This window comes from Microcebus murinus, chromosome 10 (genome assembly GCF_040939455.1).
Source record: "Microcebus murinus isolate Inina chromosome 10, M.murinus_Inina_mat1.0, whole genome shotgun sequence".
Taxonomy (NCBI): domain Eukaryota; kingdom Metazoa; phylum Chordata; class Mammalia; order Primates; family Cheirogaleidae; genus Microcebus; species Microcebus murinus.
In genome coordinates this window covers 883,691-954,475 of record NC_134113.1, presented here as the reverse complement: position 1 = coordinate 954,475, position 70,785 = coordinate 883,691, and the positions used below count along the sequence as shown (strand labels likewise).

At 55.2% G+C, this 70,785-nt stretch overlaps 1 protein-coding gene across 8 annotated transcripts; it reads right to left on the bottom strand.

Moving 5' to 3' along the window:
• Window positions 1-12,529: 12,529 nt before the first annotated feature.
• BRD1 (bromodomain containing 1) lies at window positions 12,530-67,439 on the bottom strand. Of its 8 annotated transcripts, XR_012921353.1 has the most exons (14): window positions 67,068-67,439; window positions 62,456-63,836; window positions 40,761-40,917; window positions 36,100-36,231; window positions 35,639-35,767; window positions 34,829-35,141; window positions 31,428-31,685; window positions 25,346-25,653; window positions 25,159-25,263; window positions 17,698-17,833; window positions 16,879-17,006; window positions 15,543-15,652; window positions 15,210-15,364; window positions 12,530-13,877 (listed from the first exon to the last, which is right to left on the bottom strand). XR_012921353.1 is itself a non-coding variant. In XM_076006903.1 (13 exons), the coding sequence occupies exons 2-13, from the start codon at window positions 63,820-63,822 to the stop codon at window positions 13,694-13,696; spliced, it is 3,564 nt and encodes a 1,187-aa protein (XP_075863018.1). In that variant the 5' UTR covers window positions 63,823-63,836; window positions 67,068-67,439; the 3' UTR covers window positions 12,530-13,693. The 8 variants fall into 8 exon arrangements, 6 of the variants coding, with proteins under 6 accessions (XP_075863018.1, XP_075863019.1, XP_012645042.1 ...); XM_076006903.1 differs by having other exon boundaries at window positions 25,159-25,653; XM_076006904.1 differs by lacking the exon at window positions 25,346-25,653.
• Window positions 67,440-70,785: the final 3,346 nt, after the last annotated feature.

Here is a 70,785-nt window from a genome sequence, read left to right as displayed (position 1 = left end):
GGACCTGGAGTTTTCTCTGTATGAACATTTTAACCATAAATTCAGTTCCTGTAATAGACTTGGGCTCGTTGGGTGATCTGTTTCTTCTTGAGTAAGATCTGGTAGTTTGCATCTTTAAAGAAACTTACTTCTTCTTTGATTCAAGAACTATTTAGAATTGAGTTATTTATTTTCCAAATATTTGGGCATTTTCCTGATATCTTTCAGTTATTGTGTTCTGTTTGTTTTGGGTTTTTTTTTTTAATTAATTCTATTATGTTCAGAGAATATGTTTGATTTGGACCTGTTGAAATTTATTAGGACTTGTTTTGTGGCCCAGAATGTGGTCTGTCACGGTAAATACTCCATGTACATACACTTGGAAAGAATGCGAATTCTGCTGTTGGTGGCGTATCATAGGAATGTTAATTAGGTCAAGTCTTCTGTATCCTGATTCTCTGTCTACTTAACATCGTAACGGAAATGAAACGAGCCTTTGACAGACTTGTCAGTAGACCTGACGTGGCTGAGGAAAGAATCTCTGAGCTTGAGGATATGTCAACAGAAACCCCCAAAACTGAAAAACAAAGAGAAAGAGACTGGAAAAAAAAGAAACCCAGAACAGAATCCAAGAACTGTGGGACAACTACAAAAAGTGCAAATACACCTAATGGAAATACTAAAAGAGGAAAGAGAATAAGGAACAGGAGAAGTATGTGAAGCAATGACTAAGAATATCTCAAACATTAATGTCAGACACCAAACCACAGATTGAGGAAGCTCAGAGGACACCAAGGAGAATAAATGCAAAAAGCAAACAAAAACAAAACAAAACAAAAAGAAAAAACACTACACCTAGGCATATCACATTCAAACTGCAGAAAATCAAATATTTAAAAAAAAATTCTGAACTATGTCAGAGGGGAACGATGACCTTCCCCATGGAGGAGCAAAGACAAGAATCACATCTGACTTCTCCTCAGAGACCATGTGAGAAAGAAGAGAGCAGAGTGACTACTTCAAAGGGTTGAGACAGAAACAGAACACCAGACTAGAATTCTGTGACCTTCAAAAGTATCTTTCAATAGTGAAAGAGAAATAAAGACTTTCTCAGACAAACAAAAATTGAGGGAATTTGTACTCTGTAGATCTGCCTTGTAAGAAATGTTAAAAGTTCTTCAGAGAGAAAGAAAATTATGTAAGACAGAAACTCAGATCTACACAGAGAAAGGAAGAGCATCAGAAAAAGAATAAGTGAAAAGTAAAATAAAAACTTTTCTTCTCTTGGGAGGCCGAGGCGGGCGGATTGCTCAAGGTCAGGAGTTCAAAACCAGCCTGAGCAAGAGCGAGACCCCGTCTCTACTATAAATAGAAAGAAATTAATTGGCCAACTGATATATATATTAAAAAAATTAGCCGGGCATGGTGGCGCATGCCTGTAGTCCCAGCTACTCGAGAGGCTGAGGCAGGAGGATCGCTTGAGCCCAGGAGTTTGAGGTTGCTGTGAGCTAGGCTGACGCCACGGCACTCACTCTAGCCTGGACAACAAAGTGAGACTCTGTCTCAAAAAAAAAAAAAAAAAAAAAAAAAAAAACTTTTCTTTTTCTTATACTTAACTGATCTAACAGATAACTGTTTAAAGTGATAATAGCAATAATGTGTTTGATTATGTGTGATTATGTATATAATTTGTGTGTGTGTGTGTGTGTGTGTACACACTTATGTGTGCTTATATATAAGTGAGACACAAAGGGAGAACTTAGAATTATTTTGTTGTTACTACACTTGTAATTCCTGTGAAGTGGTATAGTGTTATTTGGAAGTGAACTTGGATTAGTTGTAAATGTATATTGGAAACTCTTGGGCAACAAAGGTAAAAAATTTCAAAAGAAGTATAACTGATATGCTAAGAAAACAGAGAAAATGGAATCATACAAGATGCTCAATCAAAACTACAAAAGGCATAAAAAGAGTGGAAGAAAAACTAGGAACAAACTACGAGGGCAATGAACTGCGAATAATAACAAACATGGTTGAACATCAATAGTATAAACACACGGATTAAAAGACAGAGATGGTCGAAGTGGATCAACAACGAGACCCAACTATATGCTGTCAACAAGAAACCCACTATAAACGTAAAGATATATATATAGATTAAATGTAAAGGATGGGGAAAGATATACCACGCTAATACTAATCAAAAGAAAGCAGAGCATATATACTAATTTTAGACAGGGCAGACTTCAGATCGAGGAAAATGATCAAGGACAAATGAAGCATCACACAATGACAAAGTAGGCACATCTCCAAGACATAGCAATCCTTACTGTGTATCTACCTAACAACAGAGTGTCAAAATATGTGAGGCAAAAACTTATTAAACTGCAAGGAGAAATAGATTAATCACTATCAAAGAAACAGATTGTCACTATCAAGATCTATCACTGCATTGGAGACTTCAGCACCCATCTGTCAGGAATGGACGACCGGTAGGCACAAAGTCATAAGACGTAGCCAAATTCAACAATGCCATCCATCAGCCGGATGCAGTTCATATCTATATAATACCCCAACAGCAAGGGAATTCCCCTCAAGCACACCTGAAACACTTACCAATTCGGTGTGAATTATGGCCATAAAACACATCTTAACAAATCTGAAAGAACAGAAATCATGTACTGGATGCTCTCAGATTACAACACAATTAAACTACAAATCAATAACAGAAAGTCTCCAAATACTTAGAGACTACATAACACATTTCTAAATAACACATGGATCAAAGAATACCAAAAGAAATTTTTAAATATTTTAAACTAAATGAAAATGAGAATACTGCTTATCAAAAGCAGTCATTAGAAAGAAACGTATAGCATTGGTTACCATGGAATATTAATCATAAATGTTGAAAAGAAAAAGAAAAAAAAATAAGGAAAAAAAAAGAAAAAAATAAAAAGAAAGAAACGTATAGCATTGAATGCATGTATTAGACAAGAAGAAAGATCTAAAATCAATTATCTAACTACAAAAGGAAGATCTAATGAAATCCAAAGTAGGCAGATGAAAAAGAAATAATAAAATTAAAGCAGAAATCAATAAAATATGGCCGGGCGCGGTGGCTCACGCCTGTAATCCCAGCACCCTGGGAGGCCAAGGCAGAAGGATCACTGAGAGCCCAGGAGTCAGAGGCTGCAGCGAGCTACAATGACACCACTGCGCTCTACCCAGGGTGCAGGAGTTGAAAACTTGTGTCCACACAAAACCTGCACACAAATAATTTATTCATAATTGTCAAGACTTGGAAACAACCAAGATGTCCTTCAGTAGGTGAACGGATTAATAATGGGGAAGATGCCCCTGAACTTTGTCCTCAAAAATGGGTGGGAAAGCACCTATGTTTTCACCAGTGAGGACGATGCTCTCTGCAGGGTTTTGCAGATTCCCCCTCTCTGAGAAGTTCGCAGAGAGTCCTGACCATAAATGGGTGCTGGATTTTGCACGGCCCTTTCCCTGCATCCCCTGCAGAATGGTGGCGCCATCTTTCCCCGTTAGCCATGGATGTGACGCATCCCAGAGACTGGCTTTGAGCACTGAGCCCGCCTTGCGTATCCGGGATAGGCTCCACTCGGGATTTGATTTGCTGGTTGAGTGTTTTTGCATCTGTGTCCACCAGAGATCCTGGTCTGTAGTTTTTTGGCGATGCCGTCGTCTGGTTTGGGGATCTGGGTAACGCCGGCCTCATAAGACTGAGCTGCAAGACGTTCCCTCTGCCTCTGTTTTCTGTAAGGGATTGTAGAGAACCGGAACCATCTCGTCCTTAAATGTCTGATGAAATTCCCCTGTGAACCCATCTGGGCCCCGTGCTTTCTGGTTTTGAAGGTCATTGATTATTTATTCCATTTCTTTAATAGATACAGTCCTGTTCAGATTGTTCATTTCTTCTTGGTGTGAGTTTTGGCAGATTGTGTCTTCCAGGGAACCGGTTCATTTTGTCTCAGTTATCAAATCTGTGGTCACACAGTTGTCATGACATTCCTTGTGTCACCCTTTTAATGTCCCCGGGATCTGCAGTGACGGCCGATTTCACTTCTGGTGTTAGCAACCCATCTATTGTGTCTCTCTTTCTTAGTAAGCCTGGCTAGAAATCCATCCCTTTTATTGACCTTTGCAGAGAACTCCAGTTTCATTGATTTCTGCTCTAATTTTATTGCCTTTACTTTGGACCTAATTTGCTCCTCTTTTGCTAATATCCTAAGGTGACAGCTGAGATGACCCACTCTAGATCTTCCCCTGCCCACCCACCCCCCACTATATGCAGTGAGTGCTACAAATTGCACCCAGGCACTATTTTTTTTTATAAAAAAGTTTTTATTTTTTTTATTTATTTTTTATTTTTTAATTTTGGCATATTATGGGGGTACAGATTTTAAGGTTTCAATAAATGCCCTTTCCCCTCCTCCCCCAAGTCTGAGTTTCCAGCATGACCATCCCCCAGATGGTGCACATCTCACTCATTATGTATGTATATACCCGCCCCCCTCCCCCTCCCACCTGCCCAATACCCTATTACTGTAGTGCCTATGTGTCCACTTAGGTGCTGCTCAGTTAATACCACTTTGCTGGTGAGTATATGTGGTGCTTGCTTTTCCATTCATTGGGAAACTTCACTTAGTAGTATGGGTTCCAGCTCTAACCAGGAAAATATAAGATGTGCTATATCACCGTTGTTTCTTAGAGCTGAATAGTACTCCATGGCATACATATACCACATTTTATTAATCCATTCTTGGATTGATGGTCCCAGGCACTATTTTTACACATCCCACCAACTGTGATAAGTTGCATTTTCATTTTCATTTAGTGCAAGTATTTTTTTTTTTAATTTCTATTGAGACTTCTCTGACCCGTGTGCTGTTCACTCTCCAAATACTTTCAGGTTGCTTATCTGTTGACATCCAGTTTAATCCCACAGTGGTCTGAGAACAGCCTGTACGATTCCTGGGCTCTCGAGCCGCACGCGGTGGCCACCCACGCCAGTTAGGCCCAGTTGACTGACGGATGGCGCCGCTCAGCTCAGACGTCTCCGCGGCGTCCCGCCGGCTGCATCCATCAATAACTGGCGGAACGGCGCTGGGTCGTAGCAGACTTGCCCCTTTCTCCTTGAAGTTCCGTCAGTGTTCTGCTCTCGCGTCTGGACCCGGCTGCTGCTGGGCACGTACGTGCGCTTCTGCAGGGACGTCGGCTCGGCAGGGAGAGGGCAGCGTTGCAGGGGGAGCAAAGGCCCAGAAAGCGGCAGGGCAGGTGCAGCGGGCGACATGCAGGCCAGGTGGGCAAGCCCGGCCTGGGCCACCGAGGCCTGTCCCACCTGCCTGCCCATCTGTCCCTCCTGGCCGGCACACAGGATCTGGGCGAGCAGCCCCCACCCCCGGCCGGCAGGTTCCGGCTGCGGCACCTCTTGGCGCCCCCCTGCACCACCCGGCGTGGTGTCAGCGGCCGTCGGTGCTGCAGGTACCAGAGGGGCCCGCGGGGACGCTGCCCAGCGGGCTGTCACACACGTGGCCGTCCTCGGGCTTCTCTGGACCGGACTGCCGCGTCCGCCGCGCATGTGGGCTGGACGCAGCCGCTCCTGGGAGGAGACAGGCTTGTTTAGCCCCCGAAAGAAAAACAGCCTTTCTCAGCCGCTTTGTCTTCTTAGACAGGCGCCTTCCTCCAGGCCCTGCGGGGCAGCCGGCCAGGTGCGAGGCCGGTGCCAGAGGCTCCTGAGCGCCAGGGGGGGGACTGGGACCCTGGGCACCGCTGCCAGCGCTGCGCTCCCCCAGTGGCTCGCCCTGTTGGAAAGTGACCGGCAGTCTGTGACGGACGGGGCCAGAGGGGCCCTTAGGAGAAGTCCTCACCAGAGCGCACAGCTCTGGCTGCAGGGCTTGTCCCAGGCCCCCCAGTCCCAGGGGTGCACCCACGGCAGCCTCTGCGGCCCATCCCGGGGTCACGTGTGGGAGACGCCTGTGTCTGCGGCCCCTACGCCCACACTCCACCCTGTGCTGCCCCTCCCGGGCCCGCGGGCACCCACCTCCCCCTTCCCATTTCCCTGCAGAAGAGGCCTCGGCCCCATCACGGCCCCGCTCCCCTGCCCACCCGCACCCCGGGCACCCCAGGGCCCAGGGCTGCCCCCGTCATCCCTGCTCCTTCCAGAAGCTTCTCCCTTGGTGCCCAGGAAGCCTCACTCTCTGGCTGCTCTCCCGGCTCCCCTCTCGCCCCTCCCTGAGCCAGAGCCAAGACCCCAGGCCCTCCAGCCCCAGACCCCCTGACCCCAGGCCCATGACCCTAGGCCCCCTAACTCCAGGCCCATGACCCCAGGTCCCCTGACCCCAGACCCCCTGACCCCAGGCCCCCTGACCCCAGACCCCCCTGACCCCAGGCCCCTCTGACCCAGAACCCCTGACCCCAGGCCCTTGACCCCAGGCCCCATGACCCCAGGCCCATGACCCCAGGTCCCCTGACCCCAGGCCCATAACCCTAGGCCCCCTGACCCCAGGCCCCCTGACCCCAGGTCCCCCGCTCTGGCTGCTCCCAGGGACCTGCCTCTTCTGGGAACTCCCGGCCTGGCCCCTCCCGCTCCCGCCCTCCAGCCGGCATCCCCCCACTGCGTGTTAGAGCACCTCTGACCTCAGGTCGAGCCCAGTCCTGACCGCACCCCAAACTCCCCAGGACCTCACGGTCAGTAGCTCTGTCCCTAAAGCTGGGAGCATCCTGACCCCTGCTTCCGTGGCAGACCACCCCAGCCCCGCCCGTGGCCCACAGAGACACCATGTCTGCAGCCCGGGCGCCGCGCCCGGCTCAGCTGGGCAGTCACAGCTCTGCATCCCCGGAAACCGGAGCTCAGGGCTCAGCCAGGCAGGCGGGGCCACGCCCCCACGGACAAGGCCTGTGGTCGGCCACGCGGGGACCTGCAGATGCAAGGGTGGGCTATGGGCGGTTTCCCAGGGCCGAGGGGAAGGGCTGGCGGAACCGGCCCCGGGCCCAGACCCTGCAACCCGGCACTGGCCAGGGGCCGGGCGCCAGCAGCCTCGGGTCCTTCTGCAGTCTCTGTCCCCAGACCTGCGGGACGGATGCAGGGCCGGGCCCAGCCCCAACCTCAATAAATCACAGCTGGAATCTCCACCAGCCACAGAGTCCCAGAACACTGATGAATTTTTTTTTTTTTTTTTTTTTTTTTTTTTTTTTTTTTTGAGACAGAGTCTCGCTTTGTTGCACAGGCTAGAGTGAGTGCCGTGGCGTCAGCCTAGCTCACAGCAACCTCAAACTCCTGGGCTCAAGCAATCCTTCTGCCTCAGCCTCCCAAGTAGCTGGGACTACAGGCATGTGCCACCATGCCCGGCTAATTGTTTTTTTTTTTTTTATATATATATATTAGTTGGCCAATTAATTTGTTTCTATTTATAGTAGAGACGGGGTCTCGCTCTTGCTCAGGCTGGTTTCGAACTCCTGACCTCGAGCAATCCGCCCGCCTCGGCCTCCCAGAGTGCTAGGATTACAGGCTTGAGCCACCGCGCCCGGCCCACTGATGAATTTTTAATTTTCAATATCTTGGCGTATATCACTTTTTAAGACCCAATAAAATTTCCCTCCAGGACACCAAAGCGCTTATCTTTAAATACAAGTCTCCCGTGTAAACCGGCAGAAACGACAGTGAGATCTCGCCCACGCCGGGCCTCGTACCGCGGCGGTAACCGAGTGTGGCCGTGCCTGCGTCAGGCTTGCTTATGTTGGAGTGACACGTTTGTAAAGCTGCCGGGGTCTGAGCCGAGGCGGCCGGCGCCTGCCCTCCGGCCCGGGGCCGCCGAGGGGAGCATGGCGCTGCGCCAGCGCCTGCCGGCCTCCAGCCCCACGGCAGCCCCGACTCGTCCTTGCGAGGAGGTGCGGCCGGGTGGCAACCTCCAGGGGGGGGTTCCCAGGCTGAGCCCTGGCGTCACCGTCACTCAAGCCCCCAAACGGCAACCCCCGTGTGTGGGCTCTGGGCCTGGGCCGTGACCCAAACTGGGTCGCCCAGGGAGCTGCTGTCCCAGCCCCGCAGAGAAGGGCAGGCCGTGCCAGTGAGTGCGGGAGACTCGAGAGTGGCGGCTGTTTCCGGAAGGCGACACTTGCAGCAGACACCTGCAGCCGTCCCGGATTCCACGGGCCGCCTCCGAGCGAGCGCCAGCTTCCTTCGGTACAGGATGGGGTCAGCCCGCCGGGAGCGCCAGGAGGGAGGGCAACCCCAGGCCCCCTGGACACGGAGGGCAGGTGTGGACGGGGGACCCCACTGCGGCCCTGGGACCCCCGAGGAGCAAGAGGCAGGTGCTGAGGCTGGGGCTGCCTGGGGGGCCGGGCAGAGCGACGTCCCCTCCATCCCTCAGCTCTGGACGCCGGGCCCAGCCCAGGGCAAAGTCGAGGCAGCAGGAAAGCGGGGTCCAGGGGCGTGAGCTCGCTGGGAACGAGCGTCCGTCACCGGGCGCTGGCCAGCCTGAAGGGGCCCTGGATCTCCACAGTCCCCCAGGAAGGGACCCCTCTGCCGGCGACTCGGTAACCCCGCCCCCGCCAGCCGCTCCACCCACGGGGCCTGGGGCCTCTGCTTCCACAGACCCCGAACCTGCGCCTTCCCGCCTCGCCCGCTGCCTGTGCCGTGCCCCCGCCCACGCCGGCCCCCACGGCCCCTCCCGGGGAGCTGCGTGTCCCGGGCAGACGTCCTCTGCCCCCGCAGGCCTTCCCCCGCCCCAGTCACCCCACAGCCCACCCAGCCGGGGCTGCCGCCACCCGCCCATCCCTGCTGCTCTCCCCATGAGACCCCGCCTCTGCTGCAGCAGGGGACAGACTCGGGCTCCACCCGGCCACCCAGCCGTCCAGGCCAAGTGCAGAGCAGGGACGGGCGGCTGGTCCACAGGGACTTGGGCTACAGGCAGAGTCGGGACGAGGAGCTTGGGTGCAGAGCTGCGCAGGGGAGGCAGGTGGGAGGCGGGACGAGCTACAGGCAGACGGCGAGACCAGGCCCCAGCGCCAGCCCCGGAGGCCCCCCCGGCTCCCTGACCAGCACGAAGGCTCCACAGCCCGCCCGGAGGAGAGGGGCCACCAGACGCCACGGAGCTACCCATGGCCGTGTGTCCTGTGTCTCCTCCCCACCCCCACCACCCTCTTTCTCCCCGAACCTGCAGGTGGGGGGGGCAGCTGCTGGGCCTCCTGGATCAACCCAAGCCGGTCAGTTTCCTGCATCCACTAGGGGCTGAGTCCAGGTGCCGGCCGCACCCCAGTCGTGTGGCTGTGGCTGGGAAAGGCGTGTGTCCCTGACCGCCTGGGTGAGGGCTGGGCTCAGGTCTGCGCTGGCCCAGGGACGCCCCGAGGAAGGCGAGAGCACGCTGCTGCCGCCGCCCTGCGCCGGGACTCGCCTGCCCAGCCTGCTTCTCGCACCCACCCCCCATCCTGTCCGCCCTCCCAGGTCTGCCCTCCAGGTGGGGCCTGCAGAACACGGGACGGGCCGGCACAGTGCGCTGCCCGGACAACAGGACGGAAAAGCTCAGTCAGCCAGCGCCGGCAGGTCCCCACAGTGGCCAGGTGGGTGCTCAGGGTGGGGGTGGGGGTCTTGCCACCAGCCCTAGGCACAGCCTCCACCTGGCTGCCATGACACTGGGCTCAGGGCCCCCTGGCCATGTGGGGGTGTCCGGGAGGCAGCCGGGGACCCAGCCGTGCACCGCTCTGCCCGCCTAACTACGAAGTGCATCCTATGCGGGGTGTTCGTGGCCGTCCCTACCCTCGAGCTCCATCCGTAGGCCCGGACGTCCTCCTCCGTCTTCCCAACTTGCTGCCTCCCATCCCCCGGCAGGAGCTGGTGGAGACCCATCCTCTGACCTTTAGGGCAGATTCTGCCTGCCGAGAAACGGGCCTTGGCTGGGGCTCCCCCCTGGACTGCCCTGAGCCCCGACCTGGGCTGGCAGCCACTGGGGGCACCCGGGTCCCCAGATCCAAGCTCCAGTTTGCAGCCGGCAACTGCTCAGACACCGGCACTTCCTCTTCCCCGCGCTCAGCCACGCCAGCCACCGCGCCGCAGGTCCCTCTGGGGAGGCGTGGGGCGAGGTTCTCAGCGCGTCCCTCCGTGGCAGTGCCGCAGGGGCCTTCCGACCAGGGCGCCCTGTCCGCAGGCTGGCCGGGGCCACTCCGTGCTCCGGACGTGGGCATCGCTGCTGTGCAGGCCATGTGACAGCAGGAAGGTTCCCGTCTCTCTCATCCGGGACACCGTGGCCGGCTGGTCACTGCGCAGGCCTCCGAGGGTCCTTCGCGGGGGACGTGCCGCCTGGACGCCAGCAGCCAGATGCACGCGGACCCGGGAGCCCAAGAGCCTCAAGACGGGGCCTTTCCCTGTGGTCACCCCGGCCCCAGGGAGGACCCACCAGGTGCTTCTCAGGCTCGGGTTTCCCTGCAGGTGGCGCTGCTTTGTCCCGGGGAGCTCTCCGGAGCCCCCGTAGGGCGCGCTGGGGCTGGGGGTGTAGTGGCAGGTGGCACTCCCGTCCCCCAGTGTGGGCAGGTCCCCTGCCCGCTTCACACCAGGCAGCTCTGGCGCCAATAAACGCCAGACACCGGACACCATCGAGCCTGACGCCAGCCGACCCCACCACCCCAGCTCTCCGCGTCCCGGCAGCAGCGTGAGCTCAGCGACGTCCGGACTCGTGAACCCGCCCGCGTGAGCGAGCTCAGCCCGGTCCAGCCTCACGTCCACCCTTCTCGGTCCAGCACCTCTGGAGTCCCCCGACACGCGCACCCCCATCTCTGGCAACACGTGTGAGTAAAACCGCGAATTCCGCTGGCGTGTTTGCAGGCTGCTTCCTCACGCACCTTGCGCACCTGACACGCCCGCCCCCGCCACGGGCACCCGGAGCCCGGCCTTTGCCGTGGGTCCCTAGTGGGTTCCTAGCAGTGACGGGCGCTTGTGGCGGGTCTCGGGGGAAGGGCGCCCTGCAAAGACGAGGTCGCGGGGGAGGCGGGGGAGGGGGGTGGTGGCGCTCCAGCGGCGACGCGCTCCCACTTCCGTCTTCTTTGGCGCCCCCGAGCCGACCCCATCTCCAGGGTCCGGGTCCTGCTCCTTCCCAGCTAACAGACGCCCTCGCTCTCGCGTGAGAGGCTTGAGTGGTTCGGTTGTGATTCCCGGCGATCCGAGCCCGGAACTACAAGAAACAGGTGCGTTTGGGGCCCCCACCTGGGGGTCCCCGGCTCTCGGATCGCGGACTGGGCTGCGCGGAGGTGGAAGAACTGGCCTCGCTGTTTTCCTCCCATCAGCGCACCAGGTGCCCTCAGGAAGGTCCCTGCTGCCGCCGGGGCCAGCGCGCCGGCCGCCTGGGCTCCCGAGACACCTGCTTCCCGGCGCACCGTCACGGCAGGTGAAGACTCGAGATGCCACCTCGAGCCACGAGCAGCAGCACCCCGCTTCCCGCTGGCCGGCGTCACGCACTGCGCTCGTGCCCCAGGGTCGTGACCGTCCCCAAACTGGAGTTTGAGGGTCTGCCTCCTGGGACCGGCACGCTGTCAACCAGGGTGTGGCCGCGGACGGAAACCATACGATGGCTCGGCTGGGAATCGTCGTAGCTGACGGGTGAGTGAGTGGTGGCTCCACACCGAAAGGGGCAGCAGAGAACCCCGACGGGTAACTGCTTAGAAACTTCCGGAAACGGGTCTGAGCCCTGGGGCGGAGGAAGCCTGAACACGCAGGAGCTCGGCGCAGAGGCGGCTGAGAGGGAGGCTCCACGGGAGGCGCTCGCGCCTCGTGGACAAAGCCCACGGGCTGCGCCAGCCAGCCCAGCAGAAGTGTCTGCAGGGCCCGTGCAGCAGACCAGGTGTTGCGACACGTGGGATCCGCCCACAGGTACCCCTGCGAGCAGGAGGCAGGCGAGGAAGCTTCCCCTCCCCACCCTGAGCACCTCCGGGGAAGCCCCATCGGGCGCCAGGCTGGCAAGGCTCCCGGAAGCCCCAGAGCAGCACCTGGGGGGGTGCTGGGGCAGGGCGGAATTCAAGCCAGAAGCCAAGGGCGTGGTGACACCAGGACAACAGCTTCCAGACCCCAGGGACCCTCCCAGAACCAGTGGGGGGGGGAGCGCTGAGAACTCGCCTGCAGCCCCAGGCCCACCCCCCCAAGCCACTCTGACCCCAGCAGCCTGTCCCAGGACAGGACCCACCGGAAGTCGAAAACCAGCCACCGAGGCACGCACCAGGCAGCAGCAGCTCCAATCTGTGACCTCTCCCTCTGCTCAGAGCCGGTAGGTCGAGGCAGAGTCCCCCGCCACAGCACGCCCAGGGAACCGTGTCCTGCCCCAGCAGAGCTCAGCGGCAGCAGAGATGCTCGCCCCAGCGCCCGAGCGCCCGCGGCCCACAGGGCTCCACCGGTCCCTGCTCCCTTCCTTCCCCGGGGGGCCAGGGCCAGGTCAGCCAACCTGAGGCCGCACGCAAGGCCTCACAGCCTTTCCGGGTGGAGAGAGAAGGCGGCGGGAAGGGGACGGGGCACAGAAAGCGTCTGCTAAACACAGCACCAAACTACCAAAGGAAGACTTTATTTGCAGGTTTCTATGGAGATATTACAACAATGCAGACTTAAAAGAAAAACATTTAAAATTTTTTGCGTGACTATAACTTTAAAATAAAAATATGATCAGGTGAAGTAATAAATACCGCCATCCCGAGACAACTTCTAGGATGAGGGTGTGTGGCCGGTCAGGCGCCCCGTGCCCCAGGCCTTCTGGTGATGTAGGAATGAAATGGCCACACCGTCCAAATCTTGACTTTATTTTTAATATAAAAAATGCAAATTTGGAAACCCACCCTACTCTTCCCCCCTAACATAATGCTTTTACCTCTTAAAAATAAAAATAAAGTACTAATTCTATATACATCACATGTACCATACAAAAATGTATCCAAAGTTTCTATTGCTACCAAAGTGTTCTAAATTAAAACGAGTTACAGAAAGCCCCTCATTGTAAACAGAAGGTTACAAGTTACAAAATCAAAGTACGCACAGGCCAGGGCAGCACGCAGCGCAGCATGCCCGCTCCCACCCGCGCCCACCTGCAGGTGCCTGTATGAAAACGCATGTCGATAGACCTTTGCAAGTTTATTTCTCATTATAAAGCAAATGAATACACTTTCTACAATAAATAACCCGCTGGGGCGTGCCGTGGGTCTGGGCTGCGGGCCGCGGGCGGGAGGAGGCGCCGCCCCCCAGCACGGCGGGTGTTTTTGGTGACTCGCGAGTGACGCACACGGCGCAGGCTCACTCTCTGCTCCTTCCACAAAGTACCATCAAAATAATGTCATTTTCTTTCTTAAAATACACATTTGTCATTGTAAATTTACATCCCGTCTTATTAAATAAGTGGTACTCTGTGTAAAGAGTATGATTTACAAAATTATTAAACATTCAAAAGTCTTTTTAAAAAAAGCTACAAATCAAAGAAAGTGACACAGCAGCACCCCCCGCGTGGCTGCGCCCACACCGCGCGCCGGACACGCCACCCACCGCACAGTGCTGAGACGAGGTGGTCTCGCAGGAAACCGGGAAGTAAAACCGCCCCTCCCCCGGGAAAAAGAATTAAAGAACTACGCCTAAAAATCAGAATAAGTTAAGTGGTGAACAATATACAGGTATGTACAGCTATCCACACTATGGACAGGCCCAGGCCCAGGGCCGCCTGCAGCCGTGTCAGTCGATGTCGCTGAGGTCGCTGGCCGGCTCGCCGTGGACGCGGCTCAGGTGGTTCATGGCGCGGTCGAAGGCCACGCGCACAGCCTTGCGGATGCTGGAGTTCCTCCCCTCCATCATCTTCAGCTTGTCTATCGTCTCATCGATGCCCAGGGGGACCATTTTGGACTTGGGAAGCCACTGCCTTTTTAAAAGGAAAAAACGAGGAAGTGAGACTTGTTTGCACGTCAACATGAACACGCTCCGCCCTCCTGGAGGAGCCCTCGAAACAGCGGGGGGTGGGGGGCTCCTGCGGGGACAGACAGAGGTGGACGGTCCCTCCCCGCACCCCTCAGGGCTAGGGTACGGCACGAGACTGTCCATCCCTCCTCCTCCTCTGCCTCCAAAACACCTCCCAGCGCCTGCGTGTCCAAAGTCATCACCACACAGGCGCGCACGGACACGGGCACATGCGCACAGGCACGGACGCGCACGCACACAGGCACATACGCAACAGGCGCGCACGCACACAGGCACACGCGCACAGGCACGGACGCGCACGCACACAGGCACATACACAACAGGCGCGCACGCGCACAGGCACGGACGCGCATGCACACAGGCACATACGCAACAGGCGCGCACGCACACAGGCACATACGCAACAGGCGCGCACGCACACAGGCACACGCGCACAGGCATGGACGCGCACGCACACAGGCACATACGCAACAGGCGCGCACGCACACAGGCACACGCGCACAGGCATGGACGCGCACGCACACAGGCACATACGCAACAGGCGCGCACGCACACAGGCACACGCGCACAGGCACGGACGCGCACGCACACAGGCACGCACGCACACAGGAACGCATGCCACAGAGGGCCAGGGACGGTGCTGGGGGCCCTACGACAGGCCCTCTGCAGACATGGCCGGCGTGAGCCCCTCAGGGCCTGATGAGGAGCATTTGCCAAGTGGCCAGCGGTGTCGGGTGGGAAGAGACGGCAAGAGGCCGGTCCCCACACTGCCAGCCCTGCTCCAGGCACACCGAGGGCAGCCAGCTCCACAAGGAACCACAAGGCACCAGCCCCCCCCCCAGGCCCCACGTGCCTCAGGCAAACAGGGCGAGTCCTATGGGTGGCAGCTCTGGGGACCGTGGGTCCTGTGAGCAGCACAACCCAGGGCCCCATGGAGAGGCAGCATGGACTGTCACGCGTGCTCCACACTCAGAGAGGTCTGAACCGTGGCATATCGGGGTCCCACATGCTCTGGGCAAAAGCAGCCCGGGTGGAGGTCTGAGCAGGGCTGGGTGGAGAAGAGCCAGCCCCAGGTGACACCGGCCAGGCACTCCAGGCAGGCCCCCAGGACTGCTGTGCGCACCTGAGGTGAGCAGCGGGGAGAAGCAGCAGGACGAGGACCGGCAGGCAGCACGGCCGCCGGTCTCGCAGATGCCGTCGTGGAGGCTCTGCGGCAGGTTCCAGGGCACCGCGGCCCCAGCCTGCAGACTGCACACCGACCCCGGCCTCGACTCACCAACTTCTCTTGTTATCAAAAAACAGGACAAGGAACAGCTTCTCGTCGGACTTGGTCTGCATGTGCTCTCCAATCTTCAGTACGTCCAGGGGAGGAGCTGGGATGGTGACGCCATTGTGGTGCCCTGGCACTCGTGGCATCTTGGGGTCGATGATCTGTCCGTGAAGGACATGCTCGGGTCACACCTGCACGCTCACACCCAGAGCCACTCGCCAAGCACCCCCACCGCCCTCCACCCCTCCCAGCTGCACAGGCAGGCGCAGCCCGTGGGCGGGGCATCTGCAGACCCGAGGCACAGGGCCACCCTGGGGTCCCCAGCCAGGCGCCACTCACCAGGGCCGGGTAGGAGGGGTAGCCGCTGCACTTGGCCCACACCACCTTCAGGGGCTCCAGGACAGAGGCGGCCGCGTCGGTGGAAATCCACATGCTGTTCTGACCCACCTCTGCGGAAGGAAGGAGGGGGCGTCAGCGGAGGCCAGGTGCTCCTAAGGCCCCGCTCGGCAGCAGGACGGGGCTCTGGGCCTTCCTCCAACAGGATGACAGTCACATACCCACCACCGGAGGGCCTGGGAGCCAGGGAGCCGCCCTGCTGCCCCTCTCATGGGGGTCCAGGACCTGTGCACCCCCTCGGTCCCCCTGCAGCCCAAGGGGCCCCACTCGCCTCTCACTGACCTGCAGAACCTCACAACCCCCCCAGCGGGAAGGCCTCTGGCTCCAGGTCCCAACAGCGCCCACTCATGAAGCCCTCACTGCATAGACCTGGCTCCCAGCACGTTCCTAACTCACTACTGAGTACGAAACAGACACCCCAAATTCAAAACCGCAATCCTGGCTCCCCGCACAGAGATACCACCAGCTGTTCCCACCTGTGCCCGGGCTCTCAGCCCACCCCTCCCTCTGCGCCCGGCCACGGCACTCCTAGAAGCCACAGCTATCTGTGGGGCCCCCAAGCCCAGACTGGCTGCTGGTGACAGAAGGTCCCCCTGCCCCGCACAGCAGCCACAGGCTCCCTCCACGACACTCATCCATCAGTCTGTCCCTGCTGTGGCCCTTCAGCCTGGCCTCGCCCCCCACACCAGCCTCCCTGTTGCCCCACCCCCACCTTGGGGTTTCTGCTGAGGCCCCCCTCACGGCACAGATGCCTTCCACAGCGAGAGCCACACTGACCGGACCCCCAAAGTCCCCAGGGCTGACCAGTCCCAGGCAGGAACAGCCCAGCCAGCGCCAGACCCGTGTGTCCCCTTCCTACTTCCCCGGGGGTCTGAAATCAGGGACCCACCACCCTGCAGCTGCAAACGACAAGCGACCTAAACATTCCCGGGCAGCCCCCGTGGCACTGCTGTGCAGGGACCGCGCAGAGCTGAGCGTCACACGGCACAAACAGCCGCGGGCCGAGTCAGCACTGCTCCTAAGACTCCATCTGCAGCACCCAGACCAGCCAGGCCATGGCTGGGTGGACCTGAGCACCCACCCCCAAGACACACCACCAACCCTCCCCGTGGGGCAGGCCCGGAAAGGGGCACATGAAGAGCATGGCCTTCACTCTTCGCGTGGTGCGGGCTCAGCTCCGGGCACGGAGCCACCTGGACAGGACTCCACTGCGGGAGCCCAGCCCCCGCACGCTGCAAATGTGTGGCCGCAACAGGAGACGGAAGCCCGAGGGACTCACCAGCCGCGATGCGGGCCGCCTTGGCGTAGTTTCCGTTCTCGATGCAGGAGATCAGCTCACTCCGGTCCTCCAGCGTGTGCCGGCGCACGAGGGCAGGCTTGCCTCGGCCGCACTTGGGCGCGCTAAAACTTCGGGAGAAAAACCAAGCGGAGTCAACAGGCTTGACTCAGGAGCTCGGAAGCCCAGCCTGCCGATGGCCTCCCCTCACCCCAGGCTGCGTCCCACGGGGCCACACAGGTCCTACCTAACAACCCTAACAGCCCAGGGCCGGGCCAGGCCTGCTGTGCGGGGTCTGGGGGAAGAGCCTGCCTCCGCACGCAGCACACGGAGCCGACATGGGAGCTGCGCTCACCGCCGTTCTGCTAAAGGCAGGACTGTGAGAGGAGGACCCAGTGTCACTTTAACTGCAGACTCTAAAACCGTGTCTATAGGCCAGGCACGGTGGGATCCCAAAACGGCGGGAGGCTGAGGCGGGAGGATGGCCTGAGCCCAGGAGTTCAAGGCTGCAGTGAGCTGTGACTGCACCACTGCACCCCAGCCTGGGCCACAGAGCCAGACCCGTCTCCAGATAAATGTACAAGTAAGAGTTCATCTTCACAGCCAGATAGACAAACGTTCACCTTTCATGTAGTTTTCTTTCCGACCTCTGATTAAACTATAAGTCAGATTATGTAACATGGGGCACTGCCCCTAAAGGGCAACACGCACGCACACACACACACACGGGCACACACATGCTCGGGCACACCCCAGCCCAGCGCTGCTCACGAGGGCACTGAGAGGGGAGCGGCCCCCCGGCTGCGGCAGGGCGGTGCCCACCTAGGGTCGCAGAGCGGGCTGTTGCTGGAGGAGATGCTGGACTCGGAGGCGCAGCGACGTCGGGGCGCGGCTTTCCTCCCTGGGCCGCTGCCCGGCTCCTGCTCGCTCCGAGCGCCCCCAAAGCCGTTGGTGAGACCTGGAACACAGGCAGGCAGGCCCTGAGCTCGGCTGCGCCAGCACGACTCACCCCGCTTCACATGCGACTTCCTCCTTTAAACTTGGAGCGTCTGACAAGGAGCACCCCGTGTGCGTGGCAAGTCTGCGCTGGCTCTCCACGCCCACGCCCTCAGCACCCAGCAGAGTCCGTGCAAGACAGTGGACACGGGGTCGCGTGGCAAGTCTGCGCTGGCTCTCCACGCCCACCCTCAGCACCCAGCAGAGTCCGTGCAAGACAGTGGACACGGGGTCACTCGCTGAGTGAAACGAGGATAACCAACCACAGGAGGTTCGAGCCGCAGCTCACTGAGCACTGTCTGAAGGAGGTGCTCCTCCTAAAAAAGTACAGATCTTGCGTGGGGCCGCTGGAGGCAACGCAGGGCGCCCTGCACGGGGCGAGCCAACCAGACCTGTCGTGCGTGTGCGGTCAAGGCCAGCGTCCGCCCCAGCCAAGACCCCCTAGAACCCGGGCCAGAGTGGGTTCCAGCCACACAAAGACACATTCTCGCGAGCAGAGCTTAAGTTTAAAAAAACCCACACATAAAACCCTTGTTCCAAGGGCCAGGCGTTGACACAAAACTCGCACTGCAGGTGACCCTCGCGCCCCACCCCCCACAGCCAGAGCTCGCTGCGTTTCAAGTGCCCTAAACAGCTGAACAGGACACAATCACATCCTCTCCATGTTTGAAAAGCTTTTTTAATAGAAACGAATCATAGTATTTTCTCCTGAAAAAGCCTGACTGTGCGTCAGCAAACAGAAACACACCCGCCAAGGCCCCGCAAGGCCCCGCAGGCCCCCGCAGGAGTCAGAACGAGAGTGGGTGGGGGGTCTCCCCCAGGGGCCCACCCTGCGCCCTCTCGGAGTGACGGCTTTCCCGACTACCTGATCCTGAAAAATTCAATTTAAAAATCTATTTCCAAAGGAACACGTGTAAATCTGCAAATATAGTGTTTCCTTAGAATTCTTCCGCTGCCCGGCTGGAGCGCAGCGGCACCGCCAGGCACGGCCACAGCACGGCAGGCCGCAACGCCCAGCGCAGGTGGCACCCCCCGCCCCCGGCTGGGAGACATCTTTTTGAGAGAGCGGCTGGACTGCGCCGTGCACTTCCTCATCCTCGGTGAGCACGACTCGCTGTCAGATGACGGCGGTGAGCCGGCCTTGGCGGCAGCCCAGAACACAAACACAGGGATGAGCAAGTTTGCTGCTCCCAGCAGACCCAGGCCCCAGGCTTCCTTAAGTGAACCCACTGGACAGAACGCCCGTTTCTGTTGAGCTCAACACTTAACATGAACTTAACATGACCTTCAACAGAAGCTTAGTGTTTTTAATTTTAACTTAATTTCACATTTATAAGTAGTAACTGCAGGTATTCAGGGGTGTTATGATCATTTTCGGCATTTGGACACGAGTAAGAATCTACAGGACGGTATTTAAAAGCAGCCCCCAAAGCCCTCGCGGAGCTGACAGCGCAGGGTGAGCTGGCTTCCTGTCCACCCGAGACACTCCTGGCAGAGGAGACGACGGCGGTCAAGGGTCTGGCCCCCAAACTCAAGCCCGGAGGGTCTCGGGAGGGCGGACAGCACCGCCCCGGCCCTCAGGGCTGCCTGAGGAGCAGAGGCCCTGCAGCCTCCCAGTCGAGGAGTCAGAGGCCGCCCACCTTGCTGGTCGGACAGAGCCCAGGGCCCAGGACCCAGGTCTGAGAGAAGGGACTTCGAGCCAGTGCCATCTGCCATCACTGAGTGGGGCACGGGCCCGAGCGGGGACCTGCCACGTGTCTCGGGGGTCCTGAATGGGCAAGGCCACTGTCCCTGGCAGTGTCTAGCCGGCAAGCTTTGAGGCCACCACCACCCACGGGATGAAGCCCCAGGACATCATGGAGGGCGGCCAGCACCCTCCATGGACACCAGCACCCACAAGGACACCAAGCCACAGGCCAGGTTCAAGTGACAACCCAACGTTCGGCCAGACCACACCCCATGGCCAGGCCCCTGCGACAGCAGCGCCTACCCGCAACGCCCCAGGCCCAGAGCCTCTTCCCAGCCGAGCAGACAGGACGGGGCTGAGTCATCAGCTGGTCTGATGATTGTGCCACGTCCAGGGCCTGCGCTACGGCCAGCTGGGGAGAGAGGCCAGCACAGGCCTTTACAAACCTGCCTGGCGATGCCAGATGGGGGCCCGAGCATCTGAGCACAGCGATGCCCCAGCATGTGGCCCCAGCATGGCAAAGCCGCACCTGTGACACACCCAGCCCCAACCCACAGCAACAGGTCAGCCAGAGGGGCGACCTGAGGCCCAGTCCCTCCACTGACGCCTGCAGGGACAGGCCTGGAACGCAGGAAGAAGAGACTCGACCATCAAGTGCCCCTCTGAATTCTCCTGAGCGTTTAATTAGAAGACACACAACACCAAGGGTGACACGTCACATGTACATACACCAGAAAACGTAGCCGAGCACCCGGGAAGCGGCGGGCAGTGCAGACACATCCTGGACCCAGCCAAGGCCGCGCACACAGGAGACAGGCTGGCCTTTGCTTCAGGGACACCGTGTATCCAGGCCGGGCCCTGGACATGTCCCAAGAGGCTGCTGCCTGGGGACAACAGAGCCCCATGGAGTGGATTCTCCAAGCACTGAGGCCCGCACAGCCCACTGGTACCCACCCTCAGCACCCCTAGGAGCACCTGAAACGACACTTGGCCCAGAAGGTTCTGGAGTCCCACACCAGCCTCTGGGTGGCCCCAGCACGGGGAGCCCAAGCATGCGGTGCACAGAGACAGCCTCCCTGTCACGGAGCATCTGCAAACAGCAGGCGCTCACACAGGCCCCGCCCTTTAAATCACGCAGAGAGCGGGAAGGGGCGCTCAGCACCTATTCCAGCACAAGGAGTTTTCTTAAATGCTCAAAGTCAAGTCATGGACTATGAAACGAGAGAGCAGAGGCTCTCGGGAAAGAGCCGCCACCCCCCACCCAGACAGTCGGGGCCCTCGCCGCTGCCCCACCCCCGAGTGGCCTTTACGACCTCCTAGGAGGCAGAAGAGCAAAGGCGGAACCACATGTCCTCCTCTGCCCCACTGAGCAGCAGCCCAGCCCCCACCCCTCTGATGAGGCTGGCGGCCGAGGCTCCCCCGCCCGCTGGGCTTTGCACGACCCCAGGTAGGGGTCCACAGAGGACCTCCTGACCCGACAGTCTCCTGTGGCCGGGAACCCCCTTCTCAGAACAGCCCTCACCCACAGGGCCTGCAGGCGGGACCGCTGAACTGGGCGGGGCCCTCCCTGGCCCCGCCTACCAACCCACGCGGATGCCGAGACTCCTCCAGCTAGAAGCCCAGGCCCTGGGCAGCGGCGCCCCGAGCTGGCTCCCAACCTCCACGGCCAACGGCCGCCAGGATGCCCGAGGCCAGGGACAGGTGCTGGCTGAGCCACGTGGTGTGGAGAGACCCCTGCCCTGCTGCGGCGCCCACACCGCCACCCCGGGTTTCACAGGCTCACAGGACGCTCAAGACGTGTCCGCACGGTGGGAAGCGAGTGCACACAGCACGGAAGGTGGCGGGTGGCTCCGTTATCCTCTGTTATGTGGTTTCACTGCTGCCAAAAATACAGCATTCTGGTACGTGTTTCAACTTTTCAGTAAAAACATCATATATGAAATCCCCACACCACGCTGCTCTTTCTGAGACTGGCCCAAGGCCCAGGCCAGATGCCCACCCGCGCCCACGGCGCAGGGCGCCCATCCCGAGCAGGACTTCTCAGGAGGCCACGGCAGGCGTGCGGGGCGGCCGGCAAGACAGACGACAGCGCTGCTCAGCGACTGCGGGAGGGAACGGAAATCGAGGCAGAGGGAGACGGGAGATCAGGCAGGACACAAAGAAGAGGCCGCTCCTGCTACATCTTCAGCCAGTCAGTACCGTGCGTCCACCGTGACGAACCACAGGCCGCACAGGCCAGCTCTGTGCACGCTCGGGGAGGGACTCGGCGTGGTCCGATGGTGTCGGCTGCGCTATCATGGGCTACTGGGCCACAGCACCAGGCTCTCCTCTGCGTCTGCCGCTAACTACCCATGCACGGGAGGCTGAGGTGCCGACACATCCTGCCGGCTCATGGAGGCTCTGACCTACAGAGGGTGGGCCGGGCCCAGACCTCTCCCAGGGCTGTGCTTGTGGTGTTTAGAGGCTGGGCCGCTGGTAGCAATGAGATCCGTGGGAATTAAGAGAATGCAAAGCGCAGTGGCCTCTGCGTGCCGCGACGGCCGCTCGGCACAGCTCCAGCCCCGGCTGAGGAAGGGACAGTGAAGTGAGGAGGATCCAGACAGAACCACCTGGCACATTAGCAAAGTGGGAACCTGGAAAACATTGAAAAGGCGCTCAGTCTGGACGGAAGGGCAGAAGCAGCTCGGCCTCCTCCCGCTCGCTCCCGCCCAGCACACGCGCGAGAATCTCGCAGCGGAGTCTCAGGAGAGGAAGGACGGGTAAGTGCTGGCCTGGCGGTCACTGCTGGACATAAACGGGCAGTCACAGAAGAAGGAAGCTATGAGCCGGGGATGGCTCCGAGGTGACGTCCAGGAGAACTCAGAACGGGGGAGTCTCAGGGCAGGCAGATCTGCTCCCACGCTAAGACGGGATCTTGCGGTGCACTGGAGAACACCAGAGAACGCCCTAGAGTTCAGAGCGCATGGAGGAATGTTTGGGGAAAAGTCAGAAGCTTCCAAGTACTGCAAGTCCTCAGACTGAAGAACTGCAAGTTGGAGCAAGAGATCGCAGGCGTGCAGCGGGAGGGGGCAGGTGCAGACGGCACGGAGCTGGCAGCACAGACCACGCCCGGCCCGCCCGGCTGAGCAGACGCAGCGGCAGATGCCTTGTGCTCCTGAGGCTCTGATCCTAGGGCTAAGGCTCTCGCTGCCCAGGAGCGTGCTTAGGGGTTCACCATGCGGCCACTGAAATCTACTGCCACTCTGGAATAAGAAAGCAGAAATCTCCATTTCAGTCAGGGTCAAAGGGTACAAATACTCTTCAAGAAACGCACGATGGGGACCATGCTTATTAAAATACTGTGGCAAGACTGCTTTCAGACTCACGGTCGCCACTGAAAACCTGCGGAATACTCCACTCAGGAGTGGAAAAGTGGAACAGAGGGGACACGTCACTCCCTGCAAGGGACATCTGACCAGCAAGTCCGAGAGGCTCCAAACGCCAGGAAAACCACGCCGAGAGCTGGAAGCCCACAAGTGGCAAAGGCTCCAGTGGGGCCACCTGGGGAAAGCCACCCAATGAGCCCCCAGAGAGCAGGGAGGGAGGCTACTGCCTCTGACACCAACTGCTCGGTGGGGCCTTGACACAGCACCTGCACAGTGTGGCCAACAGACGCGAAACCCAGAGGAAATTGGTGGTGGGCCCAAGCTCCATGTTGTGTGTGACATGGACACCTAAGACCAAGAGATCCTGCCCGCCGGGGCCTGGCTCCGGCACCATGACCCGCACAGAACCATCTCTGGGCACCCAGAGCACAGCCTGCTGACTCTATTCACCCCCACTGGGGCTTTTCAGTGAGCTTTAAAAACCAGCTGAAAGAGTCTTCGCCACATTTGGCTGAGAAAGGCGAAAGTATAGTTTTGTTTTCTTTCTTCGCTCTGTCGCCTGGGCTGGAGTGCAGTGGTATCATCACAGCTCACTGTAGCCCTGAACTCCTGGGCTCAAGAGATCCTCCCACCTCAGCCTTCCAAGTAGCTGAGACCACAGGCTCACACCACCACACACAGCTAGTTTTTCTATTTTGTAGAGAAGGTGTCTTGCTACGTTGCCCAGGCTGGTCTCAAACTCCTGGACTCAAGCAATCCTCCTGCCTCAACCTCCCAAAGTGCCAGGATTACAGGTGTGAGCCACCACGCCCCGACAAAGTATAGTTAGGAGAAATTACCAAGTACTGAGACAAGTCAGTCTAATCTATCCTTATCTGTATCCTATGAAACACTTAAATTGTCTCCTATTACTTGGAAACTAAAAAAAGGTTTTATCAAATTATTTTTAAATGCCAATTTAATATGAATGCATCAAAATAAACTTTCATGGGTAAAAAATTTCTGTACAATTAATTTATGTGCAAAATTTTCATACAAATTAAAATGAAATGTATGAGAAATGACTTTAGCAACAAAAGGCGCACTCTGCTGGCCGTGGCAGGAAACGTGCGGCCTCTGAGGACCGACGCCGGGGTCTGGCCCCCGGGGTCGGGGACGCCGCAGGCAGATCCGGGCAGAGCCGGCGGGGCTCCCGCGGCCTCACTGCCCACTCACTGCTGCAGGAGACAGCGCGGCCCCCAGCCTCACTCTCATGGCCGAACCGTGCGAGGCATCACCACACCCTGGCGCAGCCAGAAGAGAAAGCACTTCCCCTTATCCAGGTCTGACAGACACACACGCAGGACTCCGGCTCTGACTCAGGACACGGAACAAAAGGACAAGCACGCCACAGACGGGGCCCAGACAGGAGATGCTGGAGGCGGGACCTGGTACCGCCCAGGGGCCGCCACGACCGCAGGAGCGGCTCTTCCTCTGTGGCTCCCCGAGGGGTCAGGGAGGGAGGCTGCCAGAGCACAGGCCGAGCCCTTCCAGCCCAGCGGTCCCTGAAAACACTGTCCACGCTGCTGACGCAACAAATACACAGGGATGTCTTGGTAAATTACGTAAACAGACTGAAGTTATGGAAGCTAAGAACCACGTTCCAGTGCTATTTCAGTAGATGATAATTCACCATATGCACACTTAACAGAGCTACAGAAAAGTGAGGAAATATTAAAACACGTAAATCAACTGCAAAGTGCCGCATTTAGTCTAAGGACAGACCCCCTCAGAGGTCCGGGACGAGCTGTCCTCAGGAAGGAAGGTCCGGGTTCAACTCCAGGGTCCAGCGGGTGCCAGACACCGCCGCCCACGGCCACCGGGTTACCCAGATGTGCCAGAGTCAAGACGGCCAGCTGCAGACCACACCGGAGTCGCACCTGGTGCTGAGAACACTCAGGGAAAGGAAGGACGGGCAGCAGCGGAGAGCAGCCCTGACCACGGCTCTCAGCCCACCAAGAGGCCATGAAGCCACTTGTGGCCGATGCCCCTCCAACCCCCGAGAGGGCACCAGCCTCAGACCTACAATTCGGGGCTTTTCAAAGAAAAAACGGCACCGTCTTCTTCTCTGGAAATTGAGAGGATGCTGTAAAACCAGAGCTCAGCCTCGCACGCTCCACGCCCAGCTCCCTGGAGGTCGGAACGCGTCTCGGCACAGGCGCGAGGTGCTCTCGGCCAGCCACCCGTGACATTTACCTGTGTCCAGGCGCTTTCCCGGGGACTCCTCCTCCACCTCGGAGTCTCCACATGTGCTCCGCGACCTTTTCCTTGGCTGCAGAAGAGTCTCCAACCTCGGAAGGACTACAGACAAAAAGGTTTTGGTCCCTAGCTGAGGAGAAGTTGGCTGGGTTTCAGTGTTCGTGGCAGACTTTGGGGGGCTTACACTTTTCGGTTTGCAGAAGAGAACAGAAGTGCGTCTGTTTACATCGCTTGATGGCTCCGCCACCGCGGAGGCCGCCGCCGGCACATCGCCACTACTGGCGCGGGTGGGCTCTGGAGGGTGTCCGCTTACCAGTGCGCTCTGAGTGCAAGTGCTATGTGATTCATTATCAAATGTGACTCTTTTGAATAGTTTACTCTGCTCTGGGTTGAGTTCTACTGGTTTGAGGGTTGGTGGTTCTGAATTAGTCTCCGAGTTTGAAGGAAGAGGTAATGCATCTGATGGTTCAAGTTTAGGGGGAGATTTATCTCCTGAAAAAATTATAAATAAAGTGATTTTTGAAAACTGAAGATTATAAAATCTATTATAAAACTTACTATAAATGTGAAGTCCACCAAAATACTAATTCAATTAAGGACACAAAGCATCACAAATAACTGTCTGCTAAGCAGGGAGTGGCCCCGCGGGGCTCGGGCCACACTGTGTGCGCCTCCCTAGCGCCAAAGGCTGTGGGCCTGGCACCCTGGGCGCAGGGGCCCGGTGCAGTCACTGTCTGCGACAACTGTGAAAGATCACTTCACATATGCCAATATTAAATACATCGTTCAAGTTCATGACAGTCTCTACAATCAGCAATTCACTTACCTTGAGGAAGAAAAGGTATTTCACATAACTAAGGGCCTTACACTGGCATTCCAGAGCTCTACCCGGGACCACAGGTCACCGAACAAAAGGAGACACATTAACCTGAGCTCTGGTCGGGTTTGCTAAGTCAATGCCAAAAACCGTGAGTGGTGAGCAGTTGTGAATGATTCTCAAGAAAAGCAGTAAAAAAATTCCCACTCATCTCAGAACACACGGACTTCTGTGCCATATCTCCGAACACTTTAACAGTAGCTTTTTCTTTTAAGTCTCTCTTCAAAAATAAAAATAGCCTTTGGAAGAAGACTATTTTAGTCTCTTTAAAACAGCTTTTGTAAAATTCCCAGCATAGAAATGAGAGGTCGGAGAGCAGCGCTCGGGGGCAGCAGGCGTGGCCAGGCGGCCACAGAGAGAGGTTCTGCCACACTGGGCTGAGCCACTGACGTCTCTTTCCAGGCAGGACTGATTTTAGCTACAGGAAGTGTAACGTAAAACCAAGAGTAACAATTTAAATAATCCTAAGTAATATATGTTATCAGTGGTTTAGTTTTTATTAAGCCTGCAAACTTTCCAAAAACCGTTTGAAATACATATGGTTAATATTTCAATCCAAAAAGTCATTCTGAAAATGAAGCACTACACCACTTACAGGCTTCGCTGACGACTCTGAGCCACTGGACTAACTCAGACAAAAGTTTAAGAATGACACCAAAAAGCCCTCCCTGAGGCGGGGCGAGCGAACCCCGGTGCGGGGTGGCCGACTCTGCCCTGGCGCAGCCCGGCGGGCTCTGGGCTGCAGGGCGCCTGTGTCCGCCTGCCACTCGAAGCTGTCACAGCCCTCACAGGGACTTGAATGCCAATGGGGAAAGTGTCACCTCAACAAAAAGCCTTTTGTTTAAAAATGCCTTTTATTAAAAAGTCTGAGAGAGGAAACAAGCTTATCTAGCACCTAAAACTGACAGCACAGAGGCAGAACCGCCCACCTGGAGAGCACGACACCTGTGCGGGGACACTGAACTAGTCAGCGCCCCCCACCCCGCTCAGATCCCCTAGCGGGCCTAGGACAGATTTTCAGAACACACGGGACACTGACCGGGTGGAAACTAAGCTGTCGATACCGGCTACGTCCCTGTCACCTGAGTGTCTGCATTTCCCTCCAGTCTCCAGGGCTAGCAGGTGTCTGGGAACACAGGCCGGAGCCACAGGGACTCGCCCTCACTCACTTCCTGCCTCCTCTTCCTCGCCCTGACCTCACGCTGAGCTGCTCGCTGTGATCCCGGTGGCCTGTGGGGCGAGGCTGGCGCCAGCCTCGGTCTGACCCTCGGCAGCACCGGGCAATGGAAGATGGAACCTCAGGGAGCCTCCTCCCAGCCATGCACTGGGCACCCCAAAGGCCCTCCCCAAGCCACCTCCCGCCCACCTCTCCAAAGCTAGGGAACCTCAGACCCGCCTACTGGTCCTGCCGGGCGGCAGCCATGCACACAAGCCTCCTCCACCAGGGCCCACACCCCTCCTGCCGGCTAACACGCCTCACGCCGGACCCTCCACCGTCTCTGCGCCACGGGGACGGCCTGATCTTATCGCCCAACAGGAGCGCACAGCACTGCCTCGGCCGAGCGCACTCCTTGCCAGCCTGTCTGCCTGTCCCATGCTCAGCCCTGTCCCCGCCCTTCCCTGGCCCGTGGGCTCCACACCCATTCCCACCCTGCGCCGGGCCCCATGCATCCTGTCCCCAGCTGTCCCCCCGCAGTCAGCTCCACATGGAGACCAGGCTGCTGGCCCCAGCACGAGGCTCACAGGACGTGCTCCGAGGGCTGACCGAAGCACCCAGGAGGGCAGCGGTCCAAGGCAGAGGCCACTCGTCCAGGTGCAAACCCACCCCCAGCAGCCTGGGCCCACAAGCAGGCCGCCGAACCTCCCTGCGCCTCACTCTCCTCACCACGAAATGAGAAAACACAGCGGCTGTGTCCTGCAGCCCGGCACCCCCTGACCTGCCCCAGCAGAGCCCAGCTGCCCAGTCCTGTCACCTGAGCGGAATGGTTTTGGATGTTAACGTGCAGGTATGAGAATTCCTTTAAGTCTCTCTTAAAGGAATTCCTTTAAGCCTCTCTTAAAGCTTCTTTTAAGAAGCTCCCTACCTGCTAGCCATGCCATGTTTTATTAACTGCATATGAGAGATGCTCAGTTAACTTCCAGAACAATCTGCGTCACAATCAAATATAAGAGAGTCTCACGAATTGCAAACATAAAAGTCAGTATCCTAGAATTCCACTCATTGGTACTTATCACAACTACAAACAGCAAAAAGGTTAGCCACGAAACGGTCTCACACACAGGATGCCTAATCTAAACCAGCCACTCTACAAAAACCGGAAGGCCCGGGTCAGCGTGCGGGACAACTCCACAGCATTTTCCACACCTGGCCGCCCGCCACCACACCAACCAAACGCTTCCTCAGCAAAGCCACCAAACGCTTCGGAAAGCCACAGCGCAGCATACAGGGACACCTTCAGCACAGGACTAGCAACCTCACCGCCCTACCGCCATCCTTCCTGGCAATTCTGAAGGGCTAATGCCACAGACACGGAACATTTTAAGAGCAAAAACTAAAAGTCCTTTCATACACATGACGGTGTGTGTGCACGGCAGGGAGGCTCTGCCGCGCACACAGCTGTGCCCCACGGAGCTGCTCTCGCCTACAGCGGACTCCGGAGCCTTCGGCAGGGGGGGCCGTCACTGCGACTCCACTCGTAGGACCCGCGCACCAGCACGAGGAGCAGACTCTCCTCCCAGACACCTGCCTTCGCGGCTGTGGCCCCATCAGCCACCTGGAGCCAAAGCCGAGCACAGGGCGGACCAAGAGCTCAGCAAACGCACTCCGGCAACTCGTGCCAACAGCTCCCTTCAGCTCGGCCCTCACCCGAACGCGCTCAGTCTCCAGGCGTCAGCAGGGCAGGGCCGGCTGGCACGAGGAGCCCGCAGCTCAGCAGACCGAGTCACGGCCACAGCACAGCCTTAGGGGCCCGAGGACAGAGGGGGCCACTGCCACCTGGCAGCCCAGAGGACGTCTCCTTCCTTCAGAAACCAGGGCCTGGGGCCAGGCTCCCACAGCTATCCTTGTTCATGCTGCTGCAAACACAACAACATAGATGCTACATGAGCATCGTTAAATTGCAATTTAAGTGAGACTCTGTATTGGATATTAAAGAATCATGACTTTTTTAGGTGTGATGATATTGTAGTTATACTTAAGAAAAAGAGGGGCTGTCTCACTTAGGAGAACGTGCTGAAAAATTTTTTACATGTCTGATTCTTGGTTTTTATCCCATAATAAGCACCTCGAGTTGACATTTCTGTACAACTCACCCACGTGTCTGTGGCTGTCCCTGCCCTTCTCCAAGGGACCCTGCCGCCCTCACCCTCGGAAGGGCCTTCAGCCCGCTGGCCTTCTCTCCCCGCAGCTCGGGACACCCCTGCTCCTCAAGTCATCGTCAACACAGTGCTAAGCCAGCCCAGGCCTCCTTTGACCTCAGATCTCACTTTGTAGAAGCTTTCTCTAAAATGACCTCAGGGCTACCCCCGAGAGGCCCAGCTGCTCCTGCCCACGGGGCAGGTGTGAGGAACCCACTCACGCAGGGGCACGAGGCCCCGGTACCGTGAAGCCAGGGCCGGTGGAGGCGGCCGCTGAAACCACCGAAAGGTAATGGCTGCTCTGCAGCTACGAGGTCAGGGCGGGTCGGGGCAGCTTTCCGGAACCCGCTGTTTTGATGACAGTGACTGTGGACAAACCTCTTCTCCAGCCCCCTGTGCAGGACAAGCAGCACACCAGCGGAGTCTGCCTGACCGACGCCCACGGGTCCGAGGACCACGCTCGGCGGGTGGGAAGAGGACCCTGCCACGGGCCGGAGGAAAGCAAAGACCATGGGAACCAGGTGAGGACGCCACCTGGACCGGGGACAGCACCAGACCCCAGATAGGCCTGACTGCCAAAGGTTCCTGTAAGCAAACGCTCCTCAGAAAAAACCTCACGAGGACCCTAGAAAGGCAGAGGCGGGGTCATGCGCTGGTGACAAAGGCTCTTCAGAGAGCAGGAAGAAAGGGTGTTTCCACAGTGAAAAACAAAGCCTTACTCTCCAGCCCTACTATAATCTAGGTCACCCAAAAGAGAAGGCCTAGAGTCTGCGTCTTACGCTGAGGTGACCTAAACAAAAGACTCATAAAATTGGAACAAAAATGGGTATAAATGAGTGAAAAAAGGGTGCAAGAAGAATTCTTAGCTGTATACACAGGAGGTAGATTTCTAAGAGAAAGAAAACCCCACGGTTCTAGCTCTAGTTGCCTAATGCCACAACGGGACAAAAAGGAGAAGTCACAGGCGGAAACCGTGCTGAGTCAGAGGGACCAGAGGCTGTCACGCCCGACCCACGGCACTGGCCACCTGTGACGCCTCTGGGCAGGACACGGTGTGTTGAGGCAAGGTCCCAGGCAGACCTGCGCGCGTGGACACAGATTTCCACCAGAGGTGGAAGATTTTATAAAAAATCAAGTTAAAGAGCAACTGCATGTGTGTCCTGTTTTAACGCTGCTCTTGGCCGTGCGAGGCAAGTCGGGAAGGTGACAAACCGCCTGCTGGCTGTGGCAGGGGTCTGGGGCTCCAGAGGCAAAAAAAAAACCGGGCATCACTCTGCCGACTTCTCCATGCTCAATTCGGTTCCCAATTTTCACCTCAAGTTCCCTTTTATAAACACGAGCTGCCACCTGTGCCCTCCAGCCCAGCCGACACACGGGCAAACTGCTCAGGGAACCAGCTCGCCACCCGGGGCTCACGTCTGCGCTGCCCCACTGCTTTCCCGGGGAGAGATGGTTTCTTCTCCTGTTTGTTTCCTGTCTCTACCACCATGCTGCTGCCCAGCTCCATTCCCAGTCTTCAGTTACTGTCACAACAAGCCACCCCCCAGGGACAGCTGTCCAGAGCTGAGGCCCCAGCAGAGCCCCCCACCCTCCACAGGCCAGGGAAGAGCAGTTACATGAGAGTAAACAGCCCTTCACAAAGCTGCCTCAGGTAACTAGTGCACAGCTAAATGGCTCTCCTTCGATTTACAAAGTACAACAAGAATACTTCTTACTCTCATCTGCACTTTAACTCTTTAACACAGTGTCAGACCCAAGTCATTCTTTTCAAACAGTTTTCCAGGCCCAAGTTGAAAGAAAAAATTTTATTCTGTGCCCCAAACTTTATAAACTATTTAACTGAGAAACCCCAGCACAGGCACCCCCACTGTGCTGCCTGTTCCTGGGGGACTATCAAGCCGTGGGACTCTGTGAACTTCACACAGCTAGCAATGGGCTCGGGTGGCACACGGGGACCAGCCCAGGGACACCCACGTCTGCGCCTCAGCCCTGGCCGGCAGGGAGGCGGCGGCCTCGCGCAGCAGCGGCTTACCTTCCTCGCCCGCGTCCAGCCCCAGCGGAGCACCGTCCTCTTCAAAGCTTCCAGTACCTGACCCCGCCGGGGGCTGGCTGTGCTGCTGGCTCAGCTTGTTTCGAAGAAGAGCAATTTCCTTTTTGAGCAGCTTTGCCCGCTTGCTCCGCGAGCCACTGGACTTCATGGCGCAGGTGAGGTCGAGCATGTCCAGCAGCTCTCTCAGCTGCTCCTCCAGGCCCATGTGGGCTCTGTTGGCCGGGTCCAGCAACCTGTCCACTGAACCAAAGGACAGGAGCATCAGTCGTCAAATCCCCGCTGCACCTGAGAACACCTCACTAGCCCCGCCTCTGGATCACCCTTGGCCCGAGGCCCCAGGGCAGCCCCTCAGGAGACACAGGCCCTCCCCCTCGCTCTGACCCACGACGGGGCCACTGCTACAGGGAGACGTCAGGATGCACCTGATGGAGAGTTCTAGGCCAGCGAGGGGCACGTGCAGACAGTGTCACTGCAGCAGGGGCAGCGTCCAGGTGACACCTGCAACCTGTCCTGAAACATGACTCAACCGAGTCCTCCTGTGAACACATCCTGACTGTTCAAGTGAGGGTGCAACACAAAGACCACCAGACAGATGTGCTCCACCAACCCGGCACAGCTCGAGATGGACCTGCGCTGATTCTGCAAACACGTGGAGATTTGCAAACATGTTAACTTGGGCTGTCTGCACATCACAAATGCCGTCTTAGCTGAAGTCTTCAGATGCAGATCATTGTGTGGCTTTATTAAAACTGGGCTGCAAAATTCACAGATCATTCTGAATTTCAGGCATATTTACTACAAAGTCCCTAGCAATTTCAGTAAAACACTAAAATTTGTAAAGCACAAATAGCCTTAAATTAGTAGAGAAGATGGCCAAGAAAAGAGGCTACTCTTTTTTTTTTTTTTTTTTTGAGACAGAGTCTCACTCTGTTGCCCAGGCTAGAGTGAGTGCCGTGGCGTCAGCCTCGCTCACAGCAACCTCAAACTCCTGGGCTCAAGCAATCCTTCTGCCTCAGCCTCCCGAGTAGCTGGGACTACAGGCATGCACCACCATGCCTGGCAAATTTTTTCTATATATTTTTAGTTAGCCAATTATTTTCTATTTTTAATAGAGACAGGGTCTCGCACTTGCTCAGGCTGGTTTTGAACTCCTGACCTTGAGCGATCCACCGGCCTCGGCCTCCCAGAGTGCTAGGATTACAGGCGTGAGCCACCACACCCGGCCGAGGCTACTCTTTAGAGCTACCTAAAGACAAAACCAGAGCAAGAGAAAAGCAGGAGAGAAAAGAAAGATTGTCCAGAAATTAACGAATTCACCTTTCTCTAGAGACAAACGTTCTACTGACAGCACCTGCCTTTCTCACGAAGTAACGAGGCACCGGCACAGAGAAATAAATATTAACACCCAAAACACAATCGTCCAAGACTTGCACCCAACCCACCACATCACTCTGACAAAACACTGTTTAGAGACCAGGCCTTGCTCTGTGGCCCAGACTGGAGTGAGGCAGTGCCGCACAGCTCTTGTGCTGGCCTGCAGGTGTGAGCCACCGTGCCAAGCTGCACTTCACAGACGGCACCTTGGAAACACTCATGCAAACAGAATCCACGTCATTCCCAAAGAAAAAAGCCTCCTGTCGTCTGGGGTTTTCTAAGCAGCTCAGAAGCCTCTGTGTCTGCGCCACGGGGCGCTGTCACCAGGGCTCAGGCACTGGCAGGGGTGCCGGGAACCCCGAGGAGCAGCCCCGTCGAGGCACAAGCTGGCCCACTGGCCCACACACTGAGGGAGAAATAAATCAGTACTTCTCATCCTTCATTTTCTCCTTAGCAAAAAACCTGGGTGCAGAAATTTATCTGCCATCCATTATCTGAAAGGTGTCAACACCCAGAGGCCCCTAAGTCCTTTCTGCTCAAAGACAGAGTGGCAGGAGCCGAGGGAGGGGCTGGGAACAGGGCTCGGGGTCACAGGACTCCCTACAGAGCCCAGGCGAGGTGCATTTTGGCTCTTTCCACTTTTAAGGGCCAGCAACCAGCAGCCATCCTGGGAGCAGCCACGGTGCCAGTGGACCTCTGAGAGCTGCCGGCTGGCAAGAGGTCCACGCCAGGCAGGGCTGCTGGGCGCAGGACACTCTAGCAGACAGTGAGCACCCGCAGGCCACGGCTCGCCGGGAGGGGCTCTCAGCCTTGCGCTTCTCAGGACCTGAGCGATGTCTCAGAAAAGCCAGCTCTCATTTGACTGGCCGGGAAGCACAGACACAGGACCTACAGCTCTGCCTCGGTTCACTGAGAGCTGTCAGTGGGTTTGGGGTTTGCGTTTGTTTTCCAAATTTTTGCAAGAACAAGTGTTAATCTTAAAATCAGAGGCAAAAAATAAAAACATATTCCCATTCCTTAAAAAAAAGGGCACAAACCTATCCTGCACACCCTCGATGCCGGAGCTCTGGGGGGAGACAGTCCCGGCGTGCTGGGCACAGGAGGCCAGAACTGCTGCCTGAGGGAGGCGCAGCGGGAGTGACGGCCCCCAGCGCATGGAGGGTGGGGCGGGGCGTCCCCCAAGCACAGCTCATCCAGGGGAAGGTCAGGCCAAGAAAACAAGAACATGGGACCTCCGGATAAATGAACCAGACGCACCAGGACTTGTGCAAACAACTTTAAACTTGGGAAAACCGTGCTTAGAAGTGCTCTGTCAACCGACCTGGACGGTTCACACCACTCAATAAATGCTACTGTCAGCCTGACAATCAAGGCGCGGTGAGAGGCAACCCTGGTTTGCGAGGACCTGTCCGCAGGAGGAGGCGGGTGTTCAGACAGCCACGTGTGTGCCGTGGCAGCAGAGACGCTGGCCCAGGCTGGGGTCACCCCGCGCTGAGGCCCCTCCGCAGCTGGTGCAAACCAGGAGGGGAGAGGGCCAGAGCTCCTCTGGCTGCAGGTGCACCAGGGCCCACTCTGGGCCAACCAAACTGCTTTCTCGGGCTGTATGGCCGAGACCTGGGCTGCCCCACAGGGAGGGCCACACGGTCTCTCAAGCAGGCACGTGAACCGCTGCGGGTCTGAAGTGAGGCATGCCATGAGCAAGACACACGGCAGGGAGCAAAGACGGAGAACGCTAACAAAGTACATTCTCGGTGGTTTCATCTTGCTCTCAGGCTGAAATCACAACGCTTTGGACACACTGAGTTAAATAAGATACGTTATTAATATAAATTTCACCTGTTTCTTTTAATTTTTCAGTGACGCTACTAGAACATTTAAATCACACGTGTGGCTGGTGCCGTTTCTCCTGGACTGTGCCAACGCAGAGCGGGCAGCACAAAGCAGGACAGAGCCATCCTGCCGGAGCAGCAGCCTCCCATCTGTCCTCGGACTCGGCGCCCAGTTCTTACCGTCTTCCCAGGAGAAAGGCCGCCGAGGGGCCGCGACGGGCCGCTCGGGCAGGTGCATCCCCGAGGCCTCTTCCAAGCCGATGCTGTCCACCTCGCGCCGGGCCTGCCTCAGAACAACACCTCCCTGATCACGCAGCCTCACCGCGGCTCTATAGAACACGGTGTCCCTGGCATTGTACTTCATGCAGTTATCTACAATGAGATCAAAATCCTCCTCAAACTCATGGAGGTTTTTATACCCTTGAGCTTCTAACCGTTTCCTCATTGTGGCAAAGTCCATGGGATGTTTAATGTGATCCAAATAATCTGGTACCTAATTTTAGGGAGGAAAAATAATCATTTACAAACTAAAAAGGATACTTAGCTTATACTACATTTATTATTCCACATAACCAATAACCCACCCCTCCTATTTGAGAGCCACACATGCACACACTCACACACACGGTACAGACTAGTTCCCCACAGCTAACAAGAGGCAGCAAGGCAGCCAGTCAGATACGAAACCCAAGTCCCCGCGGGGCCCTCCTGACTCGGGCTCCTTCGCCAAAAGCAAGCAGCAGGTGTGCTGGTCAGACAGACGCCACGCGCTGAGGGTCCTGTCTGAGGGGAGCCCCAACCCATCACACTTCCAGTATTTTACAATGAAAGGTATCACTTTTATAATCAAAAACTACATTTATTAAATAAAAATGAGAATCAAGAACAGAAGTAACGTACTCTACTTGGTTACACATTTACTAATCAAGCAGCAGCGCAAATCCACAGTCACTCGTGGGATGGGACAGCTGGGCAGCCGTGAACACCCACCTCCTTCAGACTCACGGGCTGGGCAAATATCCTGGCAGGGTCCTTCTCCTGCAGCTGGTCCAGGACCGAGCGCAGCAGCACGGTCAGTGGGGTCAGCCGCAGCTCCATGGCCACCTGCTCCACCTTCACCTGTGAGGACAGATGAAGAGCCCGCTGTAGAAAAGCTCTGCTGCCACACGGAAGCTCGTGTCCAAGCGCCCCGCCTCCCACAGGCACCTGTGCTTCTCTCAAGGCAGAGGCCAACGGCGGACCCACAAAGGCCTCGCAGCCCAGGACAGATGGTCTATCCCATCCCGGCCTGGCCCTGAGCAAGGCACTACCATGGGGTCACCGAGGCAGATGGAGGGCAGCGGGCAGGACTGCAGGTGCCTGAGGGCACACCTGCTCTGCCAAGAGCGGCTCAGGGCATTTCTACCTGTCCCAGAGACCAGCAGAGGCCTCGGTGCCCTCCAGGGCCTCACCTGCTCGCGCTTGAGCTTCTCCCGCTTGCGCAGCAGCTCGATCAGCAGGCGGGCACGCTCCAGGTCGTGCCGTAGCCGCTGCCAGTACTTGAGCTTCTCTTTGGCGGCTTGCATCTCCTCGTCATTTTCTCTCTGTGAAAATTAATGCAAAGCTTTCCTCAGTCAAACCGAGAAGCCCTCCCTACAAAGGACCTCAGATACCTGTACCGGTGAGCCCCCGGGAGTCTGTGCATGCCGGAGCATCACAGCATGGGGTCCACGGGCCTGTCCTAGAGAGGACATGGACTGTCCCTCAATAGAGGACTCCAGGGCAGCATCCTGGCAGAGGGGATGGACAGGAAAGCAGGGAGCTGGCCCCAGGGCACAGGCTTCCCCCTCCAGAGCAGGAGACTCTGTAAGCAGGGAGGGCCAGGCCAGGTTAGGAGGGCTGGGCTGTCCTGGGCAGGGCCAGGTCAGGTAGGCGGGGCTTGCTGGGGCGGAGCTGGGACTGGGCAAGGGTGGGAGGGTGGGGCCGGGGGCAGGGCCTGAATCCAAGGAGCAAAGGTGGAGAGGATGGACCTCCAGGACCCCAAATGCAGTGAGCAGCTGGAGTGAGCAGCAGGGAAGACACAGGGGCTGAGCCCACCATGGCAGACGGCACGGGCGGGCCAGACTCCCTCGCCTCGGAGCAGCGCACATGGCTGTCCCAATCGGCAGCACCTTTTCCCTTCCACAGGGTCAGAGAGTGCACCCCACAGCACAGGCCACTACCCCTACCGCAGCTCGCAACCAGCCACTTCCACGACAAAGAAAACCTAGTCCTGCAAGAGCCACGGTGCAGAAGGTGGCCTAGGCTACTGGACGGAGCCCGGCTCTGCCTTGGCCCACCCGGCCCCAGTGCCCCCCCCGCCAGGGCCTAGGCGGGTGGAGGAACCTGCCCCATGTCGCAGGACCATTCCTGCCCCAGCCGTCCCTCTCTCCACTGCCACAGCACAACCTCGGGAAACACGCTGGCCATCTGCAGCCCTGGGCCAGCCGCTGCCAGGGGTTTCCAGAACACCCTCAACAATCCAGACTGCTCTGCCCCAGGGGTCCCACCGGCCCCTGCCCCAGGACACAGCAGCCGCCTAGGGCCCAGGCTACAGGTGTGCTTTGAAAGACTGAGAGTCCCAAAGCAGAGTCACTGTCACCAAGCCTCACACGGCAATGAAAGCACAGATGATGGTGGAGAGGGAGGCACAGGGGCTAAAAAGGGCCTGGGGAGCCAAGCCCTGCGCCCCCACCTCCCGAGATCGGGCTTCACCACGCCAGGGGGCTGCAGCATCCACCGCAGTACAAATGCCCGAGTTTATCTTAACGTTACTGAGAACTCAGACACAAAATCTGGGATAACAGTAGTATCATCCACACACAGAGCAGTAAATACATAAAAAGGTGGATTTAAAAACCAAATTCCCAGGCAGGGTGCAGTGGCTCACACCTGTAGTCCCAGCACTTTGGGAGGCTAAGGCAGGAGGATCTCCTGAGCCCAGGAGTGTGAGCTGCAGTGAGCTGTGATGATGCTATTGCTCTCCAACCTGGGGGACAGAGACCCTGTCTTTAAAAATAAAAAAAATCCCCCTGGAACACATGAAAATCACTTTGTCCATCTGTTTGAAATAGACACTTCTGAACACATCCAGAAGACGTCTTGCCTGGGAATCTGTAGGAAGTGGAAGAAACCTGACAACACCAACAAAGCCCCCTTGCCGGGGCACACATGCTGCCCCCCGACCTGCTGCGAGGGCCTGGCACGCCTCTCTCACAGGTGGCGGCTCGGTGACACAAGGACCTCAGCACAGGCAGCCTCATGCACTCGGAAGCTCCACGTCCTTCCTCTGCCCTGAGTGCTTGTTACTCCCACGTGAAGACCAGTTCTGGAAGACTCCTAAAGCAGGATGGAGGTGAAGTGGTTTCCAAGAAGGGAAAGCACAGAAGTGGTTGCCCAATGCCAGGAATAAGCGCCAAGCGCCACGGCGTTTCTGCTCTGAGTACATGGAGGAAATGCTAGCACAGGGTGGCCAGAGTCCTGCGGTCAGATGAAAACCCCCTGCGTGGGAGGGACAGACCCCTCAGGGTGACGGCTCTCAGCCTTGGGTGTCCCCTCGGCTCCTGAGACACTGTCAAGAGCATAACACCAAGGGACGCAGGCCCAGCACCCCCAGCCCCCAGCAGCAGGGCCAGGCTCTTCTGCTGAGACCGATGCACCTGCAGCAGCGCGGATGGGCAGAGGCCACGCAAGCCGCCCAGCAGCACCCCAACTGCTCCAGGGACAGACTCCCCGAGAGCAAGCTGGGGGACGCACTCCCAGGACAGGAAAGCAGGACCAAGAGAGCGGGCACCCGAGAGGCACCACCTTGCGCGTTAAAGGCAGACGACTGTCGCATGCCGAGAGCTACATGCCGCCCCTCACGCTCCTCCCTTCCCCGTGGTGACCCGCAATGCCCACCACATGCAGCGGCAGGAGGGCCCGAGAAAGGAGCCTGCCCTCACCCACCAGGGCCTGCAGGACCCTGCCCACAGCCAGGACAGAGTGCTGCTGGGGGTGGCGCTTGCTCATCTCCCGCCAGGCTCCCGTCCCTTGCCTGCCTTCCCCAAGTCACCGCGGGCGGCAAGGGCCTCGCCTGTCCTCTCTAGGGCCTGGCTGAGCACGACGCCCAGACACACGGGTGAATCCAATGCTGACATTAAGTATTTCTAAAGTTTCAAAAAACACGAAACCACACTAAGCCTCGAAAGTCCCACGCTGGCTGATGGGGAAGCGCGGTCTCTCCCCTCCCAACGCCCCTGCCAACCCAGGGGCACCTTCGGGGCTCTCGGGCTCGCCCGTCCTCACGAGGCCCTCATGCTCTACGAGGCAAGCTGCCGCCTGCCCCTGCTCTCGAGCCCCTCTGCATGCAGCCACGGCCGGCTGCCACCAAGCCCTCGGGCTGGGTCTGCTTTGGTTCTCAGGCTGCACCCTGGCCCCCTCGCGGCACCCAGGCCCTCACAGCCCTGCCCACTGCCCACGAACCCTGCTGCGGAGGACCTCGGCCCTCATCTCTCCAGTGAGCCCACAGATGGACAAGCCCCATGGGGCCACAGCAGCGTTTCATTTTACAGACTCTGCCTTTTGTGGCTCGTCCCCTGGCGTCAGCCCCAGATGAGCCCCGAGGTCTGGACTCTCCGTTCTTCCCATCACAGCCCCTCATCCACTCCCCCAGCACTGGCGTGAAAACTGAAGCCCCAGCCCACCACGCCCCCTTCCCCCACACTCTCGCCATGTCTGAACTTCACGTCTTAAAGCCCCTTTTCCCACATGCCGGAGGCCCCTGGGGGCTGCAACATGAGGGGATGGTAGAGAGATGACCAGAGACCGATGTCTTGCACCACCGATGGAAAGCGCAGCTGACTCACTCAACAACCAGCAAGTATCACTAAGCCTCTACTCTGCGACAGGCACTTTCAAATAAAGCCCTCGTACTCTGCGGGGGCCGACTTACAAACCTGAGCAGCCTCCCAGGGAGTCCAATCCCCCACACAGACGTGACAGAACACAGTGGGAGGCCCCAGAACGCTCCACGGCCAAACACACGTGTGGTGCTGGGAATCCACTGCCCCAAGGTCCCTGTGGGAAATGGGGACTCCACCTCCAGAATGGGACCCGCAAGCCGCACCCTGCTGGATGCAGAGAGCAGCCCACAGCTCACTCACGGCTACTCCAGAGCAGGCCTGGCGATCCCACAGAGTACAGCAGCAGCCCCAGGTGCCTAACCGAGCTCCCTGCAGGCACCAGAACTGGTGCCGGTTCCGCAGCAGCACCTCCGAGACGGAAGCCCCAGCAGCCACGTGGGACCCAGCTGTGAACACAGCAGGCTGGGGCTTCTCTCGAAAGAGAGTCACCGTTTTGTGGCAGTGTAGCAAATCTGCTTTGTGCCCAAGGTTGCAGTGAAAAGGGATTCCCCCCAGCCCCTGGAGGCGCCCCCGCAGTGGGCCGAAGGGGAGGGAGGCCACCAGACCAGCTGCTCCCTACGAAGACCAGCGAGCAGAGCATCTGGGGCAGTATGAAGAAGACCCACTTTTGTTTTCAACTTATTTTTGTGACATCTCACAGCAGCCAATTCTTTCCTTTCTGAATCCATTCTTTTGGAACTGCTTTACACTATCAGGTGATCTGTAAACCCAAACTGACTACTAAAATGTAAGTCTGTTTGGGTTTGCCCTTTAAAAAGGAAGATTCCAGCTCCTCCTTGTCCATCTCAGCTCTCGCGGCCCCTCCCTCCCCACTGTTTCAAGGCTCAACCAGCTCTTCAGGTAAGATCCTCAAAATAAATCACTCCTTGCAGTTCCAAAACCCCAAGCCTGGGCCCAACACACAGACCCCGCCCCTGAGGCCCCACCTCGAACGCCCAAAGTGGCAGTGGCATCCCCTCCATCCCCAGAGCTGGCGCGGTGCCGGGCACAGTGAGGAGGGCCAGCCCCAGGCAGCAGGCAGAGCAGAGGCCGCACGGCCCAGTGCTCAGCCGGGCCACACGAACCCACCCTACCGTTCTGGGGCTGGAGAGGACGAGGGCCCCAGGCACCCTCTCCCTGGGGGCGCCGCGCCCGGTCAGTGGGTCAAGAGGGCAAGACCCGGGGAGGTTGGTGGAGGCCGCACCACATACCTGCTGCGTGTTTCTCTGGGACTGCAGGCTGGACTGGAGCCGCCGCAGCAGGGGGGCGCCATTCCTAGACAGCCTTTTGAGCAACCAGTAGCTGTGGGCTCGCTCCACAAACTGCTTCTTCCGCTGAATGGACACCTGATTCGCAATCCTATTTAATCTAAAACATGGAAAAACTCAGAGTTTAGCTATGAAGCAGTATGTTAAAATGTTTTCATCATGGAAACAAGAAATAATAGTGTTATTTTAATAAAACCATATGTTCACTTTGTTTTTCTCTCTGAGCCATGACACGTAATTTCTACTGTCCCTGGTACTGCTGAAACAAGGTTCACCATCTCCAATTATTTAAAGACTTCATCCACATTTAATTCACTAACACATTTATCAGATAAATATCTAGGAAGAAAATACACTGAGCACAGCTTTAAATACTTTCCAATTCTTTCTGTGTCGTCCTGCCCACACAGCTGACCTCCGCTATCTGACGAGAGTTCCGTCGGCTACAACATGACCAAATCCCAGACCACTGCTCACCCTCCCGAGGGACAGAGAAGTGGGCACTGGGCCTCCCCACTACCTCCCAGACGAAAAGAGACAACTCAAGGCAGAAGCAGCTGGGAGGCCAGAGCTGTGATGAGCAGCTGCTGCTCCCGCTGCAATGACAACAGGCCTCTGCAAGTCTCATCATCCTTTTGGGGACTACAAAACTCAAAGTGGTAAAAACATTTGCATGAGGGGAAAAAATGACAATTTTAAAACCCTTCAAGGCTAACCAGAAACCTTTCATGTCACTGTTATTGTCTTTCCTGCTGAAACAAAAAATGATTCATCACCTTGCCTCAAAAGGACACTGAAAATTAACACAAATTCGATCATAAACCAAAACTTTAACAGAACAAAGACACAAAATGCAAAAAGGAGTCATTCTTCATTTTGCACCAAATTTCAAAATTTCAGAACAAAAATTAAGGGATTTTTAGATCAAATTTTTAAAAGAATGCAAATCAAAAGTTTTACAGAATAATCAATGAACAAGAATGCCAGCCCTGACAATACCAGTTTGTCCCCAAGATTTGCTCTGAATCAAGGGGCTGTCAGCTCCTGGCCGAGTTCTGCAGGAGACACTGCCCTCAGGGGCACGTGGAGCCCGCCTGGGACCACCAGGACTGTCGGCATCTCTGCAACACCATTGGACACCCCACGCCACCTCTTTGGCAGGACATGGCTTGAGTGTAGCCCTGCAGGACACCAACCAGACTAGGAACCAACTGTGAGGCCAACTCCACACTGGGAACCCTGTCAGAGGCTTTGCAAGATTGGCGCACAGGATCTAGACCAACAAGGAAGGTGCCAAGAGCTTCCATGCAAATGTGGAACCCACCGCTAAGGTGTCCACATCCTGCCTACTGCCCTCCTGCCTACCACCGAGGGGCAGTAGGTCTGCATGCTGGAGACCAGACAGCTGCCCACTGATGACAGAGCCCGCAGGGCAGGCTCCAGCAGAAACAAGCTGGGCGCACCCTGGCTCTGACCAAGCCCCCTACAAGGCTGCTCCTCTGCAGGCCAGGCTGGCAGGGCCTGACTGTCTCAGGGGCTGCAGATTTTGGACTGAGGCATGACTCATGGGCAGTAAACTACACAAACCTTAGCACATACACTTCCGTGCATTTTAACAGGAATACAGATTCTTTTCATGCTTATGTACACACTTAGGGTAATTTTAATGATCTCATGAGGCAACACAGATAAAACTATCTTCTAACAATTAAAAATCCAAAGAAATGCTATGGCAATAAGCTTATAAAGACTGACCTCATAAAACAAGACACTTTCTTTTCCAGGGTCAGAATTTCTGAAAATGTGAACAGCCTACAGGTAGTAAGCAACAAGGCTCTGATAAAAATATTTTAAAGGCCAGGCATGGTGGCTCACACCTGTAATCCTAGCACTCTGGGAGGCCGAGGCAGGAGGACTGCTCGAGGTCAAGAGTTCGAAACCAGCCTGAGCAACACCCCATCTCTACTAAATATAGATAGAAAGAAATTGACCAACTAAAAATATACATATACAAAAAATTAGCCGGGCATGGTGCCACATGCCTATAGTTCCAGCTACTCGAGAGGCTGAGGCAGGAAGATCGCTTGAGCCCAGGAGCCTCCTAAGTAGCTGGGACTACCAGCATGCGCCACCATGCCCAGCTAATTTTTTCTATGTTTTTTTAAGTTGGCCAATTAATTTATTTCTATTTTTAGTAGAGACAAGGTCTCACTCTTGCTAGGCTGGTTTCAAACTCCTGACCTTGAGCAATCCTCCCACCTCAGCCTCCCAGAATGCTAGGATTACAGGCGTGAGCCACAGCACCCAGCCGAGACCTCATCTTAAAAAAAAAAAAAAAACCACAAATGGTAGTGTCAAGAGTATACTGAAGATTTGCTGAAGCCTTTCTGAATACATGTAATAAACGAGGTACCTTCAAAGACTCATAGGCACAACTAAAATGCACATGGTAAGATTTGTTGACAAAGCCTTTGGAGACACAACAGACATGGAGACAGTAAATGACTCGCAATGCCACGTTATTCTATTAGGTCACTAAATATGACATGTCCGATTTCAAATCAAAAGTGTAGTTTATTAAATCTCAAACAAGAAGCAGTACAATCAATCAAAGTATGTGCCTAAACTAATGACACAGTTTTGCCATTTTGACAGTAGCTTGTTTATGCCAGCAGTGAAGAAGCCTGAAGAGCGAATGACACTTTTCACTAAAGCCGTTTTCCAGAGTTTGGAGAGAATTGAATACTTTTCCTTTAAAAAGTGATCCAAAGCCTGGAAGAAGTGGCAGTCAGTTGGTGCAAGGTCTGGTGAATACAGTGGACAGAGAGTTTCCAAGTACAGCTTCTGTGGTTTGAACAGAGTTGTTTGTGCAACATGTGGTCGAGTGTTGTCTTGCAAGAGGACTGGCCTGCCTCTGTTGACCAATCTTGGCTGATTAATCACAAGCATCCTCACGTTTCATCCAACTGGTTGCAGTAGACATCCGCTGTAACTGACTGACCAGGTCTCATGAAGTTGTAGGATACCAGCGCTGGACTACCAAACAGACACCAGTAGCTTTTTTTGATGAACATTCAGTTTTGAACTGTGTTTCGGCACTTCATTTTTATCCAACCATTGTGCCAAGCACTTGCAATTATCAAAAAGAATCCATTTTTCACAAGTAACAACACGGTGTAGAAACGGTTCACCTTTATGTCATGACAGCAAAGAAAGGCAAGCTTTGAGACGATTTCTCTTCTGATGCTCATTTAATTCACACGAAATCCATCTATCCACTATCCACAGCTGCTTCACCTTGCTGACTTGTTTCAAATGCTCCAATATTGTTGGAATAGTAACATCAAACCTTGGGGCTAATTCGCGCACGCATAAGTTTAGATGATTTCACTTCCACTACAGCTTTCAGCTCATCATTATCCACCTTGGTCTCAGGTGGCCCGCGTGGCTCGTTTTCAAAATTAAAATCACCAGAACAGAACTCCTCAAACCATCGGCGTACTGTGCGTTCATCAGCCACGTCCTCCCCAGACACTTGGCTGGTATTTCAAGTTGTCTGCGCTGCACTGGTTCCACGACCGAACTAATACTAGAAAATAGCACCAATTTTTTACTTCATTTATCCATGGTTTCACAAAATTTGCTCTAAAAAATTTTCTGAAAGACAATTATAAGCCAAAATGTGCATTTGAAAGACTGAGGATGTACTCTGACAATAAACATAAAACAGGAAGTGTCAAAGTGAAATGTCAGAGATTATCAACTGCCAAACTTAGCACTTAAGAAAACTGGACATATCATATTTAATAACCTAATAACTTTTCTACAGGCCTGAGACTGCCCATTTTTAGCTTCTGGCAAAATTTAAGGAGGATCAAGCTAGAGGTCAGCTGACAAACATGAGTTTGGGATTTTTGATAAAGCTTGGAAGGAAATTTAAAAGTTGAGTACACTGCTACAACAAAACTGTTTACACAGTCTACTTATATATGTGATGACTTTCCAGAACTTATGTCTATAAAAACAAAAACTAGAAGCAGAATTAAGGGAGAATCTGTCTCATTTTAACAGTAAATAATATTCATCCGGCCGGCCGCGATGGCTCATGCCTATAATCCTAGCACTCTGGGAGGCCGAGGCGGGCGGATTGCTCAAGGTCAGGAATTCGAGATCAGCCTGAGCAAGAGTGAGACCCTGTCTCTACTAAAATAGAAAGAAATTAATTGGCCAACTAAAAATATATAGAAAAAATCAGCCGGGCATGGTGGCGTATGCCTGTAGTCCCAGCTACTCAGGAGGCTGAGGCAGGAGGATTGCTTGAGACCAGGAGTTAGAGATTGCTGTGAGCTAGGCTGATGCCACGGCACTCTAGCCCGGGCAACAGAGCGAGAATCTGTCAGAAATAAATAAATTAATTAATTTTTTAAAAATAATGATAATAATATTCATCCATGGAAACGCTAACTTGTCTTTTTAAAACTCCATTTCAAGCCGGGCGCGGTGGCTCACGCCTGTAATCCTAGCTCTCTGGGAGGCTGAGGCGGGTGGATTGCTCGAGGTCGGGAGTTCGAAACCAGCCTGAGCAAGAGCGAGACCCCGTCTCTACTATAAATAGAAAGAAACTAATTGGCCAACTAATATATATAAAAAAAAATTAGCCGGGCATGGTGGCGAATGCCTGTAGTCCCAGCTACTTGGGAGGCTGAGGCAGTAGGATCGCTTGAGCCCAGGAGTTTGAGGTTGCTGTGAGCTAGGCTGACGCCATGGCACTCACTCTAGCCTAGGCAACAAAACGAGACTCTGTCTCAAAAAAAAAAAAAAACTCCATTTCATTAAGACATGCATCCACATTAAATGTCACTTACAGTTAAGAATTTTCAAGTTGTGTATTTGCTCTGAGTGTGTACTAACAACGTTAACAACCCAAACAGGAAGGAACTGCATTCTTAGGCCCAGTGTGGCTGGCACAGGGAACTGCAAGGACAGTGGGTGGCAGTAGCAGGTGTGGTGAGGGCCACCTGTCCCAGGTGGTGGCACAGGGCAACACCAGGCTGTCCAGACCCTCTGTCTAAAGTGACATCCACTTCCAACATTCCAGAAATTTGCCTTTTCGCTATTTGACCTTGGGGTGAAAAATGCTAGATTCCAAATCAAAAATGTGGAAGGCACTAACTGCTTCTCAAAATTGTTTTTTGGGGGCTTATGTGAGCAAACAAACCCAGAATCAGGAAGAGTGGAAAGAGAACAGAAGAGCAGCTTTCCAGCTGAGAAGATGTAAGCCCCCCCCTCAGCTCCAACACGAGAGTCCAGGGAAAACAGACCCCAAATAAGAGAACTAGGCAAAGACACAAATATTAGAAACACAGAAAGTGATCCTTTCTGTGGACCGAAGGCTGGACTGACATGCCACAAAAGCAAGTGTGACAAGCTCCTGTGTCTCCGCCTGAGGGTGACACACAAGTATGAATGAAGATGGGGAGAGAAGCCCCCACAGTGAAGGGAAGTCCCCAGACGCCCAACACCAATGTCCCTCAGATTATCCAAGCAGGGAAGACACTGGGACTTGAAGTCAAGCACACGTGGACACAGTAATACTCTTAACACAGGGACCACGGAGACAACTATAACGGAATGCCCGGATAGGAGACTAAATATGGCTACGATGGCAATACCACTCAAAGTGATCGCAGATTCAGTACAATATCAAAATCCCAATAATATTTTGCAGAAACAGAAAAACCCACTCTAAAAATTCATATGGAACCCAAGGTGCCCCAGATAGCCAAAACAATCTTGAGAAACAATAAAGTTGGCGGGCTCACACTTCCTGCAAAGCTGCAGCAATCAAGCCAGTGTGGCACACTAGCTAACAGACACGCAGGCCACAGGGACAGACAGCCTAGAAATAAACCCCACGTACACGGGCACAGCACTTCTATGGTGGAAAGAACAATCTTTTCAACAAGTAGTGCTGATATCCACATGGAAACAAAAGAAATTGGACCCTTACCTCACTTTATATACAAAAATTAACTTTATATAACAAAAATTAACACAAAATTAATCAAAGACAGAAATGTAAGGCCTAAAATTCTAAAACTGTTATTAGAAAACATAGGGCTAGGCATGATGGCTCACGCCTGTAATCCCAACACTCTGGGAGGCTGAGGCAGGAGGATCCCTCGAGGTCAGAAGTTCAAGACCAGACACAGCAAGAGTGAGGCTCCATGTCTACAAAAAATAGAAAATGAGCAGGACATAGTGGCACATGCCTGTAGTCCAAGCTAATCAGGAGTCAGAGGCAGGAGGATCACCTGGGCCCAGGAGTTGGAGGTTGCAGTGAACTATGATGATGCCACTGTACTATACTCAGAGCAACACAGGGAGACTCTGTCTCAAAAAAGACAGTATCAGCAAAACAAAAGGTAACCCACAAAATGGGAGAAAATATTTGCAATCATGTATCTGACAAGCGATTACTATCCAGAATATATAGAGAACTAAAACTCAACAAAAAATAAATCCAATTCAAAAACGGGCAAAAGACCTGAACAGACAATTCTCCAAAGAAGATATACAGAGGGTAAATAATCACATGAAAAGATGGTCAATATCAATAATCATTACAGAAATACAAATCAAAACCATGAGATACCACCTCACACTCACTAGGATAGCTACTATCAAAAAATAAAACAAGCCGGCGCGGTGGCTCACGCCTGTAATCCTGGCTCTCTGGGAGGCCGAGGCGGGTGGATCGTTTGAGCTCAGGAGTTCAAAACCAGCCTGAGCAACAGCGAGACCCCGTCTCTACTCTAAATAGAAAGAAATTAATTGGCCAACTAATATATATAGGAAAAAAAATAGCCAGGCATGGTGGCGCATGCCTGTAGTCCCAGCTACTGGGAGGCTGAGGCAGCAGGATCGCTTGAGCACAGGAGATTGAGGTTGCTGTGAGCTAGGCTAACGCCACGGCACTCACTCTAGCCTGGGCAACAGAGTGAGACTCTGTCTCAAAAAAAAAAAAAAAAAAAAACCAGTAACCGCCGGCCAGGATGTGGGAAGCGGAACCTTGGTGGGCTGGAGGGGGGAACAGCCAGAGCCGTGGCCGCTGTGGAACATGGGACGGCGGCTCCTCAGAACACCAGACTAGGGCTGCCGTCATGGCCCAGCAACTCTACCTCGGGGTGCGCACCCAGAAGAAACGAAAACAGGAATGCAAACAGGGATGCTCACATTCGTGTTCACAGCAGCACGATTCACAATAGCTAAACCAGGAAGCAACCCACGTGCCCATCGGTGGACAAATGGAAAAGCAGAACGTCATGGATACCGTGGACTAGCATTCAGCCTTGACAGGGAAGGAAGTCCCAGCACACGCTACAGCACGGGTAAATCCCGAAACGGTGCTCAGTGGAATCAGCCAGACACAGAAGGACAAACACTGTTCAGTCCACGTACACGAGGGACCTACAGTGATCAAGTCACAGAAACAGAATGTAGACTGGGGGTGCCGGGGCTGGGGGAGGGCCATGAGAGTCGGTGTCGGTTGGGACAGTTTCTGTCTGAGATCAGGCAGAAGTTCTGGGGATGGACAGAGGTGTCAGTTGCACAACTATGTGATGAATGTGCTTAATGCCAGTGATCTGCACAATTAAAAATGGTTAAGATGATAAATGTTACATGTATTTTACAATAAAATATTGAAAAATTTTGAAAATAAAAAGTTTAAATGGAACGTATACCTTCCAAACGAGGAGGAAAAATGCCCCTACTCCAGAAAGGAAAAAAACATCTGAAACAATACATTAGAAAAAAAAAACTAGTTATAGAAAAAAATCCAAATATATCAGTGATCTGGTATAAGTTAATGGATAAACTCGCTGAGTAAGAGAATTTGTCAAATTTTTGAAAGTTCATCTTACAAGACCACAGAAAGGCGGCAGCGGCAGGGAGACGCGGGCGTGCGTGAGCAGACGGACACGTCCACGACTGAGCGGCGGCTGAGGCCAGGGCGACCTCGCCTCCGAGTCCGGAGGGCCACTGCGTGGTGACAGGGGAGCTCACCAAATTCCAAATTTGTACGGACCGCCCAATAGGAAATCTTTAAGTCATCAAACGCAAAACCTCGAGGAACTACAGTGAGAACTGTCAAACCTACAATTCTAATGGAACTCATAAGCAAAAAATAAATTAAGGATATAAAAAACATGACTTACACATCTGATCCAACAGGCTCATAGAGAATGTTGCATCAGATAAGGAACACACATTATTCCCAATCAGAAATGAAATATTTACAGAAATTTACAACATAGTATTCCATGAAGCCTCGGCAAACGTCGGAGCGTGAATGAGTGTGATGCAGCCGTGTCCTCTATCCACACGCAGGTGACACAAGTCAACAGCTTAAAAAACTGACTTGGTAAATAAAAACACATACTTCTTGATCACTAGTGAGCAGAAGTAGAAATTACAATGTATATGAGAAAATGATGAGAATTAAACAGTCACACAGACACACAGATGTCCGTGACAGACACCTCACAGACCACACGTGGACCAACAAGTGAAGGACAGCCCCACGGGCCCCCTGCGGGAGGGCTGGGGAGAGAGCGTGGAGGACGGCAGCAGGGGACAAGTGGCACAGGAACAAGAGGCGCCAGAGTCTCAACAAGACCAAAACACTGTTAGCTTGGGCCACACGGCAAGACCCCTCTCTACAAAAAGTGGGAAAAGTAGCCAGGCCTGGTGGCACCAGTCATCCCAGCTACTTGGGGACTGAGACAGGAGGATCACTTGGGCCCAGGAGTTGGAGGCTGCAGTGAGTTGTGATCATGCCACTGCACTCCAGCCTGGGCCATAAATCAAGACCCTGTCTCTGAAAAACAAATAAATAAAACCAAACGCTGTTCTCTGAAAAGACTAGTAAACTTTGGTAAGCATTAATCAAGAAAGAGAGAAGACAAAAACAATGTTAGAAATGGGAAAAAAATTTTTAAAAAGAAATCCAATTAAAAATTAGTATCACAAATATCTTTATACTAATAAATCTGAAAGCTTACATTTTAAAACAAATCTACAGAAAAATGTAATTTGCCAAAATTGAGAAACAGAATCAATAATTTAAAATCTACGCCCACCCCCCAAAAGAACAAAGGAAGAGATGGCGCTGTAGAGGAGGGTGACCACGCAACGTCTGCCAGCCAGACTCACGCCCACGGCTGGACAGACAGGGGACGCAGCCCAGCTCCTGGCGAGGCCAGGGTCCCAACACTGCGGGACGGGTGGGAGGCAGGCAGCGCTTGCGAGACAAAGCCAGCAGACCAGGTGACTCAGGACACACCTGACCAAGGGGGGCTGATCCCAGGAACACAGCATGGTCTCCACACTGCAAAGTCTGCAAACAGACCTCTCCCCGTCTCAAACTGAGAGACAAGACAGCAGGAGGAGGGTCCCTAGGCTGCAGGGGCGTTCTAGGAATGTGCCAACAGCGGGGAAGTCGCAACACTGCTGGAGGACGATGCAGAGAGTCCACGTGGAGATGCTGAGATTGAAACAGTGTTAGAGAAAGACAAAACACTGTAAATACGTAAATCATATCAAATTGGCCTGCAGAGTCCATGGAATTTCCAAATCCCCAAGAGGGTTTGTCAAGAAAGCTGACAAAATATCTCCAAAATTCGTAACTAAGAGCCCAGGTCCACACCCGCCACACACCTGAACACTCGGTGGCAGGACGCTGCTCAGACAGCACGTGCAGGGCGCGGTGCCGGCCTCCGTGGGCACGGGGAACTGGGAGGTTGGGGATACGAGGGAGCAAAGAAACTGCTCAGTGAATGACACTAAACAAATGTCAAAGCACAGTAAAAAATAAAACTGTCCTCTTACCTCCTCACAACCCTGCCCCCAAGGGGACTGAAGACTTGAATGTGAGCGATTTCTACTAACAGCGACTCCTGGGCACTTCCCATGGCAGGGTTGAGACATCGGGACCTTGCAGGAGGGAGCAGAGACCCCAGCCCAGGGGCTTCCACTCCCCTGGGAGGCAGGTGTGGCAGAGACGCCAGGTACCAGATGGTCAGCAAGGCCAGGGGAGGGGGAGGCAGAGGAGGGAGGGGCCAAACAAAAGCTTTAGCAGAAAATCTTCCAGCCCTCAGAGAAGGATTAACCACTTTGGTATGAACGTCGACTACAGTCGACAGCCACAGATGAACGCGCACAGCGACTTTAGCTGACAGCCGTGATATGAAGGCGCACAGCCGAGCGTCGCTTTAGCCGACAGCCGTGATATGACTTTTCTAATTCTTAATTTATCAAAATAAAATTGTGAACATTTAAAAATAACATAATAAAAACATAATATATGTTACCTATTCTGATACACATGACAAGTAAAGCTGCCTGTAAAGTAAAACAAGCTTTCAGTGCTTTCAAGCTTTCCTCATCACACAGGAGCAAAACAGACTCGCCGTCAATGCACAGCACAGACTGTCCTGCGGACTGTGAGTGCAGGCTGTGGGCGAGGTTTCACGGCCGGTGAGCACCGTACTGAAGTGGTTAAACAAGGTATGACAAGCACTAACCATAAAATAAAACACCAGGAATCAGACTGAAATTTTAAATTGTCTTTAAAAGACACAACCCTAACAAGGTGCTGCAAGGCCACATCAGCAGCACCGTGTCCAAGGGGCAGGCGTGGCTCCCTGAGCAGCCGTCCTTGAGCTACGCTTCACGCCACCCAGAGGAGGTGCCACCACGACCTCCACTCACAGACAGGGACGCTGAGGCCCAGAATGGTCACAGAACAGGCAAGCGGCCTGCCAGGCCAGGAGGCTAACCCACCTGCCTGGCTCCGGCCGCGACCCATGTCACAGCCAGGCTGGCTCACAGAGGCAAGACAGCCACCCGCAGAAACCACAGGACACCAACAGCTTGTGAATCCACGAAAAGCTGAGCATCCTTTCTGTGTCCCAGGAAATGCTGTTAGGGCCACAGTGAAATGCCACTTAGCCCCACCAGGCTAGCAAACTTACGAGTCAGACAACACACCGCACTGGTGAGGCCGCGGAGCCTCAGGAGCACGGCCTGGCGGAGGTGTTGGCGGCACGGCACGTGGCCGAGGAGAGGGCGGGTGCTCTGACCCGAGCCGGCCCACCGACAGCTGTGCCCCACGCTCACACCCTAAACACACAGTCGCTCCTGTGAGGATGGAAGAGGAAGTGGTGTGCGCTCAGACAGCCGAGGCTCTGCGAGCCCGGGAGAGCCCCGGCAAGACGGGCCGCCAAGCCTGAACGCTCCGCCCAAGTGCGGAAGCGCCCGTTCGATGACCCGGGCTGGGCAAAGCCTTCTTGGACACGACACAAGCATGACCAACCAGAGGGACTGGTGAGCTGGACTCCATCAGAACTAAAGGCTTCTGTGCTTCAAAGGACATCATAAATAAGATGAAAAGACAACCCACAGAATGGGTGGAAACATCTGCAAATCGCATGTCTTAGTGAGTCCAGCAGCCAGAAAATATAAAGAACTCTTACAACAAGAAGTAGTTGACAATGAAAAAATGGCAAAGGCTCTGAAAAGACTTTTCTCCAAAGGAGACACCAAACGGCCAGGTCAGTGTGCACATAAAGAAGCTCAACATCTTGGCCATCAGGGAACCTCAAATCGAAACCACACGAGTGACCGCTCTGCGGCGCAGGACGGCCACGGGAGACACCACATGGCGCAGCTGCCTCGGGAACCACAGAGCTGCCCTTCCGCCCAGCAACTCCACTCCCAGGACTGTATCCAAAAGAAATGAAAACACACATTCGCCTAAAACTATTACACCAATGTTCAGAGCAGCATCATTTAGTAATAACCAAAAAGTAGAAACAGCCCAAACATCCACCAAGAAATGAGTAGAATTTTTTAAATGCGGTCCATCCGTACAGCGGAACCTCACTCAGCCCTACCCAGGCATGAAGCACTGACAGATGCCACACGACGGACTCCACGGATGGACCTTGAAAACGTGCTAAGCTCAAGAAATCAGTCACAAACGCTGCATGACTCCATCAGCATGAATGCCCAGACCAGGCAAATCCACGGGGACAGAAAGCAGATCAGTGGCTGCCAGAGGCGGGAAGGTGGGAGGTAGGGGGGCGGTGGTTATGGGGTATGGGGTTTCCTTCCGGGGTGATGCAAACGTTCTACAACTGGTTGTGGTGATAAACGCACCGCTCTCTGAACACACTGAAAGCCACTGACGTGTACTCTTACAGCACCAAACGCTGACAGGGTTGTCAGTACCAGCCACTAAGTGACCGGCAGGCAGGGAGCATCTACGCCCCTGGGCGGGTGATGACCCACATCCCAGGTGAGCAGGACGACGTCAGATTCCGTCACACCACTCAGAACGGCATGCAATTTAAAACTTCCCAATTCCTTGTTTCTGAAATTCTCCATTTAAAATTTTCAGACCACAACTGACCACAGGTAACTGAGAACTTGGAAAGCAAAACCACGGTGGGGGGGGTGACAACTTCGTATCTCAGAAAAGCTGTTGAACAAACAAAAAAACCAGCAAAATCCTCCCGCTGGCAGAAGTAGGCGGGGCAGGAGGCAAGGGGGCGGGTCTCCTGCTCTGAGCTGTGGGTAGCGCCATGGCGCCCTTTGGTGCCGTTATCTACATCAATGGTGCACACGTCATTCGGTATGTATCCATCAAACTATCAGTTCTTAAATATACTAAAATCTACAGCGCTAATGTGTTAAAAATTCCTTTCAAAAACAAATTATTCAAAAATTAAAAATACATTAATATTAAAAACCACTGGAGAGGCAGAAATAAAAGCGCATTCATAAAAGTCCTACACAAGCAGCACAGTGAACCGGAAGCCCAGTGGCGACCCCTTCAAACCGCCAGCCCCAAGGCAAGGACGGCGCTGTCACCCTTCAGACGAACCCCAGGCCAGCAGGCCTAGTCCGAGCTCAGTTCTGAGAAAGAAAAACAGAAGGATTTAAAAAGTCCACCCAAACTGTTATTTTTCACAGATACTGTGCTCAAAAATCCAAGAGACTCCTGCAGTGTATTATGCCACTCTAAAACAAAAACAAACACTTGCATCTATATAAACAGCTAAAAAAAAAAAAGGTCAATTTTTTTTAAAAAGATTAAGTTAACAAAACAAGTTACCTAGAAATAAACCTGATAGATTTTTATGGAGAAAATCATGAATGTCATCGTGACACAGGAAGACTCGGCGTGCGCCTGGAGGCTGCGGTGGGAGGTTGCGGTGGGAGGCTGCGGTGCGCACGACAGGAAGCCCCGCAGCCCGCACAGAGCGCTAAAGAGAGGTCCAGGGATGGGCTCCCACCAGCAGCCCGACGGTCGGGCTGGCCCTGCGGGCACCACAACCCACATGTCGTCATGTGCGGGAGCTCATGAATCAGACCCAGCTCACGCCGCCCACAGTCAAGGCCAGGAGGACGAGGGAGTGGGGGAGCGCGAGGGAAGCTCCAAGAGCTCAAGTGAGGGCGGGTGTCTTAAACCAGACCCAAGATTCGCACAGCCTGGGTAACCTGGTAACCCTGGCTAGTAAAGGGAAACTAGCAGTCCAGTTTGCCGGACGCCATAAAACTGCGGTTGTTTCTAAGACTTGTCACACGCTGCCACACTTATGGATGGAACCGCACACTGGGACGCGCTTCCAACAAGGAAAGGCAGGAGCAGGTGAGGGAAGACTGGCCAGGTGTGGACGTTTGACGCTGAGTCAAAGAACTGGGGACTTCTTGCTATTTTAAAGACTCACAATGAAAAAAGAATTGTTGAAGGTATCAGGAAAAATGAAACAATAAGCCAACCCAAGGGAACAAGCCGCACGGTGCACAAGGCCGGCAGGTGCACAAGTCGCACGGTGCACAAGGTGGCGGGGGTGCCACCCACCCATCACCAGGGACACCCACTTTCTGCACATGCTGGACTCACGGATGTCTGGACACGTTAGAGCCGCGGAGACAGCGACAAGGAGCATGCCCAGGAGGGAGTGGCTGTGTGTGCGCACATGCAGGAAAACCAGGAAGTCACAGGTGAGGTGACCGCAGCCCAAATGGACGAGGACGAGATGGGCTGCCGAGCTGGAAGGGCCCAGCAGTGATGTGGGTTTCAATTATTACTGTTCTTTTAAAAAACTGTTACATCTGGTAACTGAGTATGCTAATCTCTAGTTTATTTTAAAGCTTTGTATATAAAAATCATAAAAAGTAGAAAAACGCCATTAAAAACCATTTCTACCTACACACGTGCACGGACTGGCGAAAGCTCTCGTGATGTCCCCAGAAGCCACTCCCAGGCGGTGGGGTCTCGGGACGGTCCTCATTCCTCTCCAGGGCTCCAGCCCCATCGGATCCCCGCTCTGCACAGGACTCGCTTCGGGTCACGCGCCGTCTCTTCCCGCAGGATGTCAGGTTTTGCCCTCGAAGCCTGAATAGCCCGGAGTCTGCCTCTGGCTGTGGACCGCTCGTGTGTGCCAGACCACAAGCTCACTTCTTCTGGTCCACGCAGAGACGTCCACGCGGTCCTCGGCATCACCGCGGCAGCCACGCTTACCAAGAGGTGGCGGGCAGGCTCGGTGCCCCCACCAGCTGCCGCAGGGCTCTCACCACAGGCAACCGACGAGGAACCGAGACCGCAGGTGACAGCCCAGCCTGGCAGAGTCCGAACGTTGCAGACCCCCTGCGCTGCGGGCCTGGACCCCTCCCCGCAGCTGGTGAGAAGCAACCGCCCAGACACGCAGACCTCCCCGCCTGCCCGTGCCCTGCTGGGGAGACGGCTCTGGAAGCGGGCCTTCCTGGCCCACACCACCGACCGGCAGACCCGCACAAGCACAGGACAAGGGACAGACCTGGGCAGAGAAGCCGGAGGCGGTCGCTGCTTTTCTAAACCTTTCTGGAAAGCCTGACAAAGCAGCAACCACACTCAGTCCGGGCTGACTCCGAGCAGCAGGGACCACGGTCCTGAATCTCCCCAGGCCACCGGAACTCAGAGAGCAGAGACACCGAGCCAAGTGAGGGAGACACACGGCGCCCACTCCATACCCACACGACCTCAGTGAGCCGCGTGAAAACACCAGACAAGCCAAAAATGAAGAACAATGTATACCAAGGAGGGGGAAGGGCTGTCTCCTTCAAAAACACGAGCGTCACAGCAGACAAAGCTCCGGAAACAGCCAGATGTGAGAGGCTCAAGAACAAAATTGGACTGCCACCGGCAGCAGGCGGCCTAGGTCCCAGGTGGGAAGAGGGGAAGGCTACAGAAGGTGCTCTGGTCCCTCCTGCTCACTGCCAGGGTGCCCTGCCTGTGACTGGAGACATGCCCCACACATGTCAGCAAGGGCCACACGCGTGTGCAAAGCGCACATGTGGGATAAAACGTCAGTGACAGGTGATTCTGTTAAGAGCCCTTTGCGTGTTCTGCATTCTCCTATTTCTGCAACATTGCGTGAATTTGAAGTTATTTCCATCCAACTAAAAACTAAAGATCAAGCCCACCACCCAAGCTGGGTCTCAGCACGTGCCCGTGGGCGTCCTCGAGGGGCTCTCAGGACACGCATGGCCTCGGGCGTGCTGCAAACAAGCCTCGCCCCAGCAGTCACGTCAGGGGCGAGCGCAGGGGGTGCAGCGGGACACTCTGTGGTGACAACATGCAAAGTTAGGTTCAAATAACTGCTCAGCTCCATCTCTGCCAAAAGGTGAAAGCGAACAGAAACGGTAAAAGTCAGCCATGCTGGCGGAGTCTCCCCGCTCCTGAGACCCCTCGGTGCGCACCTGGGAAGAGACCGCAGCCCAGGGGGGACGGCACCCTGCAAGGCCCGGGTGAGGGTGAGGAGTTGGCGTCCGAGGTGGCGGAGCCTTCCCGATGTCTGGTGACTGGCTGGCAGCCCACAGCGCCGCACTCTGGACACCGATCTTAGTTCGATGAATGCACACGTCTTGTAGAAGAGTCCAGGAGAACTAAGCGGTGAGACGTCCGCCCCTTGAGCACCCAGACTTTCTTCCCAGCACTATTTTTATTTGCTTCAGCTCCTTCAATCCATGGCGATCTGCTCCCCAGACGTGGTGCGCCTCACCTCACGAGGAGAGGGTGGAGCTGGAGGACAGACGCCCGTCCTGTGCCGGGAGGGGCTCCACAGCGAGGTGCCCGCTCGCCCCGTGCCATGGTCTCACTGAAACGAAGACACCGGCAAAGGCTCAGCAGGCGGGAATGGGGGCGGCATGTCGTCGGGTGGCACTCAGGATGGTGGTCTCTCTAAAGGCGGCTTCGGTCACCTGTCCAAGCGACCAGAGAGGGGAGGTTGGCAGGAGGCATGGCACTGGCCCTGCCTGTCCACATGACAGCATTTCGAAACTTGCAGCTCTTACTTTTCGATTTGTCTTGGTGCTTCCTTCCAAAACAGCCATGATTTCAGACCCAGCACAGGCTGCTTCCACAGCCGAGCACAGGCAGAGCTGCCACCTGCAGCCGTGGGGCTCCTGAGACGCCTGCCAGCCCGTCCACAGGAGCAAGCCCACGGACCACGCCAAGGGGTCCAGGGCAAGACTTCCACCCAGGAGGACACAGCCAGCACCCCACCGTTCTGCCAATGCATGGCAGATCAAAACTTCTATAAAACTAACTGCCAGAAACATGGAGAAAAAGATATAAAACACAAGCCGGAGCTTTTTATTGTCATATTCAACAAGCATAAACTCACTCTGTTCAGTGGGATGACTGCGAACATCCCACTCCATTTCAGAGCCTCCCTGGTGGCCGGACAGAGGCCCCTGCTACTGACACACTGCCCTGAGGACTGGACCCCGAAGGCTACCAGGTAGCACCCCTGCCACTCAGGCAGCTGCACTGCATAACCTACACGCCACCCACCCACACGCCACCTCGACGCATGCTCGGTCAGAGGGTGCGCCCCACGCCAAGCGCACCTGCGGCTGAGCAGCAGACCGGATGCCATGGGAATCGGTCTGAAGGGGACAGAAACACAGACGCAGGTGCACACACTGAGGCCAATTTTTCTTGGAAGGAAAAAAAAGGGCGGGGAAAGAGAATTTTCTTTCTTCTTTAGACTTTCCTTCACATGACTTCCCCAATTTTTTTCTCTTTTCTTCCTCTCCCAACCTGGAAACTTCCTCAATTTTAAATGCCTATTTCTCTGTCGGAAAACTTTTTCTTAGTAGAAGTATGTAAGGGAAGGAAGACAGAAATGAATGGGCCCCACTCTGAGACACTGGAACCATGTGGGACAGGCTGAGCGACCACTGTCTGAGCCCAGGTGAGGGCCCTAGAGGGCTGCCCACGGTCAGCCCACACCACACACCAGAGAGAGCCCTGGCAGTGATCCCAAGAGAGTTCCAGAATGTCCACTTCTCAGACCATCACTACGGGAAATAAAAAGCAATCTTTGGTGTTTAAAAATACTAAAAAGTTAGACATACTGTCCCCCTTCTCATTAAGAACAGACTACATGACCTTAGAATTGTCTTTCTCACTTGAAAACCTAATTTCTTAAACCACCAAAAGCAGTCACAGTCCCTGAAAGTAGATTTTGTTGTCTCCACAGGGAGTAAGGGGTCATCTCTTTCTCAATCTCCAAAACAACAATGTGGTTCAGATGGGCCACACCCCTCCTTCCAGAGTGACCAGCCGGCTCCCGAGCTGACCTGGAGCATCCTGCTGCGACAGACGCCCTAGAAGGTCCAGAGGCCATGGTTAGTGCACAGCCTAAACTGCACAGCCCAGCATCCCCACCAAGGGTGAGCATCCAGAAGCTTCACTGCAATCTACACACAACTCAGACGCCCGGCTCAGGCCTTCTGCATGACCCCAGGGTGGCGCCCCGGGCCTAAGCATGGGGCTGCCCAGTCAGCTGCATCTAGGGCCATAGCTGGACTGCAAACTGGCTTCCGGCAGCAGCCAATGAGCCCTGGCCTCTGACCACACCCAGCACGCTGAGGGCCTGCCCCTCACAACAGGTGGGACAGACAAGGTGGGGACCAGGAGAAGGGACCAACACCACGCAGCATGCAAGCCAAGGGTGGTGGTGGGAGCTCTTTCTCGGTGGCAAACACCGGGGTCTTCCAGAGACTCTGGGAAACCATGAGTGTAAAAACTGGGGTAAGAACACCTGTCCAGGCCGGGCGTGGTGGCTCACGCCTGTAATCCTAGCACTTTGGGAGGCCGAGGCGGGCGGATTGCTCAAGGTCAGGAGTTCGAAACCAGCCTGAGCGAGACCCCGTCTCTACCAAAAATAGAAATAAATTAATTGACCAACTAAAAATATATATACAAAAAATTAGCCGGGCATGGTGGCGCATGCTTGTAGTCCCAGCTACTCGGGAGGCTGAGGCAGTAGGATCGCTGAGCCCCGGAGATTGAGGTTGCTGTGAGCCAGGCTAATGCCACGGCACTCACTCTAGCCTGGGCAACAAAGTGAGACTCTGTCTCAAAAAAAAAAAAAAAAAAAAAGAACACCTGTCCAGGTACGCTTCTTTCATCTCTACTCAAAGCTGAAATAACAGTTTATCCCTAAATTAGGAAAAGGGAAAAAATGAACATAGGCCAGACTGTACCTTTAGTAAGTGGTTTAGCTACACCACCTGCTTTGAAATATTCAGGTTCAGAGCAAAAGTCTTCTCAATCGCCCCTGGCCAAGGCAGGCCCCTCCCATGCCCGTGTTTCCCACTCGCAAAGGCTCCCTCTGCAAATGTGCTGCCCACCCAACACCAGGAACCACAGGTGGGGCAAGGGAGCCCAGCCAGGCCCTGCCTTCACCTGGAGCAGGTGCTCACCTCGCCCAGTGCCGGCCACAGAAAAGGAAATACTTTATATAGACTTTTGGCTTTTCAATTTGTTAGATCACATTTTTTGTTTCATTTGCTTCAATTTCAGTAAAGCTGAAATTTTTAGGCCTCTTAGAAGCTTTTGATATAAATCCTTACACTTTTTGATTCATAAGTAAAAATCCAAGTGAAACCATCTTTTACAAAGTCTCAGGTTGGGCAGGGTGCGGTGGCTCACGCCTATAATCCCATCACTCTGGGAGGCCAAGGTGGGAGGATGGCTTGAGACCAGGAGTTGGAGGTTGCAGGAAGCTATGATGATGTCACTGCACTCTTCTACCCAGAGTGACAGACCGAGACTCTGACTCAAAAAAAAACCAATGTTTGGTCAGGTTGATTTGCAAAGACAGACACCTTAGTTTTGACAGAGGCTTTCTGTTTTCTGTGAATGAGAAACATTCTGAGCACTTTTTGTTCATTTTCTCTGAATTTACTGATTCTGTAGCGAGTACATGAAAAGAAACTAGATTTCATGTTGAGGAAAAAAGCAAAATAAAATAACATTTACAGATATCATTTTAAACTTCTAATTCTTAATACAAAGTCAGTGCTCACTCCTCTTGGGATAAAACCCATCTTCCAAGTGACAAACCTCACCATGCTCACAGCTGGCTAGTGAGCTTGCTGTAAAATTGTGACACAATAACACCCAACTCTATCATCTGATCACGTGTCTCGAAGTATGAATTATTCCAAGTCACAAATGTACAGACCCCAATTCAATGATGGTTCAATTTAACTTTTTGACTTTACAATGGTACAAAAGCCATAAAAACTCAGTAGAAACTGTACTTTCAGTACCCATACAACCATTCTGTTTTTCACTTTCAGTAGTCAATAAATTATGTGAGATTTTCAACACTTTACTATAAAATAAGCTTTGTGTTAGATGGTTTGCCCAACTGTGGGCTAATGTAAGTGTTCTGAGCACATCTAAGGTAGGGTAGGCTAAGCAATGATGTTAAGTAGGGTAGGTGCATTAAACTCATTTTCAACTTAGGATATTTTCAACTTACAATGGGATGGGTTTATCGGGCTCTAACCCCACCAAAGTCAAGGAGCATCTGTACAGGGAAACGATACAAAAGGTTAATATTCAATATGTTCGAGAGGCCGGGCGTGGTGGCTCACGCTTGTAATCCTAGCACTCTGGGAGGCCGAGGTGGGCGGATTGCTCAAGGTCAGGAGTTCAAAACCAGCCTGAGCCAGACCCTGTCTCGACTATAAAAATAGAAAGAAATTAATTGGCCAACTAATATATCTAGAAAAAATTAGCCGGGCATGGTGGCGCGTGCCTGTAGTCCCAGCTACTCGGGAGGCTGAGGCAGGAGGATTGCTTGAGCCCAGGAGTTTGAGGTTGCTGTGAGCTAGGCTGACGCCACGGCACTCACTCTAGCCTGGGCAACAAAGCGAGACTCTGTCTCAAAAAAAAAAAAAAAATGTTCGAGACAATTTGTATTTTTTTTTTTTGAGATTCTGTTGCCCCAGCTGGAGTGCAGTGGTGTCATCACAGCTCACTGCAACCTACAACTCCTGGCCTCAAGTGATCCTCCCACCTCAGCCTCCCAGAATGCTGGGATCATGAGTGTGCGCCACCATGCTTGGCAATTTTTACTCTTTAATCACAAAAATATCCTGAAAAGTCTGTCATCTACTCAATTCGTAAAATAAGTACAATCTTATTAATAAGCAAATCACTTAAAATTACCAAATGATCGCTGTAACAACGGATACCACACAAACTGGTCTCAGGGGCAGACGCCCTTTCCATCTTTAGTCCATCTCGAGGCTTTACTTATTGGACAAAACTATTTTAAAGTTCCACATCCCACATGTAAAGTGTGTCACTTTCTCAAGCATTAAGGAAGTGTTCCAGTGGATAGAAGAGGAGCTGGTTAACCTGGAAAGGGAGTGTTTACTTGGCACTCGCAGGCTCTGGTGTGAAAATTCATCGTCATTTACCTCATAGTCTTAAAAAGGCGAGGAGTATTTTTAAAGGTAATAAAACAGAAAGAGCAAGTCAGTGGTTAAAAGGAACAGGCCAACGAGGACAAAAGTTAAGAGATGGGAACAGACCCAAGGTAGCTTAGTAATGGTGGCCCCTGGTCACACACCAGAGTGAGGCGGGCCTGCCCACGGCAAGCACCCCGACTCGCGCCACTCCTGACGCATGCTCTAGGTCCGAGGGCCTTACACAGACAGACAACGCCTGCACGACTAAGGAGATCATCAGAGACATGAGAAGGGTGCAACCAAGCAGGAAGGAGGCCACCACCTCCCTCGCCGAGGCTCCTAGTCGTACTGATCTCCACCTCAGCTCCTGTCTCACTGAGCTACAGGACTTCAGGACTTTCCAAATTACTTTTTAAAAATCCTACAAGTTTCCAAAATTTGTTTGAGGGGAAGGCAAGGAATAGCATTTTATCGTGGTAAAGATGGCAACAGAACTGGGACGCTGGACCCTGGAGGCGAGCGCCAGCGTGGCTGCAGTGGCCATGACTGTGTCTGGCCTACCCTGGGGGCCGATGTGGGCATCAAGGAAACCATAAACTGTCACAATCTGAGACTAAAACCTCTCACAACGCCTGTGCCCCCGAGAGGTGTGGTAAACGCACAGGACCACATCTTCAGGGAACATCTTCGGGGAGCTTCATGAACAGGAAACGCGGTGAGGACCTAGCGTGGCTCCCTGTAGGCCTGCCCAGTCTTCCCTGAGTCCCCCACTCTGGGCCGGTCCTCCACCCCCGCCTGCACGCGCTTACCTCTGCGGAGGAATGTACGGAGCACACACGGCCGGCAGGACGGCGCACGGCTCGGCCAGCGCCTTCTTAGCCTTTTTTGCTTTCTTCCTGACCTTGGATGCGGACCTGACTGCTTTGACTGAGCTGTCTTTCCGACAAACACCGTTCTTCATCTCAACATCCCCGTAAATGTTCAGCGGCCTCCGGGTGCAGCCCGGAGGCGTGTGTACGTCACAGTAGGCGGTCTTCCTGACAGAGAAGGTGGTGCTGCCACCACTCAGCTCCTTCACGGGCTCCATCTTCATGTAGAGGCCGGCCCGCTGGGCGCACGTCACGTGGAAGGCCGTGTAGCAGTTTGCCTTGTGGCACTGGATGCAGGCGCCCACGCCCTTCTGCTTACAGAGGTAGCACGTCAGTTTCCACCGGGCTGGGGGGATGTTCCTCACGCCATCGATGGGCTCGATGAACACTGTGTTGGCAAAGCCAACCTCCGGGATCCACAGGGCACATACCACGTGGCCCCAGCGGTCATCGTCTGTCTTTTTGAAGGCACCGCCCTTGTTGGGGCACAGCACGCAGTCGGCCGGCCGGGCCCGGGACTGCAGGCAATGGCGGCAGAGCCACTGGCCCTCGGGGATGTAGGGCACCCCGTAGCACTCCTGGTGCACGGCCAGGTTGCACATGTCGCAGAAGAGGATGACGTTGCTGTTCTGACACTCCCCGTCCATGCAGATGCAGCACACGGCGTCCTCGTCGATCAGAGACTGCTGCTCACCCTGCTTCTGGTTCTCACAGTACGACTCCTTCTCAAAACGGTCCATCAGGAACTCAAACATGCTCTGCGACACCGCAGAGACACAGTCGCCTTTGCGCTTCTCGTTGACGATCTCGAGCCAGGCGTAGTCCTCCTCGTCCATGTCATACTCCACCTCGTTGTCCAGCTCCTCAGCCGACTTCTCGATGAATTTGTAATACACGGGAGGCCTCCTGGGGGCGGAAGGAGGGCTGTACTCCACGATGCGCACCTTGGGCTCGGGGAGGGCGCTGGCCGAGGCCGGTGTGCCGTGGGCACTGGGGAGGGCTTCGTTTTTCTTTTTGACTCGGTTGTTTTTGTGACGCTTAGTTCTTAAGCAAACAGGCGGCCTCTCACTATTTTCCTTATTGCTGTTGCATTCACTCATTTCTTGAGCAGTGAGGTCATCTTCTAATATGATCTCCAGGGGATCAAAAATACTGATCCTATGCAAGCGCCCTTCAATCTCTATCTCAACCATCCTCTGAGCTTGAGCGTACGTTAATGTTTCTCGAGTGGGGGAATGTTTAACACTGCACGGGGAAGAGGGGTGCCTTGCTGCAGAGCCTCGATGACATCGTCCTTTCCTCCTCATTTGGTAATGATTACCTAAAATAAAGTCAAAGATAGAGTTAATTCCGGTCAGGGTGACAAAGACTTGATAAAACCACAAAACTACACTTGGGCAGAGGCAACGAATCATCTCATGGCTCAATCAAACCGAAACTCACAGCCAACAAACATATTTCTGAGGTTTTGAGAGCCACTCATCCCAGGACTCACGATCATACCCAGCAACACTCTGGCAGTGCACCATTGTCAGGCCTCAGAGTGACCCCAGGACCAGAGGAGCAAGCAGCCATCGGGCCTCTGCTGACCGGAGTCCCTGCAGGGCACCAGGACCCCACCACTCACCAGTCATCTTTCGATTTCACGCCAACAGGCTACGCAGCCAACAGCAACACCCCTCCAGAGTAGGGGTCCTAGCCTAAACCCACCATCGCAAGGCTGCTTTCCTGGCATGCAGAAAGTCTGACCTCCAGGAAGCTCACACACAGGGCTGTGCCCGTAAGGCAGGCACACTCAGCGGCTACTTGGTTCCATCAAACACTCCCCCTAAACCCACTCTTTACCCTCCCCACTGCGACCCAGGGGAGTGCCCCTGCGAGCCCCAGCGCACAGTCTCTGCAGCATTCCTGCCAGGCCAACAAGCAAGGAGGGAGAAACAGACCACATCCTGCACATCCTCTCAGTGAACACATCCTCCACACGCACACCAAGGCCCGGGCCACCAGCCGCACCAGGACCAAGCCCTGTACTGGTCTCGAGCGGTATCTCTGCCCCAACAGGACCCAACCCAGTTTCTTAGCAGTGGCCACCAAGGAATCCTCACAGGCCAGGCCTGCTTGCCTCTTCCCCTCAAGGGCATTCCTCAGCCCTGGCTTGACCACTGTGCTGACCATGTCCTCCTCAAAACAAACCCAGAGACGTGCAACACACCAAAGGGCACCTCTGCTCTCTTCCTGGCACTCCTGGAGGTAAGATGTTCCGCTCTTGCTCCACAGTGAGGGCCCAGCCCCCAGGAGCCCCACACTGCCCGCAGAGCTCCCAGCTATGAAGGTGGCCAGCACTGGCTCAGATGCCTGAAAACCTAGCCACGGAGATCTATGAGAATGTGCCCTTTTCAGAATTGGGCAAAACCAGTGAGCTAACAGCCTATACCACCTCCTTGTGCCGGAGACCTCCACTGTCTGAACACCACTGACTACGTCTATTTTCAGTTTTCCCTGGAGTGGCTTGCTGTCTAGGAACTTCACGTGAAGACCTGCCAACTCGGGACCACCACCCACCAAGACAGCACCTTAGGCAGCAACAATGAGGACACCTCAGCTCCTCCCTCCAAACAACCACTTTTTACTGACAAGGAGTAAAATGATTTTTTAAGAGTGACTCACTGAAGCCCCCAGCCCAGTGTGGCATATGGCCTTGCCATGTCAGGGAAGCCTGGCCTCGGCCCTGGGGCGAGTGGGACACCCACAGGAGCCTGGATTCACAGCCGCACACTGACCCACTGGTCTTCAGGAAAAGCCCTCCAAGAGCAGGCTTCACTCGGAAAGTTCTAAAAGGAAATCCTGGCAGATCCCAGGTGCACTTTTTAAGACAGACCCTTCAGATTGTTTTCCTTTTTCTGAGTCACATACAAAATTCATAGTTTATGTTGAAATTAGCAACTCCCTATAAAGGGGAACATGGGAGAAAATGTGGCCAGCCAAGCCCCAACTCACCTGCATCTCAGGGCCCTGCAGGAGCCCCCTCAACCCTGGATTCCAGGGGAGCCATCAGCAAAGCCACCACCCAGCTGGCCCTGGGCCTCTAGCAACAGCCCTACAATCCCCCCTGAGGTGAGGGGGTGCAGCCCCCAGGGTGTCAGCACTGCAGCCTGCACAGAGGGGACCCTGAAACACCCAGGGACAGTTTTGCATGTTATTACTGAGGTGGGGCAGAAGCAACAGCTGGTTACTCATCAGATTAAAGACAAACATATAATTTTCCCCTCTACACCAAAGTACCAAGAGCTCTAACTATAACCAGCCCTTCAAAGCCCACTCTCCCAGGGAGCACTGAAGCTCTCTATCTAACCATTTTCTACAAGGGGAAGAATCTAACCTGATACTTAATGGTCACGGCAACTCTGTAATTTGAAAATGCAATTGTGACGGGGAAAGAGGGCAATTTAGCAGCACTGTCCGGCACAGGGACCAACCACCTCTTCTGCCGCATCATTTCCCTACACCGACCAGCCCTCTGTGCAGGGACAAGCATCTCCACAGGGAGGGAGCAGCAAGGGCAAAAGGCACGCAAATAACGTTGTTAAATACACCCTAAAAGGCTTTGTGGGCCACAATAATGACCAGCTACGTTTTCAAATCAGTTCATTTCCTGCCTGGCTTTGGACGAGCCAATCAAACTCTCACCGCTGTTAAGTGCTTGGGAAAATGACACACCTCTCCCGTAGGCAGCCAGGACAGTGCTGGGCAGAGCAGGTGCCAGCCAGGTAACTAAGTAATGCCCTAATGCCAAACCTGTAGGATACCTGACGACGGGCAGGGGGGAGCTTCCTGGGGTGATGGGAACGTTCTCGAATGGAGGGAAGGGTTGTTTCTGGGTGTATATAAATTTGTCGAAACTCCACGCACACCAACAGGAGTTGTACTTTCTGTAAATCACCCCTCAGGGAAGCTACTTCTGATGAAAGGGCCCAGGGAAGCCGGACTCACCCACTCCCGGGCCCCGCCGCGCTGCCGGCGACCCTCCCCAGCACGTCCCCCGCTCATGGGGACTTTCTCCTCTCCACACAAATCGCGCCAGTTACATAAGGCGGCGGCTCAAGCTCGGCACAGGCTCCCCCGGCCCCGAGCGCGGGCTCCGGGCGGGACCCGGCCCGGGCGCCGCCTGAGACCTGCGGCCGCGGTCCGGCTCCGCCGCGGCCCAGGCGGGCGGCTCCAGGCCCGAGTCCCGCCCGCCCGCCGGCCCCGCCGCCCGCCCCCCGCCGGCCTCCGGTCTTCCTGCTTGGCCGGCCCCGCCGCCTCCCCGGCCTCCCCGCCCGGCTCCCGCCCGGCCTTCCCGTCTCCCCGGTCTTGCCGGTTTCCCAGCCTCCCCGCCCGGCCTCCCGCCTCCCCGCCCGGCCCGCGGACAATGCGGAGCCGCCGCCGCCGCTGCCGCTGCCAAACATGGCGTCGGCACCACAACCCCGAGAGGCCGGGCCGAGGCGGCGGCGGCGCCGGGCGGCCCACGAGGCGGCGGGGAGGCTGCCCGCCCGGCCGGCCCCCGCCCACTCACCTTCGGGGCGCCGCGGCCGCGGGAGCCCGGCGGGCGGGCGGGCGCGGGGGCCGGCGCGGCCGAGGCGGCGCTAATGGCGCCCGCGGCTCCTCCGCCAACGGCCGCGCAGGCCGGGCCCCGCCGCCGCTCCTGGGCGCGGGCTCCTGTCGGCCGCGGCGGCTCCCGGCCCAGCTGCGGCGGCCGCGGGCTCTCGGGCGGCGGCTCGCGCGGCGCGGGCTCAGGGCCCGGCTGGAGGCCCGGTTCGGGGGCCCCGGCCGGCGGGCGCGGGCGCGGGCTCGGGCGGCGGGCAGCAGGCGGCGGGCGCGGGGCGCGGGGCTGGCTAGGACGCCCGGGCCGGGTCGCTCTCTCGCTCCCCAGCGAAGCAAACAATGCGGCGAGCGCTCCGCCCGGCGCGCTGCGTGCGAGACGCGCCCCGCCCGCCGCCGCCATGACGCGCGGGCTCCGCCGCCTCGGCCGCGCGCGGGGGAGGGGGCTCTGCGGGGCCGGAGGGAGGGGGGCAGGAGTCGGGGTCTTCGGCGGGGAGGAGGAACCGGACTGAGAGGCTTGAGCGGGGACGGGAGACGAGAGTGGGGGGCCCGAGGCGGGGAATGGGAGGAAGGGGCCTGAGGGGGGGAACGGGAGGAAGGGGCCTGAGGGGGGGAACGGGAGGAAGGGGCCTAAGGGGGGGAACGGGAGGAAGGGGCCTGAGGGGGGGAATGGGGACGGGAGTGCGGGGCCTGAGGGGGGGAAAGGGAGGAGGGGGCCTGAGGGGAGGTGGGGGGACAGGAGTGGGGGACCTGAGGGGGGGAATGGGAGGAGGGGGCCTGAGGTAGGGAGAGTAGTAGAGGGGCTCGAGGAAGGCTGTGGGAGGAGGGGGCCTTTGGGGAGAAGGGGACATGGGAGTGGGGGACCGGTGGGAGGGGGGGCCTGAAGGAGGAAAGGGGATGGGGGGTCTGAGGAAGGGAGGGGAATGGGAGTGGGGGGCCTGAGGGAGGGGGGATGGGAGGGGAGCCTGAGGGAGGGAGGGGGATGGGAGGGGGTCTGAGGGAGGGAGGGGGATGGGAGGGGGGCCTGAGGGAGGGAGGGAGATGGGAGTGGGAGGGGCTGAGGGAGGGAGGGAGATGGGAGTGGGAGGGGCTGAGGGAGGGGGGATGGGAGAGGGGCCTGAGGGAGGAGGGGGATGGGAGTGGGGGGCCTGAGGGAGGAAGGAAGATGGGAGTGGGGGGCCTGAGGGAGGAGGGGGATGGGAGTGGGGGGCCTGAGGGAGGAAGGAAGATGGGAGTGGGGGGCCTGAGGGAGGAAGGGAGATGGAAGTGGGGGGTCCTGAGTGGCCAACAGGGGAACCCTGAGGGGGTCAGGGCGCCTAGGGGCACTGGTGGGAGTGGAGGAGTGGGGGACCATGAGGGAGAGTGACAGTACTGAGAGTGGGGGACCTAAGAGGTCAGAGGGACCTGGAGTAGGGGCCCTGGGGGGACACTGGAAGGGCTGGGGGTACAGGGCAGGGTACAGTGGAGAGTGCACTGGATGGGAACAGGAGGGCAGGGTGTCGTGAGGCATGGGGGCGGCCCAGTCCGAGGGTTACCCCCAGCTCAGAACCTCCTCCTTTAAGTTACACACCCAAGATGGGGGTAATTAGGCCCTGAACACCCTACCTGGGCTCAAGGTAAAACAGATACCGTTTAAGGTTCTAGAAAAGGCCCCTATGTGTAGGAGTTCAGAGACCTGAGTCTTACTCAGGGGACCGCTTCCACTTCGGCCTTTTGTTTAAACTCAAAAATCCAGTAGTGTCATGACAATTTTCACTCCAAGTCCCAAGATGTTTTAAGATGAGGACAAGCCTAGATGTTTCCTTGGTTTCCTTCGAGGACTTGTGATTAGCACGGTGGTGATGAAGGAGCCCCTAGCGGTGTGGGCAGGCCCCTCAGAAAGAGATGCTGTCCAGCCCAGGACAGAGTCGGGCCCTTCTGAGCTGGTGAGACCTTCCTCCACGCGGGCCGGCAGGACAGGCCCACTGCTCGACACGCTCCTCCAAACGCCTTACTGGGAGCGGGGCGGCCGTGTTCACGCGTGTCCCAGGTGGGGGCCAGAGCCCCAGAGGCCTTTTTCCTGGCCAATGCTCGCGCCCCACTGCACCCAGCGCATGTGTTGTGAAGTGAAGACTTGGATAGAGGGTGGGTTAGGGCCACAGCTAAGGTCCCGCCTTGGAGCTGGTACTCCCTCCAGACGTACCCTTCAGCCATGGTGGGACAGGCCCAGCCCCAGCACTGGAGCCCTGACCACACCTGCACCAGGCCCAGCAGGTGCAAATGTCACCTCCACTCTACAGATGTCCATTTCTCCAAGTCCAAGGGTGCTAGGGCAGCCGGCAGTGGAAGGCAAGCAAGCTGAACCGCACCCTTCTCTTCTCCACCGTGGGGAAACCAGACGCAAGCCAACAAGCTCGAGGATCTCCCGCAGCACAGCGGAAGTAAGGCAGTCTCACCAAAGAGACGACGAAAGGACGCGAAACTCTTCCCCACGGAGCAGGAGGGAGGCAGGACGATTCCCTCTCAAACAGTGGAAGTGATGCTCAGGAATGAAGAAGAAAGTCCACATACAGACACCTCAGAGTGACATCTGGAAATCCAAGGGTGAAGGGACTAGTTTAAAAGCCTTCAGATTCAGTTGGTAACTCAGAGTGGAAAAAAGAATAAATGAATAAAAGGATAAAAAACAAAAAAAAATTTTTTTTAAATAAAATAAAAGCCTTCAGAGAGGAAAGGTCTTCATTAGAGTTATGCAGACTACGCGTGCAAAGGCGAGATTGCCAAAATTCTGAGAGAACTGACCCAGAATTCATACACAGTGAAACTAGCATTCAAGCAAGACAGCAAAATAAAGGTATCTTTATGGCCTATAAATGTCCAAGTTTACCACACACAAAGTTTCTAAAAAAATTAATAAAACATATACTTTACGGCCAGTCAAGGTAGCTCACGCCAGTAATCCTAGCACTCTGGGAGGCCAAGGCGGGAGGATCACTTGAGCTCAGGAGGTCGAGACCAGCCTGAGCAAGAGTGAGACCCATCTCTACTAAAAAAGTAGAAATTAGCTGGACAACTAAAATACACACACACACACATATGTATATGTGTATTTATTTATTTAAAAATTAGCCGGGCATGGTGGCGCGTGCCTGTAGTCCCAGCTACTCGGGAGGCTGAAGCAGGAGGATGGCTTGAGCCCAGGAGTTTGAGGTTGCTGTGAGCTAGGCTGACGCCACGGCACTCTAGCCTGGACAACAGAGTGAGACTCTGTCTCAAAAAAAGAAAAATGGAAATCAGACAACAAACCTGAGAGAAATTCCAGGCAGACAACAGGACCTGGGCAAGGCAAGGGGCAGCAGGAAGGGCAAGTGCACTGAAGTTCTTGTGTTGTTTGGTGAGAGGATTTTAGAACCAATAGAAAAAAAGGCTTAAAGTGTTAAAATATCACAAAGTTTCCACTAGAAAGATGGAAGTAGGATTTACAACCTCCAAAACAGCTGAGGAAAAGGTGAAATGAAGAAAAAATTGACAGCACCAACTAAACACAGGAATGAGGAAAAGATAAAAGAATGATAAATATGCAACATACGAAGAGTTGGCAGGACTAGGCTCAAACATTTGAGTCATCAGAGAAATGTAACTGAATTAGTTCATCTGTTAAAAGACGGAGCCTCTCTGATTAGAATATAAATGTTGTTAAATACCATTAAAAG

Bases quoted from the DNA above. Each gene is read 5' to 3' on its own strand.
- BRD1 (XM_012789588.3), bottom strand. From the start codon at position 63,930: ATGATTCGTTGCCTCTGCCCAAGTGTAGTTTTGTGGTTTTATCAAGTC. The intron at 40,918-62,455 runs GTAAGCGCGTGC...TCCATGTTTTAG, and splicing joins CCGTACATTCCTCCGCAGAG to ATTAAATAGGATTGCGAATC. The intron at 17,834-25,158 runs GTAAATGTCACG...CCTGTGTTCCAG, and splicing joins GGGAAAGCGCCTGGACACAG to GTCTCACCAACGGCTTTGGG.